At 43.2% G+C, this 70563-nt stretch overlaps 4 protein-coding genes and 1 pseudogene across 5 annotated transcripts in view; 4 read left to right on the top strand and 1 right to left on the bottom strand.

The window, feature by feature from the left end:
* Positions 1-18506, top strand: part of LOC140543833 (transient receptor potential cation channel subfamily M member 4-like) — a 24531-nt gene extending 6025 nt beyond the window's left edge. Inside the window, exons 4-28 of one of the 2 annotated variants that reach the window (XM_072667099.1) lie at positions 1-61; positions 1868-2037; positions 2398-2575; positions 2702-2766; positions 2862-3098; positions 4498-4600; positions 4719-4840; positions 5824-6102; positions 6361-6462; positions 6560-6688; positions 7412-7541; positions 7843-7988; positions 8113-8225; positions 8459-8566; positions 9348-9394; positions 10309-10547; positions 10635-10750; positions 10959-11091; positions 11805-11979; positions 13401-13566; positions 13668-13849; positions 14278-14410; positions 14846-14918; positions 15043-15136; positions 17080-18506. The exon at positions 1-61 is cut by the window's left edge and continues 120 nt beyond it. In XM_072667099.1, coding sequence (XP_072523200.1) covers positions 1-61; positions 1868-2037; positions 2398-2575; positions 2702-2766; positions 2862-3098; positions 4498-4600; positions 4719-4840; positions 5824-6102; positions 6361-6462; positions 6560-6688; positions 7412-7541; positions 7843-7988; positions 8113-8225; positions 8459-8566; positions 9348-9394; positions 10309-10547; positions 10635-10750; positions 10959-11091; positions 11805-11979; positions 13401-13566; positions 13668-13849; positions 14278-14410; positions 14846-14918; positions 15043-15136; positions 17080-17105 — 3327 coding nt within the window. In that variant the 3' untranslated portion in view covers positions 17106-18506. Of the gene's footprint in view, positions 62-1867; positions 2038-2397; positions 2576-2701; positions 2767-2861; positions 3099-4497; positions 4601-4718; positions 4841-5823; positions 6103-6360; positions 6463-6559; positions 6689-7411; positions 7542-7842; positions 7989-8112; positions 8226-8458; positions 8567-9347; positions 9395-10308; positions 10548-10634; positions 10751-10958; positions 11092-11804; positions 11980-13400; positions 13567-13667; positions 13850-14277; positions 14411-14845; positions 14919-15042; positions 15137-17079 lie in introns of those variants that run through there. The other variant, XM_072667100.1, reaches the window with a different exon arrangement.
* A 3792-nt stretch (positions 18507-22298) lies between these two features.
* LOC140544182 (uncharacterized) lies at positions 22299-28611 on the top strand. The gene is made up of 6 exons (XM_072667594.1): positions 22299-23241; positions 26242-26357; positions 27006-27074; positions 27210-27264; positions 27823-27859; positions 28125-28611. Exons 1-6 carry the CDS (start codon positions 22494-22496, stop codon positions 28144-28146), a joined length of 1047 nt encoding a protein of 348 aa, XP_072523695.1. The 5' UTR covers positions 22299-22493; the 3' UTR covers positions 28147-28611.
* Positions 28612-37683: 9072 nt separating this feature from the next.
* Positions 37684-57782, top strand: LOC140544445 (uncharacterized; annotated as a pseudogene).
* LOC140543760 (carbonic anhydrase 4-like) lies at positions 48567-51967 on the top strand. Its single transcript, XM_072666976.1, has 8 exons — positions 48567-48633; positions 48723-48749; positions 48840-49013; positions 49910-50061; positions 50188-50280; positions 50807-50879; positions 51572-51735; positions 51854-51967. The coding sequence occupies exons 1-8, from the start codon at positions 48567-48569 to the stop codon at positions 51965-51967; spliced, it is 864 nt and encodes a 287-aa protein (XP_072523077.1).
* An 833-nt stretch (positions 57783-58615) lies between the features above and the next one.
* Positions 58616-69314, bottom strand: mmp25b (matrix metallopeptidase 25b). The gene is made up of 10 exons (XM_072667066.1): positions 69243-69314; positions 68943-69067; positions 66657-66789; positions 64487-64631; positions 63758-64221; positions 63545-63638; positions 62353-62435; positions 62104-62256; positions 60990-61277; positions 58616-60442 (listed from the first exon to the last, which is right to left on the bottom strand). The coding sequence occupies exons 2-10, from the start codon at positions 69042-69044 to the stop codon at positions 60174-60176; spliced, it is 1731 nt and encodes a 576-aa protein (XP_072523167.1). The 5' UTR covers positions 69045-69067; positions 69243-69314; the 3' UTR covers positions 58616-60173.
* Between the last annotated feature and the right edge of the window lie 1249 nt (positions 69315-70563).

Raw genomic sequence — 70563 nt, 5'->3', positions numbered from 1 at the left:
GTCAAAACCTGGGTGCGAGAGGTTCTCAGGCAGGGACTGGTCCGTGCTGCCCAGAGCACAGGTACAGGTACACACACCACGGTTTCCCATAGGGACGAATGGGGTGCAAAAGTTTGTGAACCCCTGTTATGTCACGAGGAAAGAGGCACATAGTAATGCCCAACCAACCACATGGGGTACCACCTGAGACACCATATCAACCCTCTGGGATACCATAGCAACTGCCTAGCGACCACTAAGCAGCACTATAATAACTGCCTGAAACCTCAAAGCAATCATCTTACAACATTGCATCACCAAACAAGCAAGTACACCATAGTAACAACCTAGGATAACATAGCAACCAGCTAGCAACGCCATATCACCCTGCTGAGACCCAAACAGCTCTCAGAAGGGAAGGAGTATAGAAAGATCTCAGAACAGTTAGAAATCGGCCGTTCCACTGTCCACTCAATCGTTTACCAGTGGCACAGCTGACCAACATGGTCAGGTCAGGCCGTCCCAGCAAGTTCAGCCTGAGAGCAGTATTATGGTTGGAGCATTTCCAGCTGTTTGAGCTCAAAACAGAGCATCAGTCACGCTGAGCTTTCACCGAAGCAGCTGCTTCCCATTGGCTGCTTGGTGTTTATGACCGCAGAGGAGTTTACACTGTTAGGAGGCTCGAATGACGGCCGAGATTAAACAATAGCTCCTCGCAACCGCCACAACCAATCAAGCTGCATATTTCATATTACGTCATTCGATGTGGGTGTTCCTAATGATATGTTAAAATATGAGGGTGAATATTTATCTCATAACATCTGACCTGCATCATCCTAACCCCGTCCAGATGGGAAAAATACCAGGATTTATAGAGGATAGAGTTTCCAACAAGGATCGGGAGAAAAGTGACCCTTGACATGGAGGACTTTCTCAAACCTCATTTGAAATCGACCCTTCCCTTGGACCCTTCCCTTGGACCCTTCCCTTGAACCCTTCTCATATTAAAATCGGCACCTTAGAAGCACCGGCACCTAAACTTTCCGACTCCGTTTAACCAAGATCCATCGTAGCAAAACTTCTGAGCTACAAGGCCGTTATTAAAGAGGCATGGGTTCGAAAAGGCGTCGAATGGCAAGGTAGCAGACTCCCTTTCGACCGCGATTATTCCCCTGGTGTTCTCCAGCAATGCAGGACGTTACAGGCGGCGAAAAAGACCCTGAGGGGAAAGGACACGGTTCCCAGCCAAGCTGCATGATCTACAAGGTGCTTCTAGGAGCTAAGCCATGGCTGCAGATCGCCTTGCCTGCCACGGTACTTTACACTGGAGTGGAATTGCCCCACTGATTTGAGCTGCTTCGTCAGAAGGCGGCGAAGTAGCGAAGTGCTACCGGATATCCTTCCTTACCACAGCACACTGGAGCGGGACCGGCAGGACCGCCGCACTCGGCTGTTTATAGAGTGTTATAAAGTGCCTTGACACACAATGGCCTTTGTACGAGTTTAAATTTGGCTTCCACCAAATTACGCTCCTCGCGGTGGGAGCTGCGCCGCGGCAGAGATGAGCCCTATGGGACCTAAGGGCGGAGCAGCTTTATCAGCAGGGTGCAATTCAATGGGCCGTAAGACGGATGACCTCATGAGCTTTTTGTGTATGTCCCAGTCGAATTGCATAGAATAGTGATGTGAACCAGTACGGCCTGCAGGGCTCTTCTTGGTCCCCCCCCAGGATGTTCATGGTGATGCTCAGGATGGTATATAACTTATTTACATGCAAAACCAAAGTTGGTGTGTCCCAATACTTTTGTCCATATAGCGAATTCAGTACTGTGTAAAACATATTATAGCAATATGTCAACATTTCAATATTGTCTATACCCCCAAACAGGAGCGTGGATCCTGTCTGGAGGCCTGCGGGAGGGCGTCGGCCGGTGTCTTGGGGAGGCCGTGAGGGACCACGCCACGGCCGCGTCCTCGGACTCGCTCACTAAAGTAGTGGCCATAGGCATCGCTCCATGGGGTCTAGTGCAGCTCCGGGAGCAGCTGGTCAACCCTGAGGTAAGAGCGCTCGCTTTTACAGTAACGCTGCTACACTGTGGTCACTGTGGAGCTCGCTGGGTTCCCATGGGCGGAGGGGAGCTTTCCTCCAAGCGCGGCGGCTGCCCAGCGATGCCGAATTGGTGGCAGTTTGGGGAGAAACATTTCATGAAAAGAGCACGTTGCCAACTGTGAATTGTGGCATGCTTTGGGGTTGTGTTGCAGCCAGTGGCATTATACCAGCAAATCCTGGATGCAGGATTAAAAAGGCTGAAGCTGAAAGAAGGACAGCTTCTACAACAGGGTAATGAATTGTCCTGGGATGTCCACCCTTCTGTGGACAACCTGTGGACATCGCTCCCTCTCCTTGTCTTTCTTCAGGGCAGTTTCCCAGCGGAATACTATGTCTCGAACACGTCTCGGGACTCCTGCTGCCTGGATAACAACTACCAGGCTTTCCTCCTGGTGGACGACGGGAGCGTGGGTCGCATAGGTGGCGAGGCCGGCTTCAGGGCACGTCTGGAAAACTACATTTCCCACCAGCGCACCGGCAAAGGGGGTGAGACTGTGGCGTAGAGAGGGTTCAGAGCCGTGTTTTGTATTCAATCAACACCGTTCCCTCCTCTCAGAGAATCGGTGTAGAGTGCTCGGGAAACGGCAGTGACCTCTGTTTGTATTCTGGCAGGCAGCGGAAGCATGGACATCCCTGTGCTGTGCATACTGGTGTCGGGAGAGCCTTACATGCTTGAGGTGGGTTCTGGAAACAGCCAGAGCGATCAGATTGTAGCCAAGTCATGTTTCGCTGCTTTGAGGCTAATGTCGCTAACACAACTTGCTTTTCCCAGAGGCTGGACATCTCCCTGAAGAACTGCATCCCCTGGTTGGTGCTGGCCGGGTCAGGGGGATTGGCTGACCTGGTGAGCGACATCCTGGAGAACGTCTCCGCTGCCCCTATTCTGCCAGCGGTGGGGGCAGAGGGGGAGGGAGAGGTGACGACCAAGACCAACCTCAGAGAGAGGGTGGCCGAAAGAGTGGTGAAACACTTCCCCTCTGAGCCGGACGTGGACAAGCTCGTAGATAAGGTACTTCACACACAACCCAACCAGCCTTCACCTGTTTTCCGACTGACCCAGGGTACCTGGCTCTGATGCGAGAGAGATGCACAGAGCAATGCACCCACCCATAGAGAGCCATGCCGATTGTGCTCCCTCAGGCTCCGGATGCTGATGGCAGCCTTCGAGGGCTTCGAACCAGCGACCCTCTGGTCATAGTGCAGCATGAGAAGAGATTAATATAAAGTTGAAGCTTCTAGTTTGGTACACAAGGTGACGCTGTGTGTGTTTCACTTACCTTAAGATTTAAGGTCCTACGTCAGAACAATGCGGACCCTATGAGCCTTGATATGTCTAAATCAAATTATTATTATGTAATATTAATCTCCTGCAGTGGCAGAAATCCCAGATTACAGGAAAGTCTAGTCACTGCAATTGTGACCAGAAGACGAAGCTGATGGACAGGGACCGCGGGCAAGTTTCACGTGACTGAAAAACTGTAAAGCATGAGGGTAGATATTAGACAGTAACTGACTTTGAAAAATTTTTTTTTTATTATTATTGTTTCTATTGTATTTATTATTATTATTGTTGTTGTTATTACTATTACTATTATTATTATTTAATGCATGAATAATATTTATATTCTTAATTTTTATTATTAATATTAATTTGTAACATTATTGTTGTTATTGTTATTATTATTATAAAATGATTATGATGATGAGGATGATGATTATTATATCTTTATTTAATTATTATGATTAAAAAAATTTATATATATTATAAAAATGAACAAATCTGTTATCTAATGCACCGGAATGGTTAAAAAAAAAATATATATATATATATATATATATATATATATATATATATATATATATATAGTAATTTTTTTCTGAGGTGAAAAATGCAGCCTAAAATAGTAAAAATAGAAAAAATTCAAATGGAAAACAGACCAAAAAGATTTTGACTGATTTAAAAAAAATGATTTTAATGAAATAAAATGATAAAAAGTAATGAAAATAATAATAACCGATGATTAAGCATAAAACGAATAAATAAAAAAGACGCCTTATATCTTTATGGCTTTATTGTAGCTGTCGATTAACCAATAGAGGAGGCTTTAATCCACATTGCCAGGGTCTAGAGGAAAGTGGGGCGCTCGAGGGCCCGGAGAGGAACATGGAGGAGTGTTCATAGGTGGTGTCGTATCTGGAACAGGGCTCCTTCTGTCAGTACTAGCACTGTAGGTTCAGTGAAGTTACACATGCCCTACAGCTACGCTTTGCCCCGGCTAGTGTTTTCGAGAGTCTGCCGGGCCGTGAACGGGTCTGAGCTCGTCTAAGCTTCGCTCCAGTCACCTGTAATCTCCATCTCCTGTGTTACTCCCTCACTACTCCGCCTGCCGTCTGTCTGCTTCCCACAGCTCCTCAACATTCACCAGAGCAAAGACCTGATCTCCATCTACCACGGAGAGCAGGAGGGTCCGGATGACTTCGACACTGTTCTGCTGAAGGCTCTAGTCAGGGGTAAGCTCTGAGAATGGGACACATGTTGAGTTCTCAGGGCGTATACAGGGGGGTAACGTACGTGTGTGTGTGTGTGTGTGTGTGTGTGTGTGTGTGTGTGTGTGTGTGTGTGAGATAGCAAGCAAGCAACGCCTGTCAGTCGATGCCAGCCCCAATACAGAGGAGCTGAAGCTGGCCGTGACCTGGAACAGAGTGGACATCGCCAGGAGTGAGCTCTTCACCGGAGACATCCAGTGGAAGGTGAGGATTATGGGAAATGTAGTCTAATAGATTATTCATATTTATGCTCGCCCCACTTACCACGTAATACAGTAGTAATGAGCAGACAGTTAGTTAGCAGCTGTTAGCTTGAGGCTAATGAACTGCTAAAGGAACCATTTGGCAGAAAATCTGAGTATCACGATTGATCAGCGACTCCCGATTCAGTCGATCAGTCGATGCTGGGTATCTGACGTGTGCTTCTTTAGTCTGCAACGGGAGATGCTAGGCTAATGTTGCTAGCAAACACTGGATTTAGTCGTCGATCTCCTCTTGGTAAATAACCGCCCAAAATCGTCAACAGAGGAATATATATTTTTTATTGTTGTATTACTTTATTATTTGGATTTTTTTCATGACTTTTATTATTTATATTATAGATTTATTTGTTATTTATTATTCGTAGTTTTTTTTATTACTTTATTATTGTTTGTATTTATGTATTAATTACATGTAGATTTTGTATTACTTTATTATAATTTTCATTTTATTATGACTAGTATTTTTTATTATTTATATTTTATTTATCATTCAGTATTCATTGTTTTATATTACTTTATAATTATAGTTATTTGTATTTATTTTTAGGTTTTGTATTACTTTATTATATTTTTACATTTTATTATAATTTAGTTATTATTTGTATGATGTATTTCTTTATTATTATTATTTTTTGTAAATAATAAATAAACGACACGAAAAGCTCGATCAGCACAAAGCTGAAATTCCTTCCACCTTAAAACAGTTCTGTGCCATTTATGGTGGAACTGACAACTCCAGTTAGAAGCTGATTGGTGACAGTCTAACTCCAGTGTTTGTTAGCAACATTAGCCTAGCATCTCCTGCTATAAACTAAACAGGCTCACATCAGATACCAAACATGTCTTGACTGGTTGTCTGAAGTTGGGGTCAGAGGTCAGTCCTGATGCTTCTTTATGGATCATGAAAGCGTCTGTTGAACACAGAATGAAGATCTGGAGAGCTTCATGACCGATGCCCTGGTCAACGACAAGCCCCAGTTTGTGCGACTCTTCACTGAAAATGGCCTGAATGTCATGGACTACCTGACGTACCGTCGGCTGGAGGAGCTTTACCGCTCGATCTCGGACAGCTCGGTGGCCTACACCCTGCTGCAGCGCTGCCTGGCAGAGCGCCAGGGTCTGGCCAGCATCGGCACCACCCGCCCTGCTGCAGATTCCCTAAACCACAGCGGCGGTCCAGCCAAAGGGCTCACCATGTATGAGGTGAGGATGCCTGTACCAAACCTATACTGCTTGTAGAGGAAGCACCAGCATATTCAGCATGGATGGATGGTCTTAATGTTTTGGCTCATTGATGTGTAAGAGCGCCCTCTTGTGGATTTAAGAGAGGTGATGCTGTTTTAAAATGCTGTTTACTGCAGTTAGTCCAGAGCCGAGTGGATCAGACTGCCGGTCCGCTCCAGAGCCCACCCGTACCCTCTTACTGAACCGACTGTGTGGTCTTGTTTGAACGTCCCCTAGGTGTCTCAGCTCCTGGAGGACTTGCTGGGTGACGTGTGTGAGCCGTTCTACCGCGACTCACTGGGGCTGCAGGGCATCACCTCCAGAAGGAAGACCATGAAGGTAGTGCACCCTGTCCTTCCATCCTGTCGGTCAGTGGAGACACGGTTGGTGTGTGTTTTTGCTGACCGGTTCGTTTTGTTTTCACCTTCGCCTTCAGAAACTGACGCGGGTCTTGCAGGAAGAGGATGGGTATCGAGCGCACAGGTGCCCTTTCCCGTGGGCCTCCCTCTTCATCTGGGCGGTGCTGCAGAACCGCAGTGAGATGGCTGTGTACTTCTGGGAAATGGTAAGACCTTGTCAGTGGACCAGACGACTCACACTGACCCCAGATACGATTAGAAATATAGAGCAAGACCTCCGGTGTTAAGCACCGTTAGGCAACCCCCCTCCCCCCGTCTTTATTGTGGTGGTGGTGGAGCAGCGAGTGAGTCAGGTCAGTCAGGTGACCTGGTAATTGTCCTCTAGCTGTGTCCGCTTTAAGAGCTCCGCCCTGACCCATGTAGTCTTGGACACTTTCCACAACACTGGTGCTGAATGGGCGGCTCCGGCATTCAGCACCATGGACAGCGGCGTCTAGCTAAGGAGGACTCTAGGAGGACCCTCCAACACTAACATAATAAACGTCTCCGCTCTAAGTTTGAAAAGCTGTTTATGTATTTAGTGAGATGAGATTGGTGACAGTCCAAGTCTAGTGTTTGTTAGCAGCATTAGCCTAGCATCTCCCACACGTCAGATACCTCACATGTCCTTACTGATCCACTGAATCTGGACTCATTTGATTTTTCACCAAACTGCTCCTCTAATGGTGGGAGGTGTTTTTTAAAGGCTCTAAGGCTACCAGAGGACGGGATATTGGCTTGTGTCTTCCTCACTTCCTCACTCAGGTTCAGCAGACCCTCAGATTCTCCACAAGGGGGTGCTGTTAGTACTCAAAAAGCTGTTGGTGTTGTGAGGTGGTGTAACGGTTGAAGGTTCTCCACTTGTTAATTCCTCTAATGTCTCCTTTCAGACGACGGAGTCGGTGCTCAGCGCTCTGAGTGCTTGTAAGCTGCTGAGGGAGCTCTGCAAGCTGGAGAGCGAGACTGAGACCAAGCTCTCGCTGAAGGAACTGGCCCAGAGATTTGAGATCTTGGCGCACGGTGAGAGGAATTTGCGCATCTGAAGAATTGAGGGACCGAGATGTTCTTTTATCCAGGTCTGAAATGGAAAAAGCATTAATTAGGACGATATCCAGAGCATCGGCGCCCATCCTGGCATGATCCAGGCACGGATCGGGTATTGGCTATTTTAATCCCAGTCCAGTTCCGAGTGCCCAGTGCTATCGTATTTGGGCCTGCTGGGCTATGCAGTTTGAGGTTTTTGGTAAAATCCCCTGCTTTGGGCCGTAGCACAAGTTGGCGTTAGTGTCTCAGGGGACGATTAACCCTCTTGTTTCCTCAGACGTGTTCAGCAAGTGCTACCAGAACAGCGAGAGTCGATCCTTCGTGCTCCTGAAGAAGAAGTCGGCGATGTGGAGAGGGGCCACCTGTCTGAAGATGGCCATGGAGGCGGACGCTCGGCACTTCTTCAGCCATGACGGCGTGCAGGTCTGCCCGAACTGCCGGAGTTCAATCCAGTGAAGTCATGATTCAGTGTAGGGTCAATAACAGCATTAGCATCAGCACATTTGAGTGTGTGTGTGTGTGTGTGTGTGTGTGTGTGTGGTTTCAGACTCTGTTGTCTCAGATCTGGTGGGGTGATATGGACAGAAGCACGGAGACCTGGAAGCTCGTCCTCACTCTGTTCATCCCACCTCTCTGCTACACCAGCCTCATCTCGTTCAGGTTAGCGAAGCCTCACTCACCCCTCCGTCCTCATAAGAGCACTTCACAATCCGGCCGCCTGTGCTGAAGAGTGTTGGTCTGAAGTTCATGCAGAGACAACATTTCTGTAGACGCTCCTGTCGCTATGAGAAGTGTTATCCACTACGCTACACCAGCCAACTATTTCTCCATCATCTATCCACCCCAGAGCTCATACGTTTTCAGAAACGATCTGCTCTGTATGTTTTTTTCAGAGAGGTGGAGGAGGTGGAGGAGGGCAAGCCTGAAGAAACCCCTAAAGGGAAGGAAATGGACTGGCTCTACGCTGAAACCGTCTTCTCCTTCTCCGACATGAAGCGCATGTAACCTCCCTCAGTCCTGTACTGCATGCGGAAGTGTGTGTTAACATACCAGGGATGCGTGGGTTAATGGGCAAGCAGCACACAGCGGAGGGGGTTAGCCACCATGACCTGAGGATCGCTGGTTCGGATCCCGGGTCATGCCGCTTTGCCATCAGCAGCTGGAGCCTGAGTGAGCACAATTAGCCAGGATCACTGGGTGTCTTCTAGCTGATGGGGACCCAACTCTGTTGTTTGCCCCGTGCCGGGAGCATTAGGTATGGGGGGTATTGGGGGGGGGCTAAAACTCTTAAAACTGGGGAAAATTGGCCAAAAAAAAAAGAAAAAAAGAGTAGTATCAGGGTGTAGAATATGCAGGAATGTTTGTGTGTGTGTGTGTGTGTTTGTGTGTGTATTAATATACAATGTATTGCATTAGTGGGGCATCACTTGTGTCATATTAAATGATATACAATATTTAAAGGGACAATTTGACCAAAAAAAAAAATCCTAAGTATCATGATTCAGTTGATCAGACAAGACGAGATGCTAGGCTAATGTTGCTAACAAACACTGGACTTGGACTGTCACCAATCTCAAGTCTGCAAACACACCTCCGAAATCTTGCCAGCTGAATGCGGTCGTCGCCCCACTCCAACACACCTGGTCATTAACTGATAAGTTGACCCGAGTGTGTTTGAGCAGGGCAGGGACCAGACTTGGCTGGAAACCGGCCCTCCAGGACTGGAGATGTGCCCTCCTGATGGCTGGGTCTCTGTGTTCTCCCTCTTTCTGTGTCTTACAGTCAGGCGAAATCGGAGGAGCTGAGTCCCATGAGATCGACCCCGAGAGGTTTGTCATTATCCAGTATCCACCTTATTTCCCATTAATCCACACTGGGGGGGCTGCTGCCTTCATTGTCGTGTGTTGTGTGGAGAACGTTCATTGCGGCTCCGTCGATATAGATTAGGGATGTCTCGATACCAGACGGTTGGTAGTCTGCACCAGTACCACTGAAATTTCACTGTTCTCTGTACCAATGTTGAGACCACAATTAAAAATATACCAGTTTAATAAACTTATGTAAACATTATTATTATTATTATTATTAACAATAATTGTCCATAATTACATCTGTAATTTGAAATCGTGCCGGTCATCATAATCCAAGACTTATACCTCCTATATCTAAAGTCAGACTCCACTGGTTCTGTAATACTTTAATCATTTTAAATAACCTTTTATGGAATAAATTTAAAATCTAAAAAATATTTAATGGAATTAGGGAACGTATTAAATGGCATTATAATTTAAATATTAATTATAAATTGCCTAAAAATGTCAATAAAATATTAATTATAAATAGCTTTAAAATTGCATTATAATTAAAATGTAAATTTTAAATAGCCTTAAAATGTCATTATAATAAAAAAATATTTAATAGTCTTAAAATGGCTTTAAAATATTTATTTTTAAAAAGCCTTTAAATAGCATTATACTTGCTAAATTAATTTTAAATAGCCTTAAAATTACATTACAATTTTAAATAGCATTATTTTTGAAGTATTATATATTTATAATTAATATTAAAATAATAATTATAAATTGTCTCAAAATGGCATTATAATTTAAAAAATAATTTTAAGTAAACCTTCAAATAGTAAAGTTTAGGCTAGTTTGTTATGAGGTATTAATTGTTTAGTTTGGTTTTATATTTAGTTATTTACTCACTCACACTCTCTCCCCCTCTCTCTCTCCCACCTCAGGCCCTCCCGCCAGGCCGCCCCCTCCGAAGCGGCCCTTCGTGCTGTCCCGCTGGCGGCAGTTCTGGTACGCGCCGGTCACTGCGTTTCTGGGCAACGTGCTGATGTACTTCCTCTTTCTGCTCCTGTTCGCCTACGTGCTGCTGGTGGACTTCAAGCCGCCGCCCCCCAGTGTCCCGTCTCCAATGGAGCTGCTGTTGTATTTCTGGGTGCTAACGATCGTGTGCGAGGAGATTCGAGCGGTGCGTACCTCGCGTGGGGGGGTTGACTGGAGCAAGGGGGGGTGGCGGTGGGCAGGAGAAATGACCCTCTCTCCTTCTCTCATTCAGACCTTCTTCATAGGCAACATAACTTTTCGCCAGAGGATACGGCAGTACACTCAGGACCTGTGGCACAAGTGTGACCTCATTGCCATTACCCTTTTCCTCATTGGCCTGTGCTGCAGGTAATGCTGTTTTGGTGGACGGTTTGTTGGACCTCTTCACGTGTTCGGTCTGATGTGTTACATAATAATATGCAGTGCTGTGGGGTCCGTCTGTGGGGTTCCACAGTGCTCTACAGTGACACCAGTGGCCAGTTGTAGATGGTTTATAATAGTACCCAAAGTTAGTTCTGCTGTATAGGCCTGAGCTCTATGCTTTTTCTCTTCTCAGGATGTTCGAAAGCTCTTTCTGGTTCGGCCGTGCTGCCTTGTGCCTCGACTACATGGTTTTCACCCTCAGGCTCATCCACATCTTTGCCATCCATAAGCAGCTCGGGCCCAAAATCATCATCGTTGGCAAAATGGTAAGATAAGAGCATGCAAAGTCATTCAGGGTGGGTTTGATGTGAAACACTCCATTTAAGAACTTAACCAGTTATTAAAATATACATTTTAAATAGTCTTAAAATAGCATTGGAATTAAAATATCAATTTTAAATAGCAATAAAATAAACATTTATTATTATTTTTATTATTATTATTATTAGCCTTACAAAATAATAAAAAAATTACAAATAGCAATAAAATAACAATTTATTATTATTATTATTAGCCTTACAAAATAATTAAAACAATTACAATTAAAAAAGTTCTTAAAAATAAAATAGAATAAATAAAAAAACATTATTAATAAAATTCTAATATTAATTTAAAATTGCAAAAAAAAATAAAAAATAATTAATAGCCTTAAAATGGCATTCAAATATAAATATTAATTTAATTGTAATTTAATTATTGTATTTGAATTACAAAAAATATTTTAAGTAGCATTAAAAATTCAAATATTAATTACAAAATGCATTAGAAAATATTTATTTTAAATAGCCTTAAAATAGTCATGCCTGTATGCTCCCCTGTGTTTGCACGTTTGCCTCTTATCACCTGATCTGCAGATGCAAATAAAATGCGGCTTCCTCAGAAAAGCGAAGCGAGCGCTCGGTCTCCTGGTTGTATTTCTGAAAGCATCCTGCTGCATCATATTTTCAGGCTGTCAGATCTCGTGCCTCTTGCTCTGCAGATGAAGGACGTGTTCTTCTTCCTGTTCTTCCTGGCTGTGTGGATGATGGCGTACGGAGTAGCCAATCAGGGCCTGATCTACTCCTTTGACCCGAGTGCTGACCGGATTCTGCGGCGGGTGTTCTACAGGCCATACCTGCACATATTTGGACAGATCCCTGTGGAGGAAATGGACTGTAAGTCGTCGGTCATCACGCTGACCTTGTGGCCACTGAGACAGAGCAGCGCCCCCCCCCCCCCCCCCCCTGATCATTCACAGTGGTCTAAAAAAGGGGATTACCGGCTTATCCATGTGATCTCTAGCACTCGCGCTCTTTGGCTGATTAGACGAGCTCATATAAGCAAAAATATCGATGCACTGGATTAGGGCCGGGCGATATGGTAAATATTTGATATCGCGATATTTACGATACACCATATTTATTGTGATATTTTGACATGCTCCAACAGCTGCTGCAATTCATCCAGTGAAACAGCTCTAATGACGCTCTCGGTAATGAGACGTGCAGCTGGTCTGACGATATGCACAATATGTTTGCTTGTATCACAAAAAACTAAATTAATCACAGTTTCAATAAAATATGGTAATTTTGCCCCTACACTCGAGTATCGTGCTATTCTGTAGTGATTCTCAGAAACACTGGATCAGTTTTGATGAATAGGTTATTAGGAGTTTATTAATATAGTTTTTTTTTTTTTTTTATTTAAAGTTTTGTGCTGTGTTCAAACTCTGACCAGTAGGTGGCAGTGTTGTCTCATATATATATATATATAATTTAAACATATATTCTGATTCTGCAGATTCTAATTCTGTCTTTTTCTGATATTCTAAGAATTATAAATGACCGCATCCAGAAACATTTCATTAAATATATTATACTTAAATAAATAAATAAATAAATAATTAGTAATAATTCAAAAAAGAAAAAAAGACAATATATTTTTGTATTTTTTTATGTATATAAAAAAAGAAAAAGGGGGAAAAATTATAAATACATATATAAGGAATAATAATATTGTCTAAAAAAAATATATATATATATATATATATATATATATATATATATATATATATATATATATATAATTATTATTATTCATTTATAAATAATTCATTATCTAAATATATATTCGCCTTTTTTTCTTTTTTGAATTATTACTATTTTTATTTATTTATTTATTTATTTAGGTATAATATATTTATTGAAATGTTTCTGGATACTTCATTTATAATTCTTAAAAAATCAGAATAAGACTAAATCAGAATATGCAGAATCAGAATTGGACCATGTTCAAAGAAAATCTCAATCGGTGTCCAATACAAACTCTGCTTTCTAAAAGGGATTTCAGAGCTCATTAATTCAGAATTCAGGAAAGTTGAAACCTGTGTTGTGGATTTGGGGGGTGCCTAAAAAGCTCTGTTTTTGTGGTGGGGACACAGGAAAGGTCTTTTTTCTGATGACCGTCTTCCATGAAGGTGGTATTGGTGCAGGTGTCACTGCACAGTAGAACAGTGCACCACCCAACTCCTCCAGAGTCTGCTCAGATCTTCCTGAAGGTCTCATGTCCTTGTCCTGCTTGTCTCTTGTGTGTTTAGCCGGCTTTCAGTGGGACGTGACCTGCACAACCAACGCCACGGAAATCAGCGAGAGCATGGAGCCATGCAGGGACACCCGTCACAACTGGCTGGTGGTCATCTTACTAGTCGTCTACCTTCTGGTCACCAACATCCTCCTCATCAACCTGCTCATTGCCATGTTCAGGTACACATCCGTCAGGCACGGCACCGTTGCTGACGTAGCGACGCTCTCTGATTGCTTTCCCTCTAATCAGCTCCGCCTCTCATTTGCTTGGTCTTGTCCAGCTACACCTTCACCAAGGTCCAGGAGAGGAGCGACACGTACTGGAAGTTCCAGCGCTTCAACGTGATCGCCGAGTACCACTCTCGCCCGTGCCTCGCGCCGCCCTTCATCATCATCTCCCACTTTCACCTTTTCGTCAAGAGGAACATCCGCAAGGTGCCCTCAGAGAAGATCCACCAGTTCGGTAAGTCTGCTTGCGTCAGCATCGCTAGCGCTTTCAGGGCGCTAAATTTTCTAAAGTTTGTGGACACCCCTTCTAATGAGTGCCTAATTGCCTGACAGAGACACACAGCTTGTCTAGTCCCTGTAGAAAAGTACCTTAATGAACATATTGGCACCATGCTGCCTAATGCCAGACGTGGGCTAGAGAAGGGGTATAATGCCAGCCCCCCCACCCCACCCCACAGGATTGAGCTGTGGAGCAGTGTGATGAGTCTTCTCAGGAATGATGATGTGGCTCCTTTTGAACGCTCCTCACAGCAATGCTCCTCCAAGATCTCGTAGAAAGCCTTCTAGAGTACTGACAGTTACTGAATGAGCAGGTGTCCCAATACTTTTGTCCAGATAGTGTCTTGATGATGTCACCCTGCTGGTGTGTTTTCCCCCGTCTAGCCATGGAGCTCAAGGAAAAGGCTAACAACAGGCTGGTGACCTGGGAGAGCATTCAGAAGGAGAACTTCCTGTCTGCCGAGGGCAAGAAGCATCGAGGCAGCGAAGCCGAGAGGCTGAAGCGCATGTCCGTCAAGTAAGTGCTCCGCCCGTTCTGCACCACCTAGGGCTCAGGTCGTACCGCTTCATCCACAGACCAGCTCATCAGAGGTCCAGGTCCGACGCTCGCATGTCCATTGAAGGAGGTGGTGGACAAGGGTCCACTTTGACCGGTCTGCAACTACACAGCTCCGTACACGGCAGTAGTCCCTGCTTGGACCACTGTTGATAGGGGCCCGCCACTGCTGACCGGGAGCACCAGCCCCACCAACCCAACCCGAATGACCGTCTAACAGAGATCCCAGACCTTTTGCAAATATTACCTCCATCTGGAAGGGATCATAATGTTTTGGCTAATTGGTGCATACTGTAAAATACACCTGCTCCTTATTCAGTGTGCAGAGTTGATAGACTCCCTGTGTGTTTGTGTGTGTGTGTGTGTGTGTGTGTGTGTGTGTGTGTGTTTAAACAGAGTGGACGGAGTTCTCAAACAGACCGCTGAGATAAAGGATGTGGATCGTAGATTACGAGCCCTGGAGTCAGAGGTGAGGGTTCTGATTACAGCAGAACTGATGAAAGCTCACAGATTCGTGGACGAGTCACCTTGACTTACTACTGAAACACAACTCCCCGTCTCTCTCTCTCTCTCTCTCTCTCTCTCTCTCTCAGATGGAGTTCTGTTCTGCTACCCTCTTGTGGATGGCTGAAGCTCTGTCTCAGAGTGGTGTACTAAAGGCTGCTAAACCTCCTCCCACACGCAAAGGCAATCTAACTTTATAAACTTATTATTATTATTATTATTATTATATTATATATTATTATATAATCCTGATCTTCATTTTTCAGTACAAATAAATGATTCAGTATCTACTATAAATTAGAATATTTACTATACATGTATCAGTACCTAGTATACTGTATTCTGTCTACTATGAATGATTCAGTAACCACTGTGAATCATTCAGTAGCTTCTATGAATCATTCAGGTGTCATTAGCTACTTCGAATGATTCAGTTTTGCGAATCTACTAGGAGCAGTTTAGTGTCAGCTATGATTGATTCATTATGTACTATGAATGATTCAGTATCTACTATGAATACTACTACTATGAAAGTTATTTAGTTTTCACTAGCTACTATAAATAGATTTAATTTTCAGTATCCTTTATGAATGATTCTGTATCTACTGTGAATCATTCGGTATCTGCTACGCATGATTCAGTATCTACAATAAGTTATTCAGTTTCTGTATCTACTATGAATGATTCTGTCCTCAGTGTCTACTGCAAATGATTCAGTTTTCAGTAACTACTAGGATAAATTTGCAATGACTTAATTATTTGCAATGACTTAATTATTTACTATGAATGATTCAGTATCTATGATTGCTTAGTTTTCAGTAGCTACTATAAATGATTAAAATTCAATATCCTTTATGAATGAATCAACTATGAATTATTCAGTCTTCAGTGTCTACTATGAATGATTCAGTATCTACAATAAGTTATTCAGTTTCTGTATCTACTATAAATTATTCAGTATCAACATTGAATTATTCAGTCTTCAGTGTCTACTGTAAATGATTCAGTATCTATGAGTTCAGTTCCTGCATCTACTATGAATGATTCAGAATCAACAATGAATGATTCAGAATCAACTATGAATTATTCGGTCTTCAGTGTCTACTGCAAATGATTCAGTATCTACTATGAGATATTTTAGTTTCTGCATCTACTATGAATAATTCAGAATCAACAATGAATGATTCAGAATCAACTAGGAATTATTCAGTCTTCAGTGTCTACTGTAAATGATTCAGTATCTACAATGAGTTATTCAGTTTCTATCTACTATGAATGATTCAGAATCAACAATGAATTATTCGGTCTTCAGTGTCTACTTTAAATGATTCAGTATCTACTATGAGTTATTCAGTTTCTGCATCTACTATAAATGATTCAATATCAACAATGAATGATTCAGAATCAACTATGAATTATTCGGTCTTCAGTGTCTGCTGTAAATGATTCAGTATCTACTATGAGTTATTCAGTTTCTGCATCTACTATGAATGATTCAATATCAACAATGAATGATTCAGAATCAACTATGAATTATTCGGTCTTCAGTGTCTGCTGTAAATGATTCAGTATCTACAATGAGTTATTTAGTTTCTGCATCTACTATGAATGATTCAATATCAACAATGAATGATTCAGAATCAACTATGAATTATTCGGTCTTCAGTGTCTACTGTAAATGATTCAGTGTCAACAATGAATCATTCAGAATCAACTATAAATTATTCAGTCTTCAGTGTCTACTATGAATGATTCAGTATCTACAATGAGTTATTCAGTTTCTGCATCTACTATGAATAATTCAGTATCAACATTGAATGATTCAGAATCAACATTGAATGATTCAGAATCAACTATGAATTATTCGGTCTTCAGTGTCTACTGTAAATGATTCAGTATCTACAATGAGTTATTCAGTTTCTGCATCTACTATGAATGATTCAATATCAACAATGAATGATTCATTCTTTAGTGTCTACTATGAATGATGCACTTTCCCATATCTTTTATGGCTGATTCCCTTTTCAGTGTCTAGTACAGATGATTCAGTTTTCAGTATCTGCTCTGGCTGATTGTAATATTCTAATGAACTGTTCTAATACTGTTCATTCCTCTCTCCTCTTCAGTGAGCCCCTCCAGCCTGGAGAGCTGAGGAGGGGGTTCTCCTGCCCCGCTCTCATTCTTCACTGGTCCTTCATCCCCCTCTTATCTTCTCACGCATGCAAGGACACGTCAGGTGTGTGAAAGAGAGAGAGAGAGAGGCTGGCGGCGGCATTCGTCAGCATCTGCTTGACGAGCCGGTGGGACTGCGGGCGGAGCATTGTTCTCACTTTCCATTTTTAAGCCGCCATTGTTCACCATGTTCTTGGGAAACGCGTGTTCCACGGGACCACTGAAGCCGGGACGAGGGCGGGGGGATGAATGATGTCACCAAGAATACACTCGTACCGACAAAACGCACAACTTTTGTTTATTTGGCTTTAATCACTTCGGGTTCTGGGATATTTTGGGGAGCGATTGTTTTAATTATTATATATTTTTAAATAATATTCCTCTGATTTGTGATGGTTTGACCACTTATTGCCAGGCTGCTACTTCTGTCTGTAGCCGTGTGATGTCATTTAGTCCACGTATCTGGATACCAGTGAGTCACAGAGTCCGAATCCACACAGACAAGTATATTAGAGGCTACTTAAAGGGGCGGTCCGACCACACTGTATAAGGTAACCATCACTCCATCTGTTGTAAACACACCTCCTCTCCTCCTACAGTGGCGAGCAGTCGTCTCTAGCGTGAGATTTTCCAGCTTAAAGGCTAGAAACCCCCCTCTGATGATGTCATCTGAAGGTGGGATATGAAGTGTGAAAAACGCTGAGCGCTTTTAGAGCTCATTTAATGCAAGTCAAAACCAAAAGTAAGTCCGTCATGTTGTGAAATATCCCTCAGGAAATATCCCTGTTTTATTAGATAGATCAGTGTTTTCTAACTACAGTACCCACAATGCACTACACAAGCACATCATAGAGCCTGTGCTGCTGCTGCTCCACTAATCCCGACTCTTAGCCTAGCCACTGCTGACTAGGCTGTCCCAGCTGCAGGCTAAGACATTCCAACCAAGCAAGCTTTAGCTTTAGCATTTCAGAAATCCACCCGACGTGCTTGTAGTAATTCAAAAGCTCCTCCCACCTTCAAGTTGCATCATCGGAAGGTAGGTGTAGTCTTGAAACAGGAAAATCTCGCTCTAGAGACGACTGTGCGTCGCCGCGGCAGGAGAACAGGCGTCTTTACGTCAGATGAAGCCGTGGTACCGTTCTTCGTGGAGGCCGGACTTCCCCTTTAACATCGTAAAGCCTTATGTACTTCCTGTGCTCAGAGTTTACGATTACCGTAACCGACTTTCTCAGGAGCTTTGAAGCTAAGAGTCCACTGGAGCACCAGCTCCAGACCTCCCCACGCCGGCAGGGTGGACCTGTACCTCACCACGCTTTTGTTTACATGCTGTTACAAATGTTTACATGCTGTATTGAATGTAGTAAAAGTCAGATGCTGTTACCATGCTCTGCTTATGTGTCTGCGGTGAGCTCCTTCAGAGCGGAGTTCGGTGTGAAACTGTGCTTCTGACCCACGCTGATTTCTTTACAGTAGCGGTGAATGGAACCAGACGTCGGTCGCCATGACTAGAAGACAAATATAGCCCATATTTTATTGCTCATCCAAACCCACCGTGTTCTCAGTTTCATATGGACTGATGATGATTTTAAAAACAGTGGAGAATCTAATACAGTTTTCTTTAGGGACTACTTTTCGCCGCACTACACCCTGCAGCATGTATCCCTCCACCGTTTTAATGATATGCGGTTTTTAACCACCTCTGTGATCACTAAACCCCCCCCCCCCCTCTCTGACGGACTCTGTTAACTGTTTAAGCACTAGTTTTTAGAAATCGGGTGGTGTAACGCTGGTGTAGTCTGTATTTCAGGTGGGACACATTACACATTCTCTCATTTACTCTCACACTCACTCTCACATTTACTCTATCTGTATCACTCTCTCACATTCACTCTCCATCATCTGTATCACTCTCTCACATTCACTCTCACACATTCTCTCATTCACTCTCCATCATCTGTATCACTCTAACACATTCTCTCACATTCACTCTCCATCATCTGTATCACTCTCTCACATTCACTCTCACACATTCTCTCATTCACGCTCACATTTACTCTATTTGTATCACTCTCTCACATTCTCTCACATTCACTCTCCATCATCTGTATCACTCTCTCACATTCTCTCATTCACTTTCACATTCACTCTCACATTTACTCTATCTGTATCACTCTTACACATTCTCTCACATTCAGTCTCACACATTCTCTCATTCACTCTCACATTTACTCTATCTGTATCACTCTCTCACATTCACTCACAATTACTCTATCTGTATCACTCTCACATTCACTCTCACACATTCTCTCATTCACTCTCAAATTCACTCTCACATTTACTCTATCTGTATCACTCTCACATTCACTTACACATTCTCTCATTCACTCTCACATTCACTCTCTCACATTCTCTCACATTCACTCTCCATCATCTGTATCACTCTCACACATTCTCTCATTCACTCTCAAATTCACTCTCACATTTACTCTATCTGTATCACTCTCTCACATTCACTCTTACACATTCTCTCACATTCACTCTCCATCATCTGTATCACTCTCTCTCTCTCTCCCTCTTTCACGCATCCTCTCTATCGCTCTCACATTCACTCTCTCACATTCTCGATCACTCTTTCTCTCACACATCAATTCTCTCTCATTCTCATTCTTTCACTCTCGGGTGGGTGATGATGGGTGTGTGTCGTCCTCGGCCTCTTAATGCTGACGAGCTTCTGCTGGAACTCTGCCCCTTTGACCTCCAGGAGAATAAGGGCGTGGCCTGAGGTGAGTCGTCTTAAAGGGACAGTTCCTCTTCACAGCGAGCGGATCTGCAGGAGAAGGGAACCTCCAGCCAAACGGAAAAGCGTAACCATGGCAACATCTGTCATAAACGTACCCAATGATGCATATTGAGGGTGGGAGGAGCCTAAACGTGTTAAGGGGCAGATACTTAAGGGCGCATTGTTTGAAACACTACACTGTTGTGTATACTGCCCAGTGGCTGTAGGATGTATTTGTGTAGTGCATGCTGGGTATTGGTGACAGAAATGTCTCTGTTTTGATTGGCTACGATGTGTCATGAAGGCTTAAACAGTGGGTGGGGCTAAACTGCTGTAGGCTGAAAAGACAGAAATAGGCTTCCCCATCTAGGTGTGCAGTGTACAACCCCTGGTTCCATCATGACCCTGGTTAGCGTCTGTATTTGGGGTCAACATGAAACCACATGGACCCACGTTGGGCCCCCTCTCACTTGTTTCGCAGCCGTCTTGCCTTGTTCCTCACTCCCTGACTCCCTGTCAACACATGCTAGTGTCGGAGGGTCATACCGTAACACAGGCCGCGAGCTGACCACATTCAGGCCCGTCCTGGACCGGTTTCAGGCCTGTAAACCGCTGGGGTGGACACTGTTCCAAACTGGGCAAGTGCAAATACGTCTTCTAACGGGCAGCAGGTGGAGCGCTCGGGTCTGTCCAATTTTCACCTCTCCAGGATGGAGTTGCAGCCGTAACCGGAGACAAGCGTTGGTCGCTACAAGGGGGACGTTTAGAAGAGATGACCTTTAGGAGGGAAGGAAAGAGCAGTGAGAGAGAGAGGGTGGAGGGGGGCGAGTAATGGATGGAGTTTCAGTGACGGAGATGTATTGAAGGTCAGGTTGTGGAGGGTAACGCCGCCATCGAGAGGCTTTATATAGTCTCCCGCTCACCTGTCAGTCCCCGCCTGAGACGTGTCGGCTTCTAGCGGACTGTGGGCTCATGCACATTCCTCTCCTGCGCCAGAATTCTAGCTAACGTGCTGGTACGCTAGCATAGTTAGCGGTTTTGTTTTTTCCTAGCTTCTTGCTAGGCTAATGTTGCTAACTTCGACCGTCCCCAATCTCATCTCCAAAAATATGGGCCAACCCCACTCAGAACTCCTCCAGGTCGTCATTGTAGACTGTAGTCTATAAACACGTTATAATGTCTGTTCCATTTACGACACGGTTATGAAGCTTTATTAGCATGTTATTGAAGTTAGGCAGAGGTCTCGGCCTAAGAACCAATATATGTCCTATCTTACACCCAATTTTCACCCTTTTATTGTCCATGTTCACGCCTTCCGCCTACATCGCTTAAACAGCAGCGCTGCTTGTGAATATATCTAGGCTGATGGGCGTGGTGGTCTTAAAATGAGGGGTGTTCAGGTCAGTTTCTGGTGAATTGCGGGAAACACCGGTGACCACTGACTCTAAACAGCCTAGACAGACGTTCGTCAACAGTCAGACGTTCGTTGCTATCTTGGCAGCGCATTGTCAACACCGGCACGTGCATCCCAACGCTCGTACACCACTGAAATATCAATCCACCAAGGTCAGACAGACCACATCTGGCTCTTAAAGGGTAAACACGCTAATTGGTTCATTGGACCCAGGGTTTGGGTCATTTGAATTCTAAACTGGGTAGAAAAATGGGGTAAAATAATGAAAAACCTAAAAAAAAAAAATGATATAATAAAAAATATATGAAAAAATATCTGAAGGTTATGCAGCTGTAAATATTCACATTTCACATCTTTAAACACCTTTATTAAGCCTGTATGTAAATTTTTTTATGTCATTTTATTTTTTAAATAAAATAAATATTATAAATGATTTTTATTTATTTATTTGTTTTTGGTTTATTTGTTTGTGTGGTTAAATAAAACGTTCCAGTGTTGCCAAAAGAATGTTAAAGGTCAATTCTTTACAGGAGAAGTAGAAAACCTTAACTTTCAATGGAAGTCGATGTAAAAATATGTAAATCCGGGTCATTTTGGAGCATTTCTATTGGTCCGTTCACAACTTCCAGGTTTATGTTAATGTTAAAAAGTAAAAAATGGACAGTGATGATCTAAATGTATGTATATATGTATGTATGTATGTGTGTGTGTGTGTGTGTGTGTGTGTGTATATATATATAAAGTGTGTGTGTGTGTGTGTGTGTGTGTGTGTGTGTATCTCACTCCACTCATTCAATCACAGATTGTCTAAAGGACATCAGAAGCACAGACTTGCACACGTGGCCCTGTCAGTCATCTCTGCTTCACTGTTCCACCATGTCCTCTAAGTCAGTGTGTGTGTGTGTGTGTGTGTGTGTGTGTGAGACCTCGGGGCTGGACTACAGTGGCCAGTCTCCTTTCTGTCACTCCCTCTAGAAGCAGAGCCACTGTTAGCTCTCCAAACTCCAGCAGGAAGTTGAGGAGTTTCTGCTCGTGAGGCTCCTCTCCTGCCTTGTGAGGAACCTTTGCCCTGGGCGGCAGCTGGGTGGAGACGTCCTCTGTGGCTGTAGTGAGTAAGCAGCTCTAGACTGGCAGGTCCGGTTGTTCTTCTTTGAGCGAACAGAAGGGCGTGAAAGATGGCGGCGCTGTGCTTCAGGCCTGTGGCACTGCTGCTGGTTCTGCTGAGCGTGGGAGCGTGGACGGTGCGGGCTGAGGACGAGGAGGAGGAGGACCAGGCAGACACAGGGTCGCTGGGAGACCTGGCTGATGAAGGAGGGGAAGAAGGCCTAGAGGGTGAAGCTGAGGACGAGGACACCGAAGATGGCGATGAAGAACAAGAGGAAAACGAGGAGGAAGGTGTAGTAGAAGAGGAAGGAGCTGAGGAAGAGGAGGAGGAGGAGCTAACTGAGGCGGACGGGGAAGAGGAAGAAGGAGCTGCTGCATCTGACGAAGAGGAGGAGGTTGCTGATGAAGAAGCTGGAGTAGGCTCTGAGGAGGAAGACGGTGATGAGGATGAGGCTGGAGCTTCTGAGGAAGAGGGTGATGAGGATGAGGCCGGAGCTTCTGAAGAACACACTGAGGAGGAGGAAGACAGTGATGAAGATGAGGCTGGAGCTTCTGAAGAACACACTGAGGAGGAGGAAGGTGGTGATGAAGATGAGGCCGGAGCCTCTGAAGAACATCTTGAGGAGGAAGACGGTGATGAAGATGAGGCTGGAGCTTCTGAAGAACATCTTGAGGAGGAAGACGGTGATGAAGATGAGGCTGGAGCTTCTGAAGAACATCTTGAGGAGGAAGATGGTGATGAAGATGAGGCTGGAGCTGATGAGGAAGAGGATGCAGATAAAGGGGCGGCAGATGATGTAGCTGAGGAAGAGGCTGAAGGTATCTCCTGCACTTGTTTACATGCCATGAAATCTAAAGCTTTCTATTGAGCTCACTACATGTCCAAATATTTGTGGACACCCTCTCTAATAAATGCATTCAGCTACTTTAGGTTGCACCCATTGCTGATACAGATGTGCAAATGCACACACACAGCTTGTCTAGTCCCTGTAGAGAAGTACTGCCAAAAGAATAGGACTCTCTGGAGCACATAAACTCCAGATGAGGTAGGGTGGTGATCATCTGACCTGTTGCTGAATGCATGCAATCAAATCCTCACAAATCTAGTGGAAAGCCTTCTTTCTTCCCTGGACAGCAGAGACAATTACTCCAGCAAATGCGGGACAAACCCCTTTAATACCCTTGATTTCAATAGTAACAATGAATAAGCAGGTGTCCCAATACTTTTGTCAATTGATTGTAGTGTCACAGGACATCGGCGCAAGTTCTGAACTGTTCTCAGACTGGTTAAACGTGTTTAGGGGGTAGTTGTTGATCACCAGGTTGGTTCCCTATTAAAGCCCTAATAAGTGCACCCAATTAAATACCTCGCCTGGTTTAGGCCACGCCCACTTTTGGGTTGTAATTTAAAGATATGGTATCAAAGTCTGGCTGGTTTCTGTGCAGTAAACCTCTGAACAGCTCCCAGTCTGAGTGTTGGGCACTTTAGTGGAATGCAGTTTCATCAGTATGTCCAGTTGTAAGGGCTATTTTTAGCTCCTCTGTTGACCCTCTGTGTTCTGTCCCTGTCCCACTACAGGCATGCAGAGACTCTCCACAGCTCTGGAATAGTCAGCTATATCTGAACAGTAACAAGCATCCAGACTATTCCCAACTCTTTAGGCCCCAGCCGGTTTGATGGCTGTTGGCATAAACTCTCTTATTTGTAGCTCAGGTCCGCTACCTACACGTTAGCTTTAGCTAATGAACGGGTCAGTTCGTTTAGGTGGACAAATGTATTATAGAATATCTTTAATAACATATATTCATTGTCTAATTTTCATGTATATTTATAGATATTTTTTAATGTATTTTAGAATTGTTTGGCCTGATTTTTTGCCATTTTCCTACATTGGAAACAAATTATATATACATTTTGAATATTATTATATATATATAATAATAATATTCATTATATGCTGAATAGGTCAGTTAGTTTAAATGGACAAATGTATTATAAAATATATTTAATAACACATATTCACTGCCTAATTTCACATATGCCTAATATGTTTTAAAAAGACATAAATAATAAAAATGTTATATATATATATATATATATACAGTATATATATATATATATATATATATATATATATATATATATATATATATATGTGTGTGTGTGTGTGTGTGTGTATATATATATATATATATATATATATATATATATATATATATATATAATTATTATTATATATACTTATACATATATTCATATTATTTTCATTTTTAATGTGTATACATATTAGTTAAGTATTAGCAAATATACAATAAAGATGGCAAAGACAATTTTCATAAATACAGATGCACAGTAATGATGCAGTTGGATCATATCATATAATATAGTAACATATAAAACATTTTAAAACATTATTATAATTTTTAGCTGCTGAATAATAGTTTAAATGGACACATGTATTATAAAATATCTTTAATAACATACATTCATGACCTAATTTTGTGTTTTAATATATTTTAATGTGTATATTTATATATATTTAAAATGTATTTGATCATTGTTTTTTATACATTTAACTGACAGATGTGTGTCCATTTTTATACATTGCAAAAAATATGTATATGATATATAGATTTTGTGTATTATTATAATCTTTAGCTTGAGCTGCTGAATAGGTCAGTTAGTTTAAATAGCCAAATTTATAAAATCGATGTTTTTAAAAAATACATTTAAAATAAATCAATAGATATATATGTGTATGTATATACATATTATATTTTTGTTTTTAGATGTATTTTAATACATTCAAAATGTACTTTAATGTTTTAATGTGTATATATTAGTGCAGTTAGATCATTTAGATTTTTTTTCAACTGAGAACTGAAACAAATATTAGAAAATATATCATATTAGATAACATATATATTCATTGCCTAATTTCATATATGCCAAATATATGTTTAGAAAATACATAATAAATTATATTTGTGTATGTATAATATATATATGTATATATATGTATGTATATATATATATATATATATATATATATATATATATATATATATATAAATGATAAAAGATTTTAAAATACATGTATATTTAAATACATATTTATATAAATAAATGTATTTTAAATATTAATGTATTTTAATATATTTTATAATTTATTAAATACATAAAATACTGCCAGATCTTTGGCCATTTTCATACATTGCAAAATAAATTGTTTTATACATTGTTATATTTCTTTAGCTGCTGAATAGGTCAATAGGTGGACTTTGCTGAACGAAGTGTGAGAATATATAAAGTAAAAAATATCTAAAACCTTTAGAAGTAAGTAAAGTAAAGCTGCTCCAGAAAACTTCATGCTTCCTTCCGCTCCTCACAAAGCTAAGCTAATTAGCCAACCCTTAAAACCTGCTAGCAAAGAGGCATTTCTGGGTTTCTCAGAGGATAAAATCTGTCAATATTAAGAATTTGACCCTAAATAAAGTTTCTTCAGCTTCGTTTGTTACAGCAGTTTGTTATTAGTAGTTAACTGCACAGTCTTACCACCTAAACCGTGGGGCCTCCAAACTAAGGGTAAAACTAAGCTGGTTGACCAGCTTGACCCTTTGTTTCCATTAGAGTTCGATAAATTAGCTGCTCTATCAGCATCACCCGCTTCAACAGGCTGGTCACACCGTCCGACCCGCTTGGTCAGGGTGGTCTTGTTTGCTGGTAGACCTGTTAGCATGGTGCTCCAGTAGTATCTCCAGTAGGCCTGGCTGGGTGGTTACAGCTGCTGGATTTAGCGTGTCTCCTCTGCTCTGTAGACGACGGCGCGGCGGGCGAAGAGGTTGAAGCAGAGGTGGAGACTGTGGCAGCGGCAGCGGCTGGAGCTGAGGAGTACCACGCCGGATCTCTGTGTAGCCTCTGCTCCGTCTGTGAGGTACCGCAGTAGCTACAAATGTCAAAGGTCATGACACATTTTAAGATGTTCTACAAGGGTTCTTCACTAAACACATGCCCATGTGGGGCCCGTGGGGGGGACCAACTGAGGACCAGAACGTTTTGTCCATGTTGGGCCCCGCAGGGTCAGTGATGGGACCAGGAGGGATCAGAAATGGGTCCTCTCTGAGTCGTACACTGCACATGGGGCCTAGGTGGGACCTATGTGAGATTAGGGTGGGCTGTAAGCAATGGAGCCCATGAATCCACCTAGCCCAAGGAGGCATGGACTCCACAAGACCTCTGAAGGTGTCCTGCTGTGGGTGTTGTGAGGTGGGGCGTCCATGAGCATCAGTGAGCCCCGGGGTCCCGGCGGCTCACTGGTCGTCCTGTGTTGGAGCACAAGCCATGATGCCGTCTAGAACGTCACGGCTCGGTTCTTGTCCTAATAAAGTTCAGGGCTTAGGGCCTCCTTATTGGCGGGGGCTCCTCATCACTGCTCTTCTTTCTGGATGCACTGATTGATTATTGGTGATTATATGAAACCGTCAATGTTGTTGATTCAAGGTGAGGGTTCTCTCTCTCTCTCTCCCTCTCTCTCTCTCTCTCTCTCTCTCTCCCTCTCTCTCTCTCTCTCTCTCTCTCTCAGCACTGCGGGAGCTGTGATAAGTGTCCATGTGAGGCAGGAGACTCGTCAGCACACTGCCAGCACTGTCCGGTACGTGTTAATAACTAAGAGAAGAGGCTTATTAGAGCAGTTTATTACAGAACAGTCACAAATAATATATATATATTTTAAAAACTTTACAAAATTATGCACTCCCCCCTCCCCCTCCCCCCTCAAACCCATCAGCAATGCTCCTACTGCTACATCTGTCCTGTGGTCTGTGAGACGGTCTGTGCACCAGGTAAGAGAGGAACAACACATCCTCAATCACATCCACCAAACATGATGATGATGATGATGATGGTGATGGTGGTAAAACAGCGGAAAACCTGTACAAATCTTTTCGGGGTTTTTTTCGGGACTACTTTTTTATTGCAGCACAGCCTCCACGTATCCCTCCACCATTTTAATGATAGGTGATTTTAATAACTGATTTTAATAACTCTGGTGAAACAGGGCCTCAGTCATCAGGCATTAGGAGGCATTACTACTTGCCTGGGTCAGTTCACCACCACTGCTAACAGTGCTTAGAGCTCCCCCTAGTGGAGAAGGTTATTAGGTCTTCCAGAAGTCAGTGAGTTACATGTACAAAGTAAAACTATTTGTTGAACTATATAAATATGTAAAATGTAATTTTCTGTCTATAACCTATATATATATATATATGTATGTATGGTTCCATATTTTTCTCTGACACCAACACCAAAACTCACCAAACCCACATCTTAACTGTATAATTATGAAATTTCCGTTTGAGCTTTACAGGCTTTAATACTTTTTTTTTTTTTATTGTACACAGGTGGCCTCGTGGATGTTCTGTCTGGAACGTTTTATCAGTGAGTGCCTGATGCTGAAAAGTATTCATATTTAATAAATGATAAATAAATAAAAATAAAGAAAATAAAATATTACATTAATTTAGAGCATTTCTATTGGTCCATTCATCCAGAATGTATGTACACAGTGTACATAAGCAGCTATGTCCAAAAATGGAGATACATGTTTTTTATATTTGTATGTGTATATATATATATATATATATATATATATATATATAGCTGCATGAAATTTCAGCTGTTCTCTCTGGTTTTTGCCTTGCAGGACTGTCGCCTCCTATCTCTGAGCAGCTTCTCCCCACCTCTCTCCAACGCCATCCTGTGGTGGACAGCAGAACTTCAGCTCAGCCGTTGGGCTCTGAGACGCATGTTAGAGGTTGAAACTCCTTCCCCAGCTTAGGACAGGTACAGAACTGGGGCAACCCAAACCCATTCATCTGTACAGCTGAGGAACTGTGACACCACAGGGCCCAAACCAACCGAACCATGGCACAAACGAACCGAACAGGACGGAGAGATTCGAAGTAGTGTTACAGTTACGGATATTGTCGATTCAATTTTTCTTTAGGATGAAGATTTATTAAAGGGAATTATGGGAAATCGGTCATTTCTGTGGTTTTGGTTATGAAAAGGCTCCGTCGCAGCAAATAAACCCTCCACGCCTGGATCCAGTACAAATGGACGTCCAGTGGGGTGTGTATTTGCACTGGGTTTCGATTTCTAACCAAATAAAAACCAATTTCACACCGAAACTCTTGGATTTAGTGCTTTATTAGCCACTTCTGTCAACGTTTAACTACAGATATATGCATATAATATTTACGCTGACGCTGAACCTGCGAAGGATGAGCTACAACGGCAGACGACCAACGCTTTCAGCCAAGAACAGAAAGCTGAGGCTGCAGTGGCTCAGCACAGGCTCACCAGCACTGGACTGTTGAAGACTGGGGAACACCATAGACGGCAGGGTCAGAATTTAGAGCCAACAGGGCGAGTCCACTGACCCAACCTGTGTTGTGTGAACAGTCCAGGCTGGTGGAGGTGACGGTGTAATGATACAGGGGGGAAAAGGATTTTCTTGGCCAACCAGTCATCACTTGAAGGCCACGGCCTGTTCTGGCTGTTACTGTTGCATCCCTTCATGCCCACAACTGACCATCCTCTCAGGGCTATGTCCATCCAGCATGATAATGATGATAATCCACGCTTGTAATGGAACCGGCATTACTCAGTAGGGTTCAATCAAGGCGAGGAACCTTGGGAAAGTTCCACGTGTCCCGAAACACTACTAGTAGGTTAGTAGTGCACTCCAGCACTCCAGTGCAGGTTAATCATCCCATCGTTTCCAGTTCCAAACTGGAACCTGGCTGTGAAAAAAGGAGGCTTTTCCGTCAGCCTGAAATTTGATGGGATCCAGTGCTAACATCACACAAACATCACAAACGGAGCAAATACTTTCATTTCCAGTTCAGCACAGGAGACTGATGATTATCAGCATGCTTTTCTGGCACTGAACACATTGTTATTTTTTTCTTGTATCAAAGGATCTGAATGTTGATTTAGAAGATCAATCGGAACAAATAAACAAAGATAATTCGATTATTTTTGGTTTTAAGATGAAAAAAATATTAAATTATTTATTATAAATTAATTAGTTTTCAATTATTCGTTATTTTTTAGATAACAAATCTAATTTGTTGTTTTTTTATTAAGACCATTTTAATGAGGAAAATAATGAGGATACTTTCTTTATTTGAAAACGCAAGTTTAATTCAGCTCATTCTGCAAAGAAATATAAAAAAAAAATTATTAAGTTGTTTTTAAAAGAATTAATGCAGATAATTTCCTTTTAGATTTTTTTCTTCCAAAAAAATAATGCAAATAATTCTTTAAAAAGTTTCTAGAGCCGAGTGATGAAATGCAGGTTATGAAATGGTTGTTGTGACCAAATATGATCTGGATTTGAACCTTAAAATCGTCAGAAGTCGTCATGTGACCTCTTTAGCACTCTATGAAACTGGGTCCATACAGCGCTTACCTAGGCCTTTGCTGTGTGCACGCCTTTCAAATCCAGTGGGGTTAGTTTACATTAAAAGCTGCTGATCATCTCCGCTGGTCACGCCCCTCACTCTCAGACCTAAAGGTCGGCTTGCTTGCTGTCAGTCAGGTCTACCTTCTCCTGCCCCCGCTCCCGCATATCTCTCCATCCATCTGCTCGCTTATCGGTTCATCTCTCACACTGCTGTACACCACTCAATCAGGTGCAGCAGGCATGTGAGGGCATGGCGCGCGAGTGTGTGTGTGTGTGTGTGTGTGTGTGATTACATGATGCTGGAAAACGGGTGATTAAAGGATATGCGATGCAGGAATGTGTCATTTGACATGGCCCGTACCCTCTTTGTGCTCTGCGCTGGAACTGATACGCGGCCTCTCTGATTCCCGCGGTCGATTCAGCCTGACCGCCGCGTGCTTCACCTGTCCGCTCCTCCGTTCACTGTCTGTAAAGGACAGGTGTGCACATGCTTTGCTAAAGCAACGGGAAATCTCCCACATGCGCTATTGAGTCACATGTGGTGCCCAATTGAGCTTCCTTAGCTGTAGCTCTGGAGGAGTCAATGGTCACCCAGACTTTTCCATTACTGCCCCAAACCTTTTACATTACGTTTCCATTCATGGCCTTCAGCAGACGCTCTTCGCTCTTCTCGCTTCTCGCTTCTCTGGGTTCCTCAGAAAAGAAACTTAGCTAGTTTGTAGAGGCTAGAATCCAAAAGATCCCTCTAGCTTAGATGCTACTAAATATACAACAGTCAGTCTGGAGACCATAATACTCTCAGAAGAGGAGGGTCTGAAGACGTCAGCGTTTGAGGACCGCGAACGACTCCCAGGGGTCAAATTTTGCTCCACCACTTCGGTGCAGGACAGAAAAAAGCCTGGACGCTCGTCTTCCGTGGATCTTAAAGGATGGCGGGCGAGCCGAGCCGTACTCTGGAAGGGCTCTCGGTACTGATCGGCTTTGGACCATCGCCATCCAGTACGGAGGCCTGGCTGTTCCAGTCTCGGCTTTGTAGGCCAGTGTCAGGGGTTTGAATCTGATGACCTGGGCAGCAGCTACAGGAAGCTGAAGTGAGGTTAGGGTTTAGGCTTGATTCTAGGGTAGGTAACATCTACGAGGCCTCTATACCTGGACCGTCATTTAGATCAGGGACTATATGTTTTTGGATCGTTACCCTGTTGTAGAAGCTGTCCTCTTTTCAGCTCCAGTCTTTTAACGGATGGTTTGATATTTGCATCCAGGCTCTGGTGGTATTTTTGTGAAATGCAACATTGTCAGTGCCACCGGCAGCAGCGCAACCTCAAACCGTGATCGGCCCACCCTCACGCTCACACCTCACAGTTGGCAGCGTGTTCTTTGCATGAAATGCAGGTCTTCTCCAATTCCATCTTTGTTGATCGTTGCCCGTTCTGACTTGAGCGGTCCACAGCACTTGGTTCTGCCACTGTTCTGTAGCTTACTCTGAACGTTGGATGTCGTGACATTTTTTCACGACTCTTCCATTAGGATTAGAACTGTGCAGGCAAGGCTTCTCGACTCGGCTGCACCACCTTCTTGGCCAGTTATATCGGGGGCTGACTTGCCTTTCTTACCAGCATATGAGACGTCTTGGTATTGGTCTGGGTCTTCTTGGTCTTGACCTCCACAGTTCATCTGACCTGCCCTTGCTGTGGAACAGTAAGCTATCTTGTAGAACACTTCTTATCTTCTTATTGTCTTCCCCCGCCTCGAGGGCATCGATTGCTTTGGTTTTCTGATCTGTGGACAGTTGTTTGGAGGAACCCGTGTTTGAAGAGTCAGAGAACGATTCAGTTGACAGTTCCTAAGTGTAGTTGGAGTCATGCCTCAGGCAGGCCCGCTAATCTGCTAACCGGGGTCCTGTTTGTGACCTTGTCAAAAAAAAGGTAACAGAACAAAAAATGCAGAGAAAAATGCAAGTACGGGCCTCCAGTTCCCCGAGGACTTGAACGACAGCTGGGATGACCTGCCCTGTGACTTGTGGTAAAGGCTTAAGCCACAAATACGCATTGCTGAGAAGCTCCACGACCTTATCTAGGGCCTAATCTCCGATTGAGAGATTCAATCAAACAGGCTCGTGTGACTTTTTTTTTTTTAAGGGGAGATAAGGCCATCACTGACGGCACGAGCGAAATATGAGGGAAATGCCATGGTAGCGCGTCTCTACTGACGCAGGAAGGGATGCAGGTGTCACCCCGCTGGTCTTGTGACTGTACAAAGGGTTAGTCATGTGAGCGGCTATCAGTGCCTCCACTGTTCTTCAACACCCTAACACCTATCCAGGATGCCTTGTTTAATTTTTGGCACGTCTGATAAAGGCTGACGATGTTGGAGAGCTCATATCCTGGAAATCGAACATTTCAAGCCTTTGTGTATTGATTTTAGGTTGACCTGAGGTGTCGGAGCAGATCTTCGTCACAAGTTCTAAAACCTTCTGAGGCCAAACTTCTTCAAATCTCTGTCTGAGGCATGGCTCACTTCACATGACCAGACTGGAAGACCTAAGCTGGAACATGAGTTGGCCTGCTACACCGCTCACACCTGATCACCACCTGTTCACACCTGACGTTGGTGACCTTATTTTGTTTAATGAGCTCATACTTTGAGAGGTTCTCATACCTCTTCTGGCGGAGCTAGTAAACGACGGGTAATTCTGTAACTGTAAGGAACGTGAGAACCTGTTTGTGCCTCGTTAGCGTAGAGAGGAGCGCTTCTGGGCTTTTTTGGGTAAATGCTGCATTGTTCTGCCTGTGAGGAAAAGTTCCGACGTAGCGCTATTTAAACCTGGAAGATTGAGGCGTTACGCTAATCACGGTTTCAACGATGTTAAGGGTATAGTTTTGCAAATGAATGGATGAACATGATTGATTCAGTCCGTCAGTCGAGACATGTTCGCTATCTGACGTGTGTTCGTTAGCCATATTGACCTAGCATCTCCCATCGTAAACTTAAGAGCACTGGATGTTTATGCAAACATTTATGCAAAGTTTCTTCGGTATACGTCATACTTGAATCTTCAGCTTCATGCTTGATGCTAAATTAGTGTCCAAGGCTGAATCGGATGGCTCTGTGTTCCCTAAGTAGTGTACTACGCAAGTCGGGATGTTATGGCTTCTACACACCAACATTATATAAAACATCTGTGGCTAAATGTGATGATTAGCTACCCACAACATAGGGCAAGCAGGTTTTTTCTTCTCAATTGAATGTAAAATAATACGATTCATCAGTCATAGTTGGCTAAGAAAAACATGACCAGTCATGATTAGCTACATACAAATGTGATTCATTGTGATTAGCTTCACAAAATATCATGTAATCAATCGTAGTTATCCACATAAAATGATTAGCAACACTGGGTGTTGGCTACACAAAGTAATGTAATCCTCCAAATTATCCATACCAAAAATGTGATTATCACAATTTGCTCTTTTTATTTTTTTTATGTGAATAATTACTATTTGCTACATTAAGTGATCTTGATCAAAGTGATTATCTTGCATAGCTAAATGTGATTAATGTAATGATCACAACTGTTTGTGCAGGGTGTTAATCACTAAGTACACGAAATTATGTGATTTATGTGAATCCTGATTAGCGACATGATTGGCCATTTTAAAAAATGCAATTGGTTACAAGTAACTTTTTTAAAAATGTGATTTAATCACAATTTGCTACATTAAAGGTAATGGTCAAGATTGGTTGTTTCAAAAAATTGCAACTGGTTACAAGTAAAAAAGTGATCAATCACTTTTAGCAAGGCAAGATGATCACAACTGGTTGCGGAAGGTGATGTGATTAATCACTGTTAAGGATACAAAATAATGTGATTTTATGTAGACTAGCTACATAAAAAATGAAAAAATGAAACAATTATGATTGGTGGGACAAAGTCATGTGATTAACGGTGTATACAGAATGTTGTCCTGTTTTCGATTGTTTAAAAATAAAAGTGATCAAAATCTAATGAATTAGTTAAATGAATCAAAGGACAATCTGGATTTAGATGTTTGTTGTCGAAGTTGTCGAAGGTCTACTTTAGTTTGTTTGTTTTTGGAAATGTTTGTAAGGGACACACCTTAATAATACTTAATTATACTGAAGTATGGCAGCATAATTACTCATCCACCCCTCCCAAAAATGAAGTTTTGGCATGTGGTGCTGGGCTGCTCGGGCTCCCAGTGGGAGTAGTCTCCCAGTCTTGTAAAGTAGCTTAGATGATGTGACCCAAGCATCACCCCAGCCGAGCGGGCCGGAATAAGGTGGGGAAAAAGAGGACAGAACAATGAGAAGGAAAGCAAACTGTCTGCAGCTGAAGGTGTGTTAAAAGATGAGTAAACGCGGGGCGGTACCGAAGAGAAGACGGCAGGAGGAAATTAAAAACGGCTGATCAGTACGACTGCAGGGAACATTCACTATCACTTACACAAAGAATCAAATGACAGCTGGAAGGGGTTTGAGGACGATGAGGAATGCTGATCATGTAAAACCAGTAGATCCTTTGTTGTACTGACTTACTTAACGTGTCCATCATGAAGACTGAAAGCTGCGTTCCGGCTGATGGCGGTCATGTGACCTCTGCGTTACCAAACCCAGTAATGTTTGAGGAGGGTTATAAAGTAATACATCCGTTCTCCTGAAGCTCACTCTGTCCTCACTGCGCTGCTCTACCTGGAAAACTGAGCAAAATTCAAATTAACGACACACAGTAAGGCGATTCGTCGTGATCACACAGAATTGTGATGAACTGTAATTAACCTCACAAAACAATGTGATTGATCATTATTGAGCATCATTCATTATTAATGGTCTGCACAAACATGCGATTAACCACGATGGACTGCACAACATGTGATTTCCCTACTATGGTCTGCACAAACATGTGATTGACCATGATGGACTGGACTGCACAAACATGTGATTGTCCCTGATGGATGGCACAAACATGTTATTGACCATGATGGTTTGCGCAAACATGTGATTATGCATGATGGTCTGCGGCAACATGTGCTTATCCATGTTGGACTGCACAAAACATGTTATCAACCATGAAGGACAGCAATGCATGTGATTGACCATGATGGAGCACACAGCATGTGATTATGCGTGATGGACTGCACAAACATGATTAACCACGATGGACTGCACAACATGTGATGATCATGATGGGCTGCACAGTGTATGATTATCCATGATCGACCACACAAGTAATTAACCATGATGATCCGCACAACATATGATTAACCACGGTGGACTGTACAGCATGTGATTCCCTACAATGGTCTGCACAACATGTGATTATCCATGGTGAACTGCACAGCATATCACCATCCATAATGGACTGCACAAACATGTGATTGACCACGATGGACCACATATCATGTGATTATGCATGATGGACTGCCCAAACCCAATTAATCATGATGGTCTGCACAACATGTGATTATGCACGATGGACTGCCTAAACATCATTAACCATGACGGTCTGCATAAAACATGTGATTAACCATGGTGGACTGTACAACATGTGATTCCCTGCAATGGTCTGCGCAACCACACAGCATTTGATTATCCCTGATGGACTTTGCAAACATGTGATTGTCCATGATGGGCCACACAAATGTGACTTACCATGATGAACTTGACAGCATGTGATTCACCATGGTGGACAGCATAGCATGTGATTGACCATGCTGGTCTGCACAACATGTGATTATCCACGATGAACCACACAGCATATCATTATCAACGATGGAATTTGCAAATATGTGATTGTCCGTGATGATTGCGGGGCGGGGTGGGGCAGGGCCAGCTGAACACATTTTCACTCTCTGAGTGGTTTCACCCCTTTCAACAGCTTCAGTGTGAAACGGCTCCGGGCCACAGGGCCGATTAATGAGCCAGAAAACCGAAAATGTGACGAACCGTTCACCTCGCAGACAATACAGTCCGCATCTGGAAACTCAGCAGGGAGTCTGCTTTTTGTTTTGACTGTCACCAAAAACAGTGTATTTACATAAAACAGCAGTTTAGCCACGCCCATTCACATCGGAATCACACATTGGGCTGCCTATATGATGGATTACAGCCTTCATGAAGTACATACGCCCCTTTACACACCACACCAGTGAAATATTAGATATGGGCCCATCATAGCAGGGTCAATCTCGTCCTATCAGAGGTCATGAAGCTTCCCAAAATCATACATAGCTCTGCACTTCCACCAGGGTGGGCAGCTGCTGACTCTGGACCCCTTAACAGAGCACGCTACACATATTTCCACACAGCAATCATAACTGGGCATCAGTGTCGAACTAGCCCAGCTACACATTAGCATTAATTATGAAGTTTTCCCAGAATTCTATTATATAAGACTATGAGTCATTCTCCTCACAGAAGTATCATATGGATCGATGTAGGCGGATGCAGCCCGGGGCTATCTGATCATGTGAAATTCCACAGGCCCGCAGTGTCAGTGTCACACCCACAGTCTCCGAGGTGTATTAAAGCATGGAGAGAGTGTCATTAACAGTCTCCTTCTCACCTGCAGACCAGCGAACGTCCCTGCTCAAAGGTAAGGTCATCTCTACTACTACTACTTCTACTACTCCATACCATATTTATAGACATATTATTTAATTATTGTATTGTATTTTTCCTGGTAAAAGCTCATCTACTCATATTTTTGCTCGTCTCATTGCTCCAGATAAAATACGTTTTAGTCATGTTTTTAATGGTCATATTTTTCCAGATAAAATTAGTTATACTAATATTTTAATTCTCATGTTTTTTTCTGTCTAGTCATATTTTTACTTATTTTTACTCACTCAAAAATACTTTGTCATATTTTGTATTGTCATATTTTTCCAGATGAAAGCCCATCTATTCATATTTTTACTTGTCTGGATAAAATGACTTAATTGCCATTTTTTTCAGATTAAAGCCTTTCGTCATGTTTTTAATTCCCATTTTCCTAATAAAAGTCAGTCTAGCCATATTTTTAATTGTCTTATTTTCCCCAGATAAAATGAATAATGCTAATATGTTAATTGTTATATTTTTCCAGATTAAAGCCCATGTAGTCATATTTTTTACTTGTCTTATTGTTCCAGATAAAAAAAACATAACTTCTAGTCACATTTTAATTTTTTTTCAGATTAAAGCCTTTTCATCATGTTTTTAATTCTGATTTTCCTAATAAAAGTCAGTCTAGTCATGCTTTTAAAATTACTTCTAGTCATGTTTTTAATTGTCATATTTTTCCAGCCAGATTAAAGCCCATCTAGTCATGTTTTAATTCTCATTTTATGCTGATAAAAGTCAGTCTAGTCATGTTTTTAATTGTCTTATTTTCCCAGATAAAATTAATTATACTAATATGTTAATTGTTATATTTTTCCTGATTAAAGCCCATCTAGTCATATTTTTTACTTGTCTTATTGTTCCAGATAAAAAAGAAAAACATACATTCTAGCCATATTTTTAATTGTCACATTTTTTTCAGGTTAAAGATCTTTTTATCATGTTTTTAATTTTCATTTTCCTAATAAAAGTCATGCTTTTAATTGTTGTATTTCTCCACATAAAATTACTTTTAGTCATGTTTTTTTATGTTGTTTTTTCCAGGTAAATGCTCTTATTTTTGATATTAGAATGCAATAATAAATATAATTATTTATTATTGTTCCAGATCATTTTAAATGGTCTTTTGGTTCTAGATAAAATACCATCTAATCGTACTTTCTTTCTCCAGATGAAAGCCCAGATAATCACACTTCTTGCTGCCTGTCTGCTTCCCACTGTTGTGAGTGATGGCTCTACTGTCGGTGAGTCGGATTCGGCATCTGTTCTTCTCATCTCTATGTTTATTAACTCTGCCTGCTGATGATATTAACTGTTCAAGTGTGATTTTTTTATTTTTGCAGACTGGTGCTACCACCTGCCGACCTGCAGTAAGTGTCTCTTTTTGGCCTCCTAAGCTAAGTGCTCCCGTGGCTTTCTCAGCCGTGGCGTCTCTCTGTGTGCGAAAGCACTCCACAGCGAGTTATCAGCAATCAGTCTGAGTTATCAGCTGGTTTAGATCATCTCTGTTCATCTCTGTGGTCTCTTTCAGATTACACCACATGGGCGCACACGGTGGCCAAACACTGCAACGGCACCCGCCAGTCTCCTGTCGACATCGTGACGGCTAATGTCCAGGCAGACGCCAACCTGACTGCCTTCACCTTCAACGGCTTTAACGACGCTTCCACCGTCCTATCGATTGAAAACGCAGACGGCAAATTAGGTGAGGGGTCTTGCTGTTGTGTAGAGGAGACCAAGGCCTACTGCCCTCGAGTCAGTCACTGGGCCTGTCCCAGTTGGTGTACCCTAAACCCTGTCTGACTCTATTGGAGGCTTTAAAGTAATTGGACAGTGGTCCAAATTAGGGAGATACTGAAGATCTGAAATCTGGAGATCCGTGTCGAATTTAAATCTGGTAGCCCACTTAAGCCTACTTATCGAACATCGAATCAAGTCAAGAATCCCACTGAGCCGCCTTGAGAATCCTTAAGCATGGCACATAGCACAACATCTGTCAAGCATGGCGGAGGTACTGTTATGGCACGTGGGTTACTGGTGTATCTTGACGATGTTCTGCTGGTAGAAGGAATAGGATGCTAAGTGCTACCTAACCCGGCCCCTAGTGAGCTGTTTAGGCTAAATGCTAAGCTATCTTTAAGCTTAACTGAGGAGGACAATCAGACACTAATCTAAGAATGCCTTTCCACTGCAGTGAAGGTTGGCCTGGATGACAGCAAGATGAATGTGTCCGGAGGGGGTCTTCCCGGCCTCTACAGGACCCTGCAGTTCCACCTTCACTGGGGCAACGGCAGCTCTGTACCTGGATCGGAGCACACCGTGAATGGCAAACAGTATCCAATGGAGGTAAAATGAAAAAATAACAAAAAACACATGGTGGTGAAGCTAGCAACACCTAAAACACTGTCAGCGCCAACTTATATAAATAAATAAATAATAATAATGAACTATATGTAACTTTTTATTTCACTGTTGGTCTCCTCCAGCTGCACATAGTCAACATCCGGGCTGTTCACCCAAACCTGACTGTTGCCCTCGCGGACCCGTCAGGATTGGCGGTTCTTGGTTTCTTCATTGAAGTAAGCTGCCTTTGTTGGTTTTCTAGGGTTGTTGTTTTTTTGTTTTTTTCTTGAAACCATCAGTACATGATCCTTGAGGAACATTTGGAGGTTCTTTAGTTCGCAACTGCGGAGGAACCTCTTAAGGTGCTTTGAGGAACCTTCAAGGAACCTTCACACGAGTTCTGACGTGTATAGAGTGTAAATATCTGCTTAGGTTTAGTCGAATGCTCAGCAACCCGAGAGTTTTCTAAAGAAACCTGTCACCTGACCAGTCAACCGCCAACCCAGCCGAGCAGCTTTTCGCTGAATGAAGGCGAAACCCCGAAAAAAAGGCCTGGCAAAGCATCTCAAGGGAAGGAAGCTCAACGTCTGGTGATGTCCATGGGTTCCAGCCTTCAGGCAGGCAATGGGCCTCATTAGTTCTTGAGAAAAGTCCTGCCAGGAGGTCTAGGTCCGATTCCTAAAGTGCAGAAAAGTCAGAAAAGAAAAGCGAAAGCGAATGTAAACCGTTCAGCTTTCGCTTCAGGGCGACTGCTATTGTGCGTAAAAGGAATCCTGAGCTGATGCCGTCCCGTAAGGCCTTTTGTGATCTTATAGATTTACTGATTGTGCTGGAATTCCTGTGTGGGTGTAGCTGCTACTGCTGAGCTGCCCTGGAACTGGCAGAGAAAGCCCTTTTCGTGCCACGACACCTACAGCAGTATATCATACAGGCCTGTGTTTTCATTGGGCCTTCACTCTTAAAACAATATCATGATGGCATGAATGCATAGGAATGCACACCCACCAAGCAGTTTGTTAGGAACACCACACTAATAATGGATAGGGCCTTGTTTTGCTCTCCAAACAGCTTCAACCTGGGCGTTGGTATCGTTGCTTTTTCAGATTCTGGTTCATATTTACGCATTTCCTACTGATCCCTCTGAACTGAACTCGCCCTCATGTTCCATGAAACCAGTTTCGGGTGCTTTAGCTTTGTTAGGTGGTGGTATTAATGGCCCAAAGTGGGCCAAGAAAGCATTGCGCAAACCATGACACCTCCTTCGCCACCAGCCTGGACTGTTCACGCAAGGCAGGTTGGGCCTACACCAGTACGTCTCAGCAGACATGGAGATTCCGCAGACCAGGCTACGTTTCCTGAGCCACTGCAGCCTCAGCTTTCTGGTCTTGGCTGAGAGAAGTGGGACCCGGCATGGTCTTCTGCTGTTGTAGCCCAACAAGGTCTAGCAGAACTGCTGCTCATTGGTTGGGTTTTCCTTATTCCACCATTCTGAGACCAACGTCTGACATCACGCCACCTTCGAAATTAGTATTAGGAGCATATTTGACCCCATTCTGAACATTACCTAGAGCTGCTGACCCTTATGTGCATGATTTTTTTTGCACTGCTGAATTATTAGAATGCTGATGTATCTTTGAAGCTTTGCTGGGTCATTCTGAATTGAATTTAATGAATATATTTATTCCCTTTTTTTCGTCTTAGGCAACCAATGACAGTGGAAAACCAGAGAGCTGGAAGAACCTGACCTCCTACTTGTCCAGTATTCCCAACAAAGGTACAGCACCAGATTTCGCACTGCACAGTCGCTCACGACACCAGCTAACAGACGCCAGTGCCGGCCAACATTGCTTTTAGAGTGATGAGTGAGTGGAGAGAGCGCCATCTACTAATTGTGCTCTCTCTGAATCAGCCTGCTGATGGCAATCGGCATGGCTCAAGGTTCGAACTCACAACCCCCTGGGCCATAGTGGTAGTGCATTAGAGCGCTAAGCCACTTAGAGAAACTGAGACGCCCAGTTTTTCTTCAGCAGGAGAAACGTAGTGGTGGACGTTAGCAACCTGCTAGCATCAGGTGTCCACCACAGTAACTCTCAGGCAACACCCTATCAACCACAACTTCATGAACTCTGAACCTAAACATCAGCGTTACTCTCAAAATTATCAGCAATTTCACAGACCCTAAAATAGAACCTTGTGGGACTCCACAATAAATACTTTATGGTAGTTTCTGCTTTAAAAATAAAGTTTCTTTATCTCAGACAGATTAGACAGGCTGATTAATCTTAAACCTAAACTAAAAATACTTGGCACTGCAATTTAGTACAAGACAAGGGTCAACCCATGCGTGGGAAACTGGACCTAAATATAAAGGACCGCGACAATCCACGGTTTACTGTTTACACACCCACAGTGGTCTGAACCATCTGTCTAATCCTAGAAACCCTACACTTCACTTTAATAACAGCCCTTTGATTTGCTCTCAGGTGATGTGCTGGACATCATGAACTCGCTCACTATGGACAGTCTGCTTCAGGGAGTGGACAGGACCAAATATTATCGTTACCTCGGCTCCCTGACCACACCCTCGTGTGATGAAGCTGTGGTGTGGACCGTCTTCAAAGATCCCATCAAAGTCAGCCAAGACTTGGTAGGTCTGGTTAGACGCCTTGCTGCCATATTTATGCTGGTTGAACATGCTAACTCAGCGCTATAGCGCATTAGCCTGCTAGCCAGCGAGGAGTAGGGAGTTTGAGTTAGCAGGCGAGGGCAGCAACAGCACCACCGTGGACTGGGTCGAAGGTCCCAGCTCAAAGTTAACAGGGTGGTTTAAGCGAAGACATTGAGCCTCATGTCCAAGGACGGACGATGCTAACGTTAGCGACAGCTGTCGCAGGGGACTTGGCCAGGTGTTCCAGGTGTTCAGGCTCAGGTTAGAGGCGCTTTGAAAAATGATAAGTTATAGTTATAAAAGGAGGAATGGGAAAAGGCTCCACTGTTAGCTTCATTAGCCTCGTAGCTAAGAAAAGAAGATGTCTATTCAACTACATTTACTGTAAGGAGGTACTGATTTATTCGCTCTTCCACCAGATCAGCCTCTTCAGCACGACCATGTACACCAACAAAACATACCACCCTCTGATCACCAGCAACTTCAGGGGAGTCCAGGCGCTGAACTCTAGAGTGATAACATCCCAGCCTTCATCTGCAGCCGCACCTCACCAGGCCCTGTCCATCGCCATGGCCACTGCACTGCTGTACTCTGTACTGAGCTGGTTGTAGTATGTAGTGATCAGACAGAATCTCGCCTCTATGCTACAATGAGTGTCTAGACTGGACTTTTTGTCCACTGAAGAGTCCATGCATGTGTAAATGATTGATCATGCTTTTGAAGACATAATGAAGGCTTGAAGGTTATTATTTTTTTATTTTTTTTTATGGAGATAATGAGTGTGATTCTGTTTTATGTGCAATGTGTCTGTATTGAGGTATTTGGTAATAAGTTTGTATTATAATAAACTTTTTGTATTTAACTGGGTCCTTCCCAATTTTTGTTTTTAAGTAGGCATCATGCCAAATTTAAGCATCCCAAGGGATTTGGGAAGCTGTTAACTTTCACCAACCCCCCCCCCCCCCCCCAGGCCTTATTTAGCTTGTACGAGCTAGCTATGGCATGTTCACGGTCATCGTTAGGAAAGACCACCAATCAGCAGCCATGAGCTCCTCTATGCAGCTGCCTAGCTTTGCTTGTAGGATTGCTAGAAGTGGCCCCAGCTAACATGAGCATGAGTAGCCCAACTGGGAAAGTTTTGTCCATGGGTTCCTACATATGGATGCCCACCAGGGTCAGTGATGGGACCAGGAGGGGTTAAACATGGGTCCCATCTGGGTTGTACACTGCACATCAGGGCCTAGATGGGGCCCATTTGGGAGGCCCAACGGGGTCCCGATAACAATACATGTACAAACCCACAGGAACCCTCGCCCTCGCCAACATGAGCATGTTCTCTTATTACCTGCTTGACAGTAATACCGCTGTTCCAGCAGTTTCCAGTTTCCACCCTGTGCCTTGGGTGGTTCTTTGGCTGTTCCTGACCATTCAATCCAGGCTGTTGGAGACAATGACCCAATTTTCAACAAGCTCTGTTAACCCTATACCTAGACACCACAGGTAGAATCCCAAGCCAACTGCATTATGCTCTAGTGCTCCAGGAGAGGGACCAGCATCCCATCCCTGTCATAACATTGTGTGGCTAATGGAAACAGTCAGGAAACTGGGTCAAATCGCATAATGGAAAGTTGACCATGTGGAGACAGACTTCAGATGGTATATGATACATGGGGGATACATGCTGCTTGAATTCTTCATACCTTCAAAGAGCACACAGCCTAATCTCAAGGAAATCTCGGGGGGGAAATGGGCAAGCGTACGTATCTGAGATACTTTGATGAGAACCAGTATGGGCTAGAACATCTCCAAAACATCAGGCAGGTTCTGCGAGGTGTTCCTGGTATGCAGTGGTCATAAGGAGCTTCAAGGAAGGACAACCTGTCAACCGGCGACAGTGTCATGGGGTCATGGAGGTCCCATCTCAGAACTGCTAACGTTAGCCTTGGTGCCAGATACCACAGGATGCCTTCAGAGGTCTTGCGGAGTCCATACCTTGACAGGTCAGTGCTGTTTTGACGCCTTCAGGTGAGGCGGTTTTGTCCTGCAGGTGTGTTGTTGGACTGTTTAGTGGTAAATTCAGTACTTAGCATGCTAAGTGCTACAATGCTAACGACAGAAAATAAATAAAGGACGATACTCCACAGTTTTCCTCCAATCACGAACCAGACAAAGCTAAGTCAATTACCAGACAGCTAGTCAATTAGCATGCTGGAGCTAGCCTAGCTGCACTGTAGTAGCCATTTGCGTAAAGCCGGTGTGATGCCCAATCTCACGTCCCCTGGTTTCTGGAAAAACTGTACAGCTAGCCGAAATTAGAAAAACACTTTACACAGGGCTTTACGCAAGTGGTCACTCGAGTGCAGGACAAGGGGACAATAAGACCAGCTTTAGCAAGCTAAATGGCTAGCTGTATCACCTTTATTTATATTATATATATATATATATATATATATATATATATATATATATATATATATATATATATATTTTTTTTTTTTTTTTTTTTTTTTTTTTGTTAGCCATGTAGCATTTAGCGTGCTAAGTAACAAGCTAGTAAAGTAAAGCTAGTAGTTTCATCGACAGCCACGATAGAAATCAAGCGATACGGTTTTGAAATATGAGGCAATAAAAAAATCCAACTAAAATAAGCCAACTAAGCCGTGTTCGAACCCGAACCCGTAAAATACACGATGTCCAAGCCTATGAACGCCTCACTGTTTCAAACCCAGTCAGTCAGTTAGCTGCAGTTTATTAGCTACAAACGGAAACCTGAGGTAAATAGTGGCTAAATGTTCCTGCTAGCCTGCTTAGCTAGCAGAGTTTACACTGACTGGCTGAGCGAATATTATTCACATGTGTATTTTATATGTTAAAAACTGAAGTCTTACGTTTTTTGTTGCTATTAAATTCAGTTCTTCCCGAACAGACATACAGTGCTAGTGCTAGATTGCTCGGTTAAGCTAATGCTACTCTGTCAGCTTCTTGAGCTAATGGCTAAAAACACAGCCCAGGCTAGCCCTATACTTCCTACGACTACGAAATCTCAGAATTTCTCCTCAACTAAAAATTCTTGAATCTACACAAATATGTTTTGTGTACTGGAGCGGCTAGGCTACGCTATGCTATTATAGCTAGCTAGCTAGCTAGCTGAACCTTCGCCCTTGTATTGCCTAACAGCAGTGCTCACTGTTAACGGACTACGTTTTGTGGCGGAAGTATAGTTCATTGTAAATGTTTTTTTTTGTAAATAAATACATTTATTAATTAAATATTGATGTATTATATCATATTTAATGTAGACCGCCATTTTAGGCCCTTTTTTTACACCCTTGCTCGTGTAAAAATCGCAGTAACACAGACTTTCGACAAGTATTTAAACTAGGAGAGAATAAAAATAGAAATAATTAATAGAATATGTGAATATGTTCATATGCAAAGTTTTGGGCCACAGTTGTGGTGGGTGTAAAGTTCTGGTCAAGGTGCCAGGTGTCCACTGCGTGGTCATTACGGCCAACATTTGAACAAAATCAGCCATTTCAAAGCGTGGTGGCGGTGGTGTGTCCCCAGCACTCCCAGTAAAGGCCTGTGGCTAACTGGTAATTACATAAACCATCACCTGCCACAGTTTGAGTCCACCACCTCCAGACAGCACAGACTCCTGGCCTTTTCTGCCCAAGCTTATAACACTGCATTTCCTCTGTGGAACACCAGCACCATGATTACCTGCATTTGAGATGTTTGCTAAGTAGGAGGTGAGGGTCTTCCAGCTTCATGGCTGACCAGTATCAGTGGTCTCCTGATGCACACGTAGTGCAAAACCCTGACTCCCTCAGAATCCTCTTAAACAGAATAACCATCAGTACCACATCAGCAGCAGCTCCGTACCTCAATGAAGAACCCGTAAAGAACCACTTCACACATAAAGATGATCAGTGAACATTGGGGGCGTGAACAGTGACGTAAGTATTGTTTACTTCCTAAACTACCCTTAACCACCCAGTGACCACCCAACCGCACACCTCTGGTGTTTACAACCCTGACCAGAAACGTCCAAGCACATCACTAATTACCTGGTTGTCTGAGGTGTGTATGGACGCAGCCCATGGCTATCTGATCATGTGAAATTTCACAGGGCCGCAGTGCCAGTGTCACACCCACAGTCTCTGAGGTGTACTAAAGCAGGGAGAGAGTGTCATTAACCTTCTCCTTCTCACCCGCAGGCCAGCGAACGTCTCTGCTCAAAGGTAAGGTCATCTCTACTTCTGCAAAATTCCATAAATTAATGCTTTTAGTTTTTACAGATTCAAATTTTATCAAGTCAAATTTTTAGTTGTTATTTTTTTTCCTGATAATGTTTTATTTAGTTATTATATTTGTTGTCTTTGTCTTTTTGTTTTAGATAAAATTCCATCATTAATAGTATTTTAGTATTTTAATTTTAGTTAAATTCCATCTAATGGTCATATTGGCTTTTTCCCCAGATAAAATTAGATCTAATAGTTAAATTTGTCTTCTTTGTCCAGCATAAATTCTAATAAATAGTCAAATTTGTCTTCTTCGTCCAGCATAAGTTCTAATAAATAGTTAAATTTGTCTTCTTTGTCCAGCATAAGTTCTAATAAATAGTCAAATTTGTCTTCTTTGTCCAGCATAAGTTCTCATAATAGTCAAATTTGTCTTGTTTGTCCAGCATAAGTTCTCATTAATAGTCAAATTTGTCTTCTTTGTCCAGCATAAATTCTCATTAATAGTCAAATGTGTCTTCTTTGTCCAGCATATGTTCTCATTAATAGTCAAATTTGTCTTCTTTGTCCAGCATATGTTCTCATTATTAGTCAAATTTGTCTTCTTTGTCCAGCATAAGTTCTCATTAATAGTCAAATTTGTCTTCTTTGTCCAGCATATGTTCTCATTAATAGTCAAATTTGTCTTCTTTGTCCAGCATAAGTTCTCATTAATAGTTAAATTTGTCTTTTTTGTCCAGCATAAATTGTATCTAATAGTCAAATTTGTCTTCTTTGTCCAGCATAAGTTCTAATAAATATTCAAATTTGTCTTCTTTGTCCAGCATAAATTCTAATTAATTGTCAAATTTGTCTTCGTTGTCCAGCATACGTTCTTATTAATAGTCAAATTTGTCTTCTTTGTCCAGCATATGTTCTCATTAATAGTCAAATTTGTCTTCTTTGTCCAGCATAAGTTCTCATTAATAGTTAAATTTGTCTTTTTTGTCCAGCATAAATTGTATCTAATAGTCAAATTTGTCTTCGTTGTCCAGCATACGTTCTTATTAATAGTCAAATTTGTCTTCTTTGTCCAGCATATGTTCTCATTAATAGTCAAATTTGTCTTCTTTGTCCAGCATAAGTTCTCATTAATAGTTAAATTTGTCTTTTTTGTCCAGCATAAATTGTATCTAATAGTCAAATTTGTCTTCTTTGTCCAGCATAAGTTCTAATAAATATTCAAATTTGTCTTCTTTGTCCAGCATAAATTCTAATTAATTGTCAAATTTGTCTTCGTTGTCCAGCATACGTTCTTATTAATAGTCAAATTTGTCTTCTTTGTCCAGCATAAGTTCTCATTAATAGTCAAATTTGTCTTCTTTGTCCAGCATATGTTCTCATTAATAGTCAAATTTGTCTTCTTTGTCCAGCATAAGTTCTCATTAATAGTCAAATTTGTCTTCTTTGTCCAGCATATGTTCTCATTAATAGTCAAATTTGTCTTCTTTGTCCAGCATAAGTTCTCATTAATAGTTAAATTTGTCTTTTTTGTCCAGCATAAATTGTATCTAATAGTCAAATTTGTCTTCTTTGTCCAGCATAAGTTCTAATAAATATTCAAATTTGTCTTCTTTGTCCAGCATAAGTTCTCATTAATAGTCAAATTTTTCTTTTTTGTCCAGCGTAAGTTCTTATTACTAGTCAAATTTGTCTTCTTTGTCCAGCATAAGTTCTAATAAATAGTCACATTTGTCTTCTTTGTCCAGCATAAGTTCTCATTAATAGTCAAATTTATCTTCTTTGTCCAGCATAAATTCTCATTAATAGTCAAATTTGTATTCTTTGTCCAGCATAAATTCTCATTAATAGTCAAATTTGTCTTCTTTGTCCAGCATAAGTTCTCATTAATAGTTAAATTTGTCTTCTTTGTCCAGCATAAGTTCTCCTTAATAGTCAAATTTGTCTTCGTTGTCCAGCATAAATTCTAATTAATTGTCAAATTTGTCTTCGTTGTCCAGCATACGTTCTTATTAATAGTCAAATTTGTCTTCTTAGTCCAGCATAAGTTCTCATTAATAGTCAAATTTGTCTTCTTTGTCCAGCATAAATTCTCATTAATAGCCAAATCTGTCTTCTTTGTCCAGCATAAATTCTAATTAATAATCATATTTGGTTTCTTTGTCCAGCATATATTCTATCTGTCCAGCTATCTGTTTTCTTTGTCCAGCATAAGTTTTATCTAATGGTCATATTTGTTGTCATTTCCAGATTAAAGTCCACCTAGTCATACTTTAATTGTTCTTGTGTAAAATTCCATCTATTAATATTTGTTTTGTTTTTTTTCAGATAAAATTCCATGTAATGGTTATATTTGGTCATATTTGTCTTTGTTTTTCAGATACAATTCCATCTAAAAGTCAGAATTGTCCCTTTTTACCGGGAAAAAAAATCATCTAATAAAAAAATCATCAAATGTGTCTTCTTTTTCCAGAATAAATTTCATTATTTCAATATTTTTAGTTGTCCTATTTTTTCCTGATACAATTCTACTTAGTCATCATATTTAAAAAAAACTAGTCATATTATGATGTATAATATTTCATTTATATATAATATTTCATTTAGTTATTATATTTGTCTTTTTTCCAGATAAAATAATGATCATATTTGTCTTCTTTTTACAGGACAAAATTCCATCTAATGGTCATATTTGTTGTCTTTTTCACAGATAAAATTCCATGTAGTCAGATGTTTAGTTGTCTTATTGTTCCAGATAAAATTAATTCTATTCATTTTGTCATTGTTTTATTTTTCCAGATGAAAGCCCAGCTAATCACACTTCTCGCTGCCTGCCTGTTCCCACTGCGTGGCGGCTCTACAGCAGGTGAGTCAGGTTCAGTATCTGCTCTTTTACTTTAATGAATGTTGACATTAAGTGTTCTGGTGTGATCTCAGTCATGTGATCCTTTTCAGACTGGTGCTACCATCTGCCGACCTGCAGTAAGTGTTTCCTTTTCTCAGTTTCCGACTGTGTGTTTGAAAACGCTCCACGAGGATTTTACCGTCAGCATGTAAAATTTGATCCCTCAGATTACACCACATGGGGAACTTTGGTGGCAGAACACTGCAACGGCTCCCACCAGTCTCCCGTCAACATCGTGACCGCTGATGTGAAGGGATACGCCGGCCTGACCGCCTTCACCTTCACCGGGTTTGATGACAGCTCCTCAGTCCTGCAGATCAAAAACGCAAACGGCAAGACAGGTGAGAGGTCCTGCTGCTGTCACTGGTCCTGTCCCAATTGGTCTTCTAAACCCTTAACCCTGCGGAGCTCCCTCAAACATATCCTTTGGCAAAGGGCGCATTGATGCAGACTTTACAGAAGCAGTCTTATACCCATAATTCCATGCAATACAAAGGACGATACAGGCACCAACATACTTTCTGTCCCTACTACATATTTAGCACCCTTGACCCCTCATGTCCCACACAGGCGGACAGTGTTGATGTCAACAGTATGGACTTGGACTAAGGGCACCAGACAGGCCCTAATTATGAATATGATGAAATGGGAAACCTTGCAGACCTCAGGGATGTGTAAATGAGGACCACAGGACCGCAGTACACCAGTTTGGACAGGACTTGGCCCTGTCCACACTCTAGTTTTGGAATATTTAATACTGAGCCCAGTAGGGGGCGCTATTACCTTTAAAAAATGTGATGGCAGATGCATGTCAGAGGCTTATATATTATATATTACAAGCTTATGTAGCTTGTATATGGCTGGCAGTTTAAGGTCCTCCCACACTCGAAGAACAACCACCGGCTAACACATGCTAACCTGTTAATGCTAAGCTAATATGCTAACTCAAGCCAACCGGGCTAATATGGTGATAACTTTGGATAATATCACATCTCCTAGCTCGGGTTAAGTGGCCTAACTCAGGCTAGCACATGCTAACCTTAGCTAACAGGCTTAGTAGTATAACGGAGTACAGGATATCTGACCGAGTGTCTTTGGGAAGTGAAGTCAAGCAGGAATGTGAGATTGCAGTAGCCAAAATAATAATAAAAATAAAATAATAATAATAATAAGAAGAAGAAGAAGAAGAAGAAGAAATGCTAAATCAGACTTCAGGTTTCAGACTTTTCCATTGCAGTGAAGGTTGTCCTGGATGACAGCAAGATGAGTGTGTCCGGAGGGGGTCTCCCAGGCCTCTACAGGACCCAGCAGTTCCACCTTCACTGGGGCAACGGCAGCTCTGCACCTGGATCGGAGCACACCGTGAATGGCAGACGGTATCCAATGGAGGTAAAAACACTGCGGTAAAAAATGCTAACCCCTTAAACACCGTCAGGACCAGCTTACCTAATTCAGTTCACTTTATTGCCTTTGTTCCTCTGTCTCTCTCTCTCTCTCTCTTTCTCTCTCTCTCAGCTGCACATAGTCAACGTCAGGTCCATTTACCCAAACGCCAGGACTGCTCTCAGGCACTCAATGGGCTTGGCGGTTCTTGCCTTCTTCATTGAAGTAAGCTGTCTTTACTGGCCTCCTGCTGTTTACATCTGCTGTAAACAGGCCTACTCACCTGCAGTCTGTATAGCTGGAGATCTTCCAATCTAAAGAGTAGGAAACTCCTCTTCTTCTTCCTTCTGATGATGTATATTAAAGGTGGGAACTTAGGGCCGCAATATACATTATTTTAATATATTATTCAAATATGCATTACTCAGCAGTCTAATGCGCTGCCACTATGGCCTGGGGGTCCTCACCGCTTTGCTCTCAGCAGCCGGAGTCAGAGAGAGCACAATTGGCCGTTCTCTCTCTCCCCCCTTATCAATCAAAGTGAGGTTGGCCGGCACAGGCATCTGTTAGCTGGTGTGGTGGAGATCGAGCTACGTGCTAGTGCTAGGGGGAGCTATGAACGGGTGGGTTTGTGTACCAAAAAAAAAAAAAAAAAAACGGAAGGAAAATGGGAAAATTTAGGTGAACAAACCAATTATTCTCATTATAATATATATATATATAATATTTTTATTTATTTTTTTATTCTTAGGCAACCAATGACCGTGAAAACCCAGAAAGCTGGAAGAACCTGACCTCCTACTTGTCCAGTATTCCTAACAAAGGTACGTTTTTTCCAGTTTTCAGTGAGAACACTGGTTGCGCATTGGTTGATTTATTGAAGGAGAACTGCTCATCAAGCCCCCTCAGACCCACCATGATAAAAAAAAAAAGCAAAAAGTTCAAAAGTTCAACACCCTATCAACCAAAACTTCTTGAACTCTAAACTTTACATCAGTTTTTCGCTGTTATAACTGCATTACTTTCACAATTAGCATCAATTTCATAGACCCTAAAATAGAACCCTGTGGGACTCCACAAAGTACATTATTAATACTTTATAGTAGTTTCAGCTTAAGAATTAGTATAGAATCATAAAACTCTGCATGTTTTTCCTTTTTTTTATAGATTTCCTGGGTTATCTATTCCATATATATACTTTAGGATCTTATCTTAGAATCCTACTCAACTCTGAAGACCAGATTAGACCGATTAATCTAAGTCTGTCTAAAGAGAGGAAAGGCTCTGCAGTGGTGATTCGCTTATCACTGGCACTGCAATTTAGCAAGGGTCAACCCACATGTGGGGAAAGTGGACCTAAACATGAAGGATAATGACACCCCTAAAACAGTAACTATCCACTTTTACTGTTTACACACCTACAGTAGTCGGAACCGTCCGTCTGATCTCTGCTTTCCTGCTGTTTCTTGTAAAACCTACACTTCATTTTAATAACAGCCCTTTGATTTGCTCTCAGGTGATGTGCTGGACATCATGAACCAGCTCACTATGGACAGTCTGCTTCAGGGAGTGGACAGGACCCAATATTATCGTTACCTCGGCTCCCTGACCACACCCCCCTGTAGCGAGACAGTGGTGTGGACCGTCTTCAAAGACCCCATCCATGTCAGCCAAGACTTGGTAGGTCTCTGGTTAGATGCCTACAGACATCGTAACGTTTAACCCAAATGTAGACGTGTTTGATGTTCAAGGCTAATGGCGCTAACAGGGTGTATTGACCTATTGACTCTGCCACCAGATCGGCCTCTTCAGCACCACCACGTACATCGAGACAGCAGACGATCAGATGATCACCAGCAACTTCAGGGGAGTCCAGGCGCTGAACGGCAGAGTGATAACGTCCCAGCCTTAATCAGCAACCGCACCTCACTAGGCCCTGTCCATCGCCATGGCCTCTGCACTGCTGCACTGCTGCACTGCTGTGTTGGTTGTAGTATGCAGTGATTGGACAGAATCTCGCTAGAACGAGTGTCTAGTCTACACAGTTACTCTTTATTTATTTTCTTATTTATCTTTCCTTTCTAAGTTGGTTTGAAGTCAATCAAATTGGTCTAATGAAGTCAATCGTAGTCAGTCAATCGTTATGCACAAGATCAAGGCTGTCCAATGAAAAACATGTATCTCCAAAATGGTTATTCCTATTGGTCCATTCATCCAGAATTACTTACACAGTGTACAGAAGCAGCTACAGATTTTCAAAGTAAGAAATGAAAGATTGTTGGCAGATTAAGATTCATCAGCTAAGATGGGAAAATGAATAAACATGCAATAAACATTAAACTAACTCAAATAAAACACGTACAAATGGCAGGTATTTCCCATATTTTTGCTCCATATACGCTTTCTCTTTGCAGTTTCTGCTTGGTACAGTTCCAATGCTACGTTTATAAATAAATACATCATTTTAATCTGCTTTATTGTGCTGCATTACGAAGACATACTGAAATTGTGGGTAGATAAGATGATATTTTTGAATATGTCTTTTTCATTAATAGTAACAAACACTTACACACTCCTTTAACTGTCTGTCTTGAGGCCTCGGTGTACTTTAGCGGAGGCGATGGTATAATTATTGTCTTCGATTAACAAAATTAACGTTGTTTTAGTGTTGATACACTTATTTGGCCTAAATCATGAATTTACTTGAGGTAACATTGGGTGGATAGCGCTCTCTGAGGGGCTTTGGGTAACATTACGCAAACCAGGTTAAAATCATAATTCAGAATGACTTCCATCGTGTTTCGTTATGATGGAATAAGCTGTTTCTATTTCTAACGAGCTTTTGAGGTTCTTGATGTGTGGCTAGGCTAAGCGTTTACCTTAGACAGCTGACCAGAATGCGTGAGGTAGCTGACAGATAAGCTAATAAGATCAAGTTGTTTAAGTGCATTTTGTAACTCGAGTCATTGGCATTCCTCAGTGTTTAGCGCTCTGGGCCGCTCGGGCCTGCTATTACCGCTAGCTGTCCCGAAAGTGTCTTGAAGCCCCTTGTTTACAGACATAATCAGTGGGGTGCTGACCTTAGCGAGCCAGCTGGACTGATATACGCTTGCTAAATGTTTGCAGCGGTGGCTCAGTGGTTAGGTCAAACATGCAGGGTCGTGGGTTTGACCCCCAGGTCCAGTAAGCTTCCACTGATGGGTGCTTGAGCAAGCCACTTAAGCTTCTTCAGGGGTTCTGTGGCATAGCTGACAGATTCAAATGTATATATAAATGACAATAAATAATCCACGCTAAAGCTGTTTCAGACACCACTAATAATAATAATAATAATAATAATAATTATAATCATATTTTAAGTGAAGTAAACCCAGTCAACCTAGTCTATAGTATATTTTAAAAATATTTTTTTATATATATTATTATTATTAAAAAAAAAAAAATAAATAATAATAATAATACATGTCTTTTCCCATGTTAATTCCTAATTACTACATATTTTGTGAAATAAAAGCAGAGAAATAGCAAGTTTCACCAAATGCCTAGAATCGGAGAATCGACTCTCTTTGGAATCGATTCCCGCCTCTTGTCGAATAGCTGCTTACTCCCTACCTAGTGCACTACAAGTCACCCAACTATGCTAATTTCACACAAATACCTTAGTAAAAAAGTTAAACAGGACGCTTGTGGCTGAATATAAGCTTAATATTAATGAACTTCTATGTCATGTGGTTTTCTATTTGGATGCAGAAGCCACTCTTTTAATGACCTACATCGTGAATTAGGGAGCGAACTAGGGAGCGAACTAGGGAGCTAGCTAGTGTGCTAGGGAGAGTGAACCACACGGCTGAAGTAAATTAAAGGTGAGCTGTGTCGCTTTTAGGGCTTTATAGTGTTTAAGGATAAATAATAATAATATTTTAAGTGAAATAAACCCAGTCTGTGCACTAAACTATACTAAAAAAATAAAATATTATTATGATAATTCTTAATTACTTCATATTTTGTGAAATTAAAGCAGAAAATGTCGAGTTTCACCAAATGCCTGTAATCGGAGAATCGACTCTTTTTGGAATCGACTCCCGCCTCTTGTCGAATAGCTGCTAACTCCCTACATAGTGCACTAGAAGTCAATTAACTATGCTGATTTCACCTAAATACCATAATAAAAATATAGCTAATATAAGCATATAAACTAACTTCTATGTCATGTGGTTTTCTATTTGGATGAAGAAGCCACTCTTTTAATGACCTACATCGTGAATTAGGGAGTGAACTAGGGAGCGAACTAGGGAGCTAGCTAGTGTGCTAGAGAGAGTGAATCACACGGCTGAAGTAAATTAAAGGTGAGCTGTGTCGCTTTTAGGGCTTTATAGTGTTTAAGGATAAATAATAATAATATTTTAAGTAATATAAACCCAGTCTGTGCACTAAACTATACTAAAAAAATAAAATATTATTATGATAATTCTTAATTACTTCATATTTTGTGAAATTAAAGCAGAAAAATGTCGAGTTTCACCAAATGCCTGTAATCGGAGAATCGACTCTTTTTGGAATCGACTCCCGCCCCTTGTCGAATAGCTGCTTACTCCCTACATAGTGCACTAGAAGTCAATTAACTATGCTGATTTCACCTAAATACCATAATAAAAATATAGCTAATATAAGCATATAAACTAACTTCTATGTCATGTGGTTTTCTATTTGGATGCAGAAGCCCCTCTTTTAATGACCTACATCGTGAATTAGGGAGTGAACTAGGGAGCGAACTAGGGAGCTAGCTAGTGTGCTAGGGAGAGTGAACCACACGGCTGAAGTAAATTAAAGGTGGGTTGTGCCGCTTTAATGGCCTTTAAATGAGCTAAATGAGGCAGAAATACGTGTGTACATGAGGTAACAGCTCAGAAATCGACATGGTAAGAGGAGCCATAACCTGGTTTAACGTTTAAACGGTTTTAGCTAGCTGGCTAGTAAGCATTTCTGGTAATGAAGCTAGCTAGGTTAGCAACAACTGCCACCTTCCCAGTTGTTAATTAGCTAGCTAACTGCTAAAGGGGAAATAAGGAGGCTAGCTAGCTGAATAACAAGCTTCTTACTCGAATTCCTAAATTCCACCTTAAATGATGCAGTAATGTGGTTTTCAGGCTTGAGGCCCCTGATTAGGACTGCTGCTCCATTTAAGGTGGACCAGGACAATTATGAGGAGACCTGGAGAAGAAGCTAGCTAGCTTCAAACATGTGACCTTTTCTGAGGTAAAAATGTCATGTTTTCTGACTGAGCTCTCTCATTTCCAGCTGCCATCGCCGTTTCTGAGCTGTCTTGCTGTTTGGTTGTCTTCGGCCGCTTGTGGCGCAGATCCTTCAGGAGGTGAGCGAGGAGCAGCTCCAGGAGGCCTGTAAATGTGCCATCAAACCCCTGTGTTTCATCGCTCCCCTCTTCTCCTAATTTGCTAGTCGGGGTCCCTGAGGGTAGTGAAGTCCATGTAGCCCCTTTATATTTAACCCCCATATTCACACAGTGACCGTTGACCGCTGGTTTTCATGTAATCTAGACCCCTTGTCTCTTCCCAGGTTGGTGCTACAACTTGCCATCATGTGGTAAGTATTTTTTTTTTGGCAGGAAGTGTGTTTGAGACCCCAAATGAAGAAATTGAAAGTAACCACATGAACGGATAATACTTCAGATCCAGACTCTGAGTAGCCGCCATCTTGATTTCACAAAGGCTGCCATGGCTCTCTGTCCTGGTCCTGGTCCTGGAGGACCCCCTGCCCTTCACGTTGTAGTGTTTTGACCCGTTGACTTTACTTCCAACCACTGAATTATGTAGAAATATTTCTTAAAAGGTTAAAAAAAGGCCATTTAACCAACTAAGAGCTGGTTGTACTGGTCAGATGTGTCAGAATGACTGCAAGTGGTGGTCTTTCATTACCCAACGCCTTCCCCATCTCCAGATGAATCCACCTGGCCCTCCATCGCCAAAGCATACTGCAGTGGAATTCGCCAGTCTCCTGTTAACATTGTGACCTCCAGCGTCCAGCCCGATGGAAATCTGACCGCGCTCAAGTTCAAGGGGTTTAATGACGGCACGGCCTTCACCCAAGTGCAGAACACTGGCAGGGACGGTGAGTTCTCGCTTTGGCGTACTTTCTGATGTGCAGACATGAGTATGTTGAGGTGGGGTGGGGTGGGGAGGGGAGTGGGGACTCAAAAGGGTACTTTGGCTAAAATGTAGGGGAGGATGCTCTTCACTACTGCTATGGTGAACCTGCTTACATGCCTCCTACAGCAGGGTTTGGGGGTTATAGACTAGGAAACCCCCTTCTCGTACTGCAGCCAGCCAGCAGAGGCACTAGGTCTGTGGTTGCTTCACTTTTGAGAGACCCTTAACTGTTGATGCTGTCTAGTCATTGGGTTTACCCCAGTACAGGCCCTTTTTAATACCGAGAGAAAATGTGAGGCCTTCACTGACTGGCTTAAGAAACGTGGTGTCTGGAAGTTTGTAACCAGTGTTTTTACAGGTCTACAAGTCTCGGGCAGTTGAGTGTATTTTAAAAAGTCTGCTCTCCTCCCTCAGTGAAGGTCCTGCTGGACCAGGGAAAGATGGCTGTTGAAGGCGGTGGTCTTCCAGGCATGTACAACAGCGTGCAGTTCCACGTCCACTGGGGTAACGGCAGCTCCAGGCCTGGGTCTGAGCACACGGTGGATGACCAGCGTTATGCGATGGAGGTTCAGGAGCTCTAGAATGACTGATATTGGCCTATATATGACGAAGATGAAGTGTTGGGTTCATGTGTTTGTTGCTCTGCCTCTTTCTCAGTTGCACATAGTGAACGTTAAAGCAGGATACAGATCGACTGCAGATGCCCTTGCAGATCCGACGGGGCTGGCTGCTCTCGGGTTCTTCGTTGAGGTACGGAGCTGCTTTCGGTGTGGTGTTGATGGTCATTCAGTTTAACGGAGGGTTCTGAGAGCCTTTTTTTTTTTTTATTTTTTTTTTTACCTCTGCATGTGCAGGCAACCAACGATACTGGTAAACCCAGAAGCTGGAAGACCCTCACCTCCTATCTAGCAAATATTGCAAATGCAGGTAATCATGGTGCTGGTGTTCAGATGGAGGACCTTCGTAACCGTAGCTATGAGTGTGGGTCGTTTTTGAGGTTGCGCTGTAGTCCAGTGAGATTAGCTACGGCTGTTCCAGCCCCACCTTCTTTTCTCTTCTGCAGGTGACGCCGTAGCGCTCGCCCAGCCTCTTTCCATGGACAGTCTGCTCGAAGGCGTGAACAGGGCAAAATACTACCGCTACCTCGGCTCCCTGACTGTCCCCAGCTGTAATGAAGCTGTGGTGTGGACGGTGTTTAAAGACCCCATCCGAGTCAGCCGGGACCTGGTAGGGTTTTTTATTATTTATTTATTAATTTATTAATAGTTGAAAATAATATTGGTTAATGGGGGGGTCGCGGTGTCGCGGTCGTCTACTTCAGATGTGACACTGTGGTCTCTGTGCAGGTCAACCTCTTCAGCACTAGCTTGTACGTCAACAAGAGCACCAACTCTCCCCTCATGACCAACACCATCAGACGCACTCAGCCCATGAACGGCAGGGTCGTGACCTCGCAGGTGGGAGGCAGCAGGGCCCGCTCGCCGCTGACTTCGGCTGGCGCACGACCTTTCGGCACTTTCTTTATTATTGCAGTTCTGCTCTGTCGCCCTCTGCTGGTTGTAGTCTGACTTGGTGAGTGAGCTCCAGTCTCAGCACTTGATTAAATCCAAAGCTACGTTCCTGCAGCAGGGTCCTAAATCTGATGCCTCCCAAAGAATGGACAATTAATTTGTTAAGTTTTAATGAAGCTTTGATTAAATAAAAGTGTTTTTGCACAGCCGGGTGTGATCAGAGGCATCCTGCTGGTCTGGTCTGAAGCAGTGAAGTGCGGTTCACTGTTAATAAAACCACGTCTTCTAACAGAACTCTCGTCTCCTGTCTTGAGGCTTCGCTTAGGCTTCGGTACTGAGAAGTATTGGTTATTACCTGGCCATTAAGCTGCAGGGCAGTGACCAGTCTGCTGTGGGTTTCCATTAATAATCAAATGAGTGGACACTGCTAACAAACACTGAATCTCACCAGTATCGTATCCCCTGTGTTCTCTGGAATGATGGTTGGTGCTCCCTTTAATACTTTTCTTGAGATAAGGTGGGGTGGTGATCATCCAACATCTGAAGACACTCAAATCCTCACAGCAATGCTGCTCCGAAATCTAGTGGAAAGCCTTCTTTCCTGGACCGTAGAGACAGTTACTCCACCAAAAGCATGAGGCTGAAACTCTTTTTAAGCCCCTTGATTGCAGAGAGAAGCAATGAATGCGCAGGTGTCCCAATACTTTTGTCCGTATAGAGTATCACTGCTGACTGCTTGTGTCTGGGGTCAGTTTTTGTTCCACTAATGCTAGCCTGGTTGGGTTTTAGTCGATAGCTCTTGGGATGACTGTAAAACTGGTTGAGCACTGCTGATGTGTTTGTGTGATGCATGCTGGGTATTGTAGTGAGGGAACGCCACTGCCGGAAAGTGTGAAAACGTACTTTAATGCTCCTTTAAGGCAAAATCAGCATAAATCATAAAGCAGCATATATCCAGCTTTGCATAGAAAGGAAATGGTGCTTCTGTATGATCCTCATTATTGATCAACCAAAAACTATTGATTGTCGATTGCAGGGGTGGGGGACACCAGCAAGGCCCGACGTCATTGTTGGCATCAACAGCAGTTTTTGGTGACCGGCTCACGTACCAAACCGGTACTAAGCCTCTTCTCTAACCTCTAGGCCTCACCCCATTGCGTTCTGGTGGGTAGAGCTGAGGCTCAGAGACTCAAACCTACAACCCCACAGAGCTTTGAAGAGGCTCACAGAGAGTGCAGCTTTCACAAGAAGAGAGACATCAAAAATTAAGCAAATCAATCATCCACCTAGCGTCCACCTCCAAGCAGCGGTCAGTTCCCCACCCCTGACCCTGGAACTGTGATCATTGCTGGGCTTTGTGCTTTTATTACTAAGTATTACGCTTAAAGCTGAGAGTGCATTTGAGGGTTGCATAGGTCTACACAATATACTGATTTCATCTGGCGCTGATACGCTGGGGTGCGTCCAGAAACTTTTGCCTTCCCATCTTACTGGTCTTACAGGTCTATTAGGTCTACCAGGACTGGTATATTACTGTACTGGATGCAGAGCTGAAAAATGAGGCCTGGTCTTCCTGAAAAAAATGCTAATGGCTTACATGGTTAACATTGCTAAACGCTAACAGCTAGCAGTCGGATACTGACACCGTGGCAACAGGAGGACGTACTGTAAATTAGACGTTTGCAATTTAGACCTCTTTATCACTGCACTCCTGGACAAAAGTATTGGGACACTTACACCTAGTACCTGAAGACGGAGCATTTTTTGCCGTCCCATTCTAAACCCATAGGCATTAATAATATGGAGCCGGTCCCCCTTTGCTCTGAGCTCTAGCAGCAGCAGCAGGTCTGTCTGGAGCTCTGCACTATGCTCTGAGCTCAGCACTCGGCCCTAACCCCGCTCTGTAACATTACGTGGTCTGATCGACACTCTGTGAGCTGTTCCTCCTAAACTCTTCCACTGTTCAATAATACCACCACTCACAGCTGATGGAGGAAGATCTAGGAGGGAGGGAAATTTCACCAGCTGACTTGGTGGTGGTGGTGCAGCGGTGTCTCCTATTACATACAGAACCAGGCTGGAGTTCAGTGAGCTCTTTAGAACCTCCCGTTCTTTCACTGACGTGTGGAAGAAAGGCAGACTGCAGGGATAGGGGCTGGATTTTATACACCTGTGGCAATGGCACTGAATTTAACGATTAAGAGGTGTCCCAATACTTTTGTCCAGACAGTGTACCTTCAGTTTTGGACACAGCCATGGATTATGTAAAGTAAACAGTGGGGATTTTGGGAACTGACTAATGTACTGGCCTGTCTGTCTGCCTTTGCAGAATCTCATTTAAAAAATAAATTAATTATTGTGTCGTTTGAAAAAAACACAGTTACTTTTTTTTAATATATATATAAATTTGCTTATCTTCAGCCGAGCCCCGTTTAGCCCGGTCTTACATCAGCTGAGCGATGCACTGAGACAGTATTAAAAGTGAGCTGAAAATCAGCCACGAAGGTTTGGCCACTATGGGGGCTTCATTGATGCCGCAGCTGCATTTTGTTTCCCCAGAGCTCGGGCCGGCTGCTGATTGGGTGGCGTGTGGTGGAGCAGGGCAAAACATCCAGTCAACCGCAATCGATTTGGGAGTGATGACGTCCTGGTCCAGTCCCCCACTCTTCAGGACCCAGTAGGAGTTGTCCTTGAAGAAGTACGTGTTTCCAGCTGTGGTAAGAAAGAGGAGACCTATAATATGCAATATGCAAATGAACCCTCTGACCAATCAGTGCTGTTTTAGTGTGTGCTGTGAGCATCCTGACCAATCACAGGTCCAGATGAGTTTGCAGGATAAGCCCTGCTGGGAAATCCAGTTAAGACTGCTTTCAGAGCTGGTCATTGATGGTTAAGCTTAGCATCAAGCTTAGCTCTTGACCAGTGTGTTGATTTAAGGTGTTCCTGCTTGTCGACCAGTTTGCTCAAGCTGGTCATGCTGGGTAAACTGGTGGATCGTGACACGCTTTGTCATCCTTGCTATGCTGGTCGACCAGCTCAGTCATGACAGTTATGCTGGTTAACTACCTTGACCATGCAGGTTATGCTGATCAACCAGCTCGATCATGCTGGCTGACCACCTTGACCATTCTTGTTGTGCTGGTTGGCCAGTTTGGCCAGAAGAAATTCACATAATCCACACCAGTCTGTAACCACGTCCCATTGTTAATGCACCAGTAAGAGTTTACATCAGCTAGATCATATATATATATATTCTTACCTGTTCCCCAGCTCATGATGTCATCAGGGTCGCTGGGCACATCCTTCCAGAGCGAGGCGTTTCTGGGGTATTCCGCGTCCGGCCGGGGCACTGCACCTCCCTGACCTTCGGTGAATCTCCAGAACTCTCCTCCGCTGAACAGGTAGGTCTTCCCGTTATGAGCCCAAACAAACGCCGCCTCCACGTTCTTCACCGGGCTTCCGCGCTGAGTCCTCATGCCCCACTCGGACACGGGCCGCGGGTAGCCAGGCAGAGCCACCGTGTCCTTGAATACCCAGAACTGTGAACCTAAGAGAGGGAACACATCTCCTATGACCTCAGAAACCCACCTGTTTCTCTACACACCCCCAGCCCCCCCGTGGGCCATGGCAGTACTGCAAGGCTTTTGGTGTAGTATATCTAGTATTGTGACCAGCTTCTCTAGCTTTGTATCTCATACCTACACTGGCCATTTTATTAGAAACACTCCATTCATAGATGGGACCACTGCTGGGTGGTGGACCACTCTCAGCACAGTGGTGATGCTAACCTGATGGTGGCAAATGCTATTAGGCTGGCCACTTTATCAGAAACCCCTCTCTTGGGGCTCTACCTTGCTGGTGTACAGCTAGAAGGCATACTGTATCGCTTCAGTATGGCAGGACACTAGTACACTATTTATACTCTATTTGGACAAAAGTATTGGGACACCTGCTAATTCCTTGTTTTTCTGAAAAATCAAGGGTATTAAAATAGTTTATCCTGCTTTTGTTGGAGTAACTGTCTCTACTGTCCAGGGAAGAAGGTTCTCTACTAGATTTTGGAGGAGCATTGCTGTGAGGATTTGATTACATTCAGTGATGAGAGTGTTGAATGATCACCACTCTTCCCCAACTCCCCAGCTCATCCCAAAATTACTGGATGGAGCATCCATCATCCATCATTCCAGAGAACACAGCTCAATGCTGGGGGGGGTGCTTTATACCCCTCTAGCCCTGGGCCTGGCATTTGGGAGCATGGTGCCAATAACAATGGGTGTGACTTTCTTTATAAGGGGTGTCCACAAACATTTGGACATGTAGTGTATAGGCTCCGTATTCCTGTAGAACTCTACCACAGTACTGCCTTTACTAACCAATGAAGAAGATGATGTGGCTGTCGGTCTTTCTCTCGTAGACGGCGTCTATCTTGTCTGTGTCGGGTGGAAGGCCGATCCAGAAGTTAGTGATGTGGGCGGGAGCGAGAGACACCAAGGATCCAGATCGCTGCATCCTCCAGAAGTATGGTCCTGATTCAGACGGTCCAGATAAGAAATGGTTTATTGATGATGACATAATAAAAAAAAAAACATGGCCGTATGGTGTTCAGCTTCAGGACTACATACCTTTAAAAAAGAACACATCTCCTCTGATGTTGGCCACCGCGTCGAATCCTCCCTTACAGCGGGCCTGATAGCTGGGGTCAGGCCTGAAGACAAAGATGGAGAATGTAAGAGGACAAACACATCAGTGAACCCCCCTAAAACAACAGCTGATATGCGTTACATAGGTGACCAATGAGTGTGATGATGCACTGTCCAAATGTCCAAAAGTTTGTGGACACCCATTCTAATAAATGCATTCTGCTACTTTAAGTTGCAACCATTGCTGATGATGCAAATGCAAAAATCTCTGGACCATGCTGCCTAATGCCAGGCAGCTCCCCCAAGCACTCAGCTGTGGAAGAACTGTGTTCTCTGGAACGATAGCTGGTGCTTAAATGAGTTGGGGATAATCATCCAACATCCTGATCTCACTAATACTTAATCAGTCAAATCTTCACAGCAGTGCTCCGCTAAAATCTAGTAGAAAGCCTTCTTCCCTGGACAGTAGAGACAGTTAATCCAAAAATCAACTCTTCAAAAATAAAGAGGCAGGTGTCCCAATACTTTTGTCCATATACTGTTTGTGATCACTGTCTAGATGGACTGCTTTGCTGAGCAGTTTTCTGCTTATGGTCAGTGTTTCTTCACCCAGTCCTTGGGGTGCACCACATTTTATGTACACCAAATGTTGTTTGAGCACTAACGGCGCCCCCTAGCTTTGTGTCTCAATATTATAAATATATGAACACTTTTTTTTTTTAAATATACTAATATTGAATTTGGGTTTTGAGATGCATTTACACCACTTTGGCCAGCAGGTTGTGCCAAAGAGCAGGGTTGCCTGTTCAGGGCTGTGTCCTTGTCTAATAATATCACAGGGAGAGAAAATCAGCAGGGGAAGAAACCACCTGCAATACCATAGCAACCACCACCAGAGCAATATAGCATCATCACAATGCTCGACAGAACCTTTTTAACCGGTTCCTATAAAAGAGATAGTTCTTTGAGTTGTCATGGTTCTATAAAGAACCCTTGAGGAACGTGAAGATGTTGGATACTAACTATAAAAACCATAAGTACTTTTACTCAATCATTAATTACATTTCAAAGGAAGTACTTATTAAATACTGCTACTTTTACTCAAGCCAGAAATGTTTCCTAACCCCCCCCACCCCCCACCCCCCCCCACACACACACACACACACACACTCACTGCAGAGTCACTCTCGGTGGAGTGTTGGGCAGCTCAGGCAGGCGTGGCGTGGTTCGACCACCAGGGGGAGGTGTGACTATCTTCCGTTTGATCCCTGCAGTCAAACAGTAACAGAGGCATGAATGCAGTGCCTTACAACAATGAAACAGGGCTGAAGGCATTCAACCAATCAGAACAGTCGTATTTGCATAATGCCTTTGGCTTTGGACTCACCATACAAGGTCTGAATGGCCAAGAGGTCATCCATGGGCAGCGTGTAGTCCCTGACATCCCCCACGGGACCCTGGTAGTACGGCTTCATGATGGAGGGGTCCGAGGAGGAATGGGAGAGCCCCAGGGCGTGGCCGAACTCGTGCACCGCTACGGTGAAAAGGTCCGTGCCTGCATTTTCCTGGTCTCCGTACGTCCAGGTCTCCTCATCGTCGAAATGAGTGTCCCCGGCAATGTCCACGTTTCCAGGGAAGAAGGCGTGAGCGAGCGTGCCGCCCTTCCCGTCAAACGGGTAGCCGTCGTCGTGGAGGGATTGGGCGAAGGAGATTTTGATGTCGGCCCGATTGGCCTCGCTTTGGAGGAACTGGATGTTGGTGTTGTCGCTCCAGACCTTGAGGGCGTGAAACATCAGCGTGGTCACCAGATCCTGCTTGAGGAAGGGTGAGCGGGTCGGGATATTCAGGACGCTGTGAGGAGAGGTGGTAAGAAGAAAGGAGGTTGAAGGCTTAAAAGGCTGTAGAATTCATTCATGGTGGAGGGATACATGCAGGGTACTGCGCCGCAAAGTAGTCCCTTAGGAAAACCATATTCGTTTAGATTTGCCACTTTTTTTTTTGACCATCATCCACATTCCATATTTCCAAATTCCAGCTAATGAATTATGCAGAGATTTCAAAAAAAAAAAAAAATGGACGGACTTCCCCTTTAATGAGGCAGAGCATCACAACCAACCTCCATGTCAGATTAGTTTTGTCCCAGCGGAGCCCGGAGAGGGCGTATCGCTTCCTCCTCCTCCTCCTCCTCAGCATGTCCTCCGTGCCTACGATGTCTGGCAGCGAGCATCTTGGTGTTGACATCAGCTTCAGCGTGTCCGAGTCTGGAGAGAGAGAGAGAGAGAGAGAGAGCATAAAAGGAAGAGCTCAGGAGATCAATATATGGATTCCAGAAATGGACACTCCTAATGCAGTCCAGCCAGGGCGTGATAAAAGCATGCCGCTAACCAAGAAAGCATCGTCGATGACGAACCCTGACTAGCTCTGCAGTTTTGCATAGAGCTCTATATACACAGGACCAGAGCCCTGCCCTTAGATGGTCACTGGAAACGGATCTGATATCAGAAAGCTCTACAATCTGATCAAACAAACAGAACCTTTCAACGATGGTATGTCTGGAGATCGTCACCCGACTACAACCCACCAGTAACTGTGACCCTTTTCCCCCGACTCTACTCTTCACAGGTCATCTTAAAGGTGGACTCTCACCCAGGTGAAACCCATGTCCACCGCTACGTCACTCCTAGACATGCCTGCTCCCCTCCTGCACTGGTCTGCTTTAGGTGCCAGGCAGAGATTTTCCAGTGTGAAGACTGGAGCTCCCTTCTGGCGATGTGTCTCGAAGGTGGGAGGAGCTACTGAAATACTACAAGCTATTTGGGATTCTGGAGTGTTTTTGAGGGCGTGCTGTTGGAAATGCGTGTGTACCGAGCCTCTACATCAGTGGCTGTTTGAGTTTGAGGTGTATGGAGGTGAGTAATGCAATGCTGCAACTTAAAAGCTGGTGTTTAGTTTTCCAGAAGGCCCCTTTAACCCTCTGGAGTTGCTTCTTAAACTTCGCTTCTTTCTTTTGGCTTTTAAAGGCACTTCCCCATTAGATAATCTCACATGTGTTATATTAAACTGTTCAGGACAATCTCAGGTCTTTCTATAGTGAGACCCCATGTGCCTGAGACCACAGCCCGAAGAGCTAATCGGACCCTAAACCTGAACATTTTGACGTCAGATTTGAGAAATTCTTCATATTTCCCATGAAAACAGCCCTTTACTCAGGTGGATGAATTGTCTTGGTGCTTGTAACGGGTATCCTAGAGTCTCAGCTTCTCTAAAGCAGTGAAATGTCTGAATACGATAGTATATAAACAGCGAGAGGCAGAAGACTGCGAAGGTTCTGGGTGTCCATAGACAAAACCATAGACAATCCACCTTACAAACCCAAATTACAGATGAGTACAAGCTGGCGGACACACAGGTCCACCAGCTAACATCGGGTATCTCGTGTATTTTGACTCGTCTTTACCGCCTCGTACGTTTTGGTTGTGAGTCACGCACGAAATAGGGGAGTCTACAGGTTCAGGAATCGGCTGAACTGTATTTTAGCTTCTACGTATAGTTTGGAACAGGAGCTGCTAGGCTAACATTGCTAACAAACACCGGCCTCTTCTCTGTAAATAAAAGCCCCCACCATTGTAATTTATTTGCTTCCGAAGCCCACAGAATCAACTTTCTTTTAAATATTTAGTAACGTGGCAGCTGAAGAGACCCTACCTAAAAATTCTAAGCTAAAACTAGTCTAATGCTCTACCACTGTGGTCCAGAGGCCGCGAGTTTAAATCCCAGGTCATGCCTCTTTGCCATCGGCAGAGCACAATTAGCCAAGCTCTCTCCGGGTGGGTAGATGGCGCTCTCTCTCTCCCCACATCATTCTTAAAGCGTTCTTGGCTGGCACAGACGTCTGTAAGCTGGAGTGGTGGAGCTGGGGACCTGACACTTTTCTCGGGAGCATTGCTAGTTCTAGGGGAAGCTATGAGCGTAGGTTAATTGGCAGTACTAAATTCTCATCGTCTTCTAAAACCCATCCGAATGAAGATCTGGAGGAGTTCGGAGAGACAGTCTGAGAGATGAACGTTTTTGGGTGTCCAGTGTTTTGTTAGCAGTTAGCTTAGCATCCTAGCTTAGTACACCCCAGAAATCAAACATGTCTCGGCTAATCAACTGAATCTGAATCTGGACTCAAACTGCTCCTTTAATGAACACCTCAGGAATAGGGATTGTAAGCTATGTAAGAAATTCTGGCTGTTGTTCTCCATGGTAACGCTGTTTAAAAGGGTATGAACTAACTGATTTACCAAGTTTGCCCGTTTCCCTCAGTCCTCCGAACCTCTGCATCTGCCGGATGGCTTTCTCGATTCCTTCTTTGGTCTGCAGTTTCCCCCCTCGCGGGTCAGGAGGGGGCAGGTAGCCATACCTGCTCAGCCAGTCCTGAAACAAGAAGAAGAAGAGGAGGAGGAGGCTACATGCATAGCAGGGAGCTTGACCAGCTAATCGGCCTGCACGAGCACCACCCCTCCCTCGACAGCCCTCTCAGCCTCAACTGCTAGCTTCAGCTACCAGCTAGCTTGTTAAGCTCTCCCTGGCGTGTGCTAACATGGGGTTATCTCACCCATTAGTAAACTCAAGTGATCCAGTATGTTTTCCTCCTGAATGCCGCTGGATCCAGACCTGTCCTGTATTCTGGGTCGGATTCTGGGTCAGAGCTCCGGTGTCTCAGCTGGGTCTCAGACGTCCAGACCTCAGTCATGGCCGCGACTGCCAGTCTGAAGCACAGGTGAGGAAACCTGCAAGCCCACAGGCCTTTTTTTTTCACACCAACCACCCCCCTCCAACACTTACCGCTTACTGCAGCTACGCCTCTGCTTCAGATTTAGACTTTGAACTATGAGTAACATGAAATCTGGACAGTAGCAGTAGACGCTGAGGGGCTGAGGTGAGGACGCAGCAGTGGCGTGCTGGGCGTGAGAACCTGTGGTAATGGAATGACTTTATAGCTACAGTTTCTCAATAACATCGTTTTGCAAATTTAGGAAATGTCGCAAAAATGCTGCAGATTATGAGATTGGCAGGTTTACATCATCGTTATTGACATCCGCTCAGGCCATTTCAGCTGTTGCACTTTAGTTTAGATTGATTCTTTTTTTTTATAAATATAAAAATAGATTTTATTTCTTTATTTCTCATAAATAAATATTTTTTTAATTTCACCCCATTTTCTGCCCAATTTGGAAGGCCAATTACCCGACACTAGGACTACCAGGCCGTCCTCTAGGGCGTCCTCTGACACATGCAAAGCCAGCCACCGCCTCTTTTCCAACTGCTAGGTAGCTTAGCGCGCTCGAAGGACAGCACAGGCCTGTTGTGCTCTAAGTTCATTTGCTTGAACCCCTCTGACCACTGCAGACCATGTCCCTTCGCTCAGCACCCCATAACGCAAAGGTGAAAACCGAATTTATTTAAAAGGAAAAACTTCAATGTTGCATTGACGTAAGTATTCGGACGCTTTACTCTACTTAGTTGGAGCACCAGTCTTCTTGGGAACGATGCCACAAGGTTTGCGCTCCAGGATTTGAGGACTTTCTACCTTTTCCTCGTGGCCTGGCTTTTGCCATGGATCACAGATCATGGCCAGTCAACGGAATGTCCTACAGGTGGACTCCAACCAAGGTGTAGAAACATCTGAAAGATGACCCCCAAACTCTACAGGCCTCAGTTAGCATGCTAAATGTTTAAGTTCATGGCAGTGCTGAACAAGTGTGAGCTGTTTGGCTGCCATGCTTTTTTAATTTAATTTAATTTAATTTAATTTATTTATTTGTTTTAAAGAAAGACGTTTCTTTCTCCTGGAAACTTTTCCAAGTTTCATCTGAACAAACCACAAGACTTCTGGAACACCGTTCTTCGTACAGATGAGACCAAAGTGGACATGTTTGTCCAAAGGAGACTTTCTGTGGAAGTCAGTGTAAAAAGATTCATCATTCTGGACATCCGAGAGTTTTTACTCCAGTAGAAGCTCCAGATCTCCTCAGAACAGACAAAGCAGGTGAACATGAATCCAGTACAAAAGAGAGACGAGAGCTTCTCATTCTGAAAAAAAGAAAGTAGTGAGATCTTGTCGGTGAGCTAGTCTGAAGAACAGAGCTCGGTTCCTCCAGGGTTCTCCTGGATGCCCCCCCAGTCCAGCCAGCACAGCGTGGATGCTCACCTGATTGACCATCATTAAGCTCTGATTTGCCACCAAACCAGGTGTTGATCTGAGGAGAACTCTCAATAACACTAGACTCCATGAGGAGAACTTCTAATGAGGAGATGTTCCAATGATGAAAACAGTGATGGAGAACCTCCACCCACCGCTTTAGTGTTTATTCTAATATCAGTGACCAGATAAGCAGCTCCACCTTCTACTTCTCACAGGTACGTACATTTTGGAGCGTTTCTATTGGTCAGCAGCCGGACCGGTCCTCCTGACCATGTTCTGGACAAAGACTAGAACCTGAGCTGCTCTGGGCGACAGGCTGCACCACAATCAGACGCGAGGCTGGGCGGATGTTGATGATGCTGAGATGAGGAAGAGTACTCACCACACCCCGCGAGTACTGGTCAGGCATCGGCGCGAGAGTGACCGGAGGGGCGAGCACGACCACCGTGGCCGTTAGGCAGAGCAGACCGGACACCGGGTCCATCGTTCGGCCGGTCACTGGGCACCCTGAAGGTGGGGGGAGAGAGGGGTTAGCAGTGGTGCGCGCTGCTGGTGGAGCTCCTACTCCTCGCGCTTAACTCCATCACCGGCTCCTTCAGCGCGTGACGACCCTTCAGACTTAAAACAGTAAAACGAAACAAAACGCGTTTATTTACTGGGGGGTTGTTGGGGGGCTGCTCACCCTGCGCGCGCGCTCCGTGTTGCTTCCAACTCCAAGACCAGCCCGAGCAGTGATCGATAACCTCTCTCCCTCTCTCTCTCTCTCTCTCTCTCTGCCTCTCTCTCTGTCTGTGTGTGTGTGTGTGTGTGTGTGTGTGTGTGTGCGCGCGAGCGAGTCTATCGACATATGAAATGTGACTACAGGACTTTCTCAGCAGGGACTTCCCACATACTGGAGTAGTGCATTATACACTGTGTGTGTGTGTGTGTGTGTGTGTGTGTGTTTGTGTGTGTGCATATTTTTATACATGGTAATAAAATATGATCTACCCTGTTAAAATTCCTTAAATATATAAACACAGTTTAAATTCCACAGTAAATCTTCTATAAGTGTTTTCCCAGGTTTAACAGAAGCTCTGAGGGTCTGAGGTGTTTAAGGTGTGAATATGAAGATGAGACCGGTGAGCTCCAGCAGTCAGAGCAGTTGTGAGAACTGTGGCCGGGGGGCTGCTGCAGTGGTCAGACTCTCAGCGGGGGAATTTCTAATAATAATAAAGGGATGCTGTTTAATGCACACGCTGATTTACTGACCAACCTGACACTACTGACCGTGGGCTGTTTTACAAAGCCTTCAGATTCAGTCTGTCATGTGGTCAGTGGTGGTCTTAATCAGTGTTATGGTCAGTGGTGGTCTTAATCAGTATTATGGTCAGTGGTGGTCTTAATCAGTGTTATGGTCAGTGGTGGTCTTAATTAGTGATGGTATTAATCAGTATTATGGTCAGTGGTGGTCTTAATCAGTATTATGGTCAGTGGTGGTCTTAATTAGTGGTGGTCTTAATCATTAGTGTTAATCAGGGCTACGGTCAGTGGTGGTCTAAATCAGTGTTGGTATTAATCAGTATTATGGTCAGTGGTGGTCTTAATCATTAGTGTTAATCAGTATTATGGTCAGTGGTGGTCTTAATCAGTATTATGGTCAGTGGTGGTCTTAATTAGTGATGGTATTAATCAGTATTATGGTCAGTGGTGGTCTTAATTAGTGATGGTATTAATCAGTATTATGGTCAGTGGTGGTCTTAATCATTAGTGTTAATCAGGGCTACGGTCAGTGGTGGTCTAAATCAGTGGTGGTATTAATCAGTATTATGGTCAGTGGTGGTCTTAATCAGTATTATGGTCAGTGGTGGTCTTAATTAGTGATGGTATTAATCAGTATTATGGTCAGTGGTGGTCTTAATTAGTGATGGTATTAATCAGTATTATGGTCAGTGGTGGTCTTAATTAGTGATGGTATTAATCAGTATTATGGTGGTTGTTGGCGAAGAACAATTTAAGCACTC

This window comes from Salminus brasiliensis, chromosome 22 (genome assembly GCF_030463535.1).
Source record: "Salminus brasiliensis chromosome 22, fSalBra1.hap2, whole genome shotgun sequence".
Classification (NCBI taxonomy): domain Eukaryota; kingdom Metazoa; phylum Chordata; class Actinopteri; order Characiformes; family Bryconidae; genus Salminus; species Salminus brasiliensis.
This window is presented reverse-complemented; position numbering and strand designations above follow the sequence as displayed.

Coding starts and splice junctions, on each gene's coding strand:
- LOC140544182 (XM_072667594.1), top strand. CDS start 22,494: ATGGCGGCGCTGTGCTTCAGGCCTGTGGCACTGCTGCTGGTTCTGCTG. Junction 27,265..27,822: donor TGAGACGGTCTGTGCACCAG/GTAAGAGAGGAA, acceptor TATTGTACACAG/GTGGCCTCGTGGATGTTCTG. Junction 27,860..28,124: donor CTGTCTGGAACGTTTTATCA/GTGAGTGCCTGA, acceptor TTTGCCTTGCAG/GACTGTCGCCTCCTATCTCT.
- LOC140543760 (XM_072666976.1), top strand. CDS start 48,567: ATGAAAGCCCAGCTAATCACACTTCTCGCTGCCTGCCTGTTCCCACTG. Junction 50,281..50,806: donor TTCTTGCCTTCTTCATTGAA/GTAAGCTGTCTT, acceptor TTTTATTCTTAG/GCAACCAATGACCGTGAAAA. Junction 50,880..51,571: donor GTCCAGTATTCCTAACAAAG/GTACGTTTTTTC, acceptor ATTTGCTCTCAG/GTGATGTGCTGGACATCATG.
- mmp25b (XM_072667066.1), bottom strand. CDS start 69,044: ATGGACCCGGTGTCCGGTCTGCTCTGCCTAACGGCCACGGTGGTCGTG. Junction 64,222..64,486: donor AAAACTAATCTGACATGGAG/GTTGGTTGTGAT, acceptor CTCTCCTCACAG/CGTCCTGAATATCCCGACCC. Junction 61,278..62,103: donor CCACATCATCTTCTTCATTG/GTTAGTAAAGGC, acceptor TCCCTCTCTTAG/GTTCACAGTTCTGGGTATTC.